The sequence below is a fragment of the Cibotium barometz genome, chromosome 11 (genome assembly GCF_041138505.1).
Source record: "Cibotium barometz isolate CiBa-2024 chromosome 11, ASM4113850v1, whole genome shotgun sequence".
Classification (NCBI taxonomy): Eukaryota; Viridiplantae; Streptophyta; class Polypodiopsida; order Cyatheales; family Cibotiaceae; genus Cibotium; species Cibotium barometz.
In genome coordinates, this window is record NC_141056.1 from 55,014,220 (window position 1) to 55,086,308 (window position 72,089).

The 72,089-nt window shown below is 41.0% G+C and overlaps 1 protein-coding gene across 2 annotated transcripts; it reads right to left on the bottom strand.

The window, feature by feature from the left end:
* Positions 1-18,664: 18,664 nt before the first annotated feature.
* Positions 18,665-51,490, bottom strand: LOC147634344 (nudix hydrolase 25-like). 2 transcript variants are annotated; one of them, XM_086805488.1, is made up of 6 exons: positions 51,131-51,490; positions 50,967-51,017; positions 20,635-20,789; positions 20,438-20,551; positions 19,036-19,150; positions 18,665-18,937 (listed from the first exon to the last, which is right to left on the bottom strand). In XM_086805488.1, the coding sequence occupies exons 1-6, from the start codon at positions 51,425-51,427 to the stop codon at positions 18,824-18,826; spliced, it is 846 nt and encodes a 281-aa protein (XP_086661614.1). In that variant the 5' UTR covers positions 51,428-51,490; the 3' UTR covers positions 18,665-18,823. The 2 variants fall into 2 exon arrangements, with proteins under 2 accessions (XP_086661614.1, XP_086661615.1); XM_086805489.1 differs by having other exon boundaries at positions 20,438-20,532; positions 20,697-20,789; positions 51,131-51,485.
* Between the last annotated feature and the right edge of the window lie 20,599 nt (positions 51,491-72,089).

Below are 72,089 nucleotides of genomic sequence, written 5' to 3' on the forward strand. Positions count from 1 at the left end.
TCCACAACTCACCTATCACCCATAACACCAATGTATCATTGCTAAATGTAGTGTGTCTCTCAGCACTCCCCCTCAGTGCAAAATTGGAGTGTTAGCCAACAAACGTGTGTGCACGTGTCTACCATCTTAGACACCAAGTCTATTTTGAGCCGACTCACTTCACAGTGGAACCACTGAGTCTGATTTGAACATAGAAGTTTCAGGTGGGAACCAACCCATGCACATGCACCTCACACTTGCATTGCTCATGCACACATCACTACAAAAACATTTTGAGCTTCTTGATAAGCTCGAGTAGGGCAACCCTCATACCAACCAATGGGTGAATACATATCTCATTTTGAGGACGCAAGCTCGAGCACGGTTGCCCTCATATACATGGGTGAAACAAATATAATGCCTTTTGGTCAAAGCCGGGCAATGTGTGAACATCTTCTTGTTTGGGGTAATCAACCCTTACAATTAATAAGGGTGAAGTTGACACTTTTGAGCTTTAAAATTTAAAGTTTTTTAAAAATTATTATTTTTTATCTGTGCAACGCATTGAACATCAACAAAGGTGGTTGTCCTCTTCAATGCAATGCTAAATGCACGTCCTTTCTTCACGATTCCCTGGAGCTGCAACTCCGACCCACTATTCTCCATAATAGGCATTGCCGACATGAACAGCATCGCCCACAGCTTCCATGGCAACCTCAAATTGCTTTTCATGGTTTCCTGCTGCGACTTCTTTTGCTACTACTGCAGCTTCTAAAACTACCCTATGCACACCATTTTAAGCTATTGCTACCCTCTTGCACTTCCACTTCACAAGACTCAAGCTTGCTATTTCTACGTGTTGATGCGGTTGTTACTGCATCTCTCCTCTTTTGTCTGATTGTAACGACTTTTGATCCAAATTCAACCATCTAAAATCTCCCGACTTTTATCTCATGTTTCGACAGCAACCTTAGTTTGCTGCTGCTACTTGTTTGCCTTAGCCAAAAATTCACAAAGTTTAATGGTTTCTTCTTACTGATACTCACCTTCTTGCTTTTGCGCTCTGCACCTTTGCTACTGCCCTGCTCATCTTCTCCATTAATCTTTGTAACTGCTCATCATCATGAGCTCTCCTGCACTGGCTTGCACCTAAGCTTTCTCAAAGCTTCTTGCAACGTTCACCTCGATCATGCTTCACGAGTGCATCTATCTTGATGCACATATCTTTACCTCTAAGTTGACCTCCATCATGAGGTTTTTCACACAGCCACCATTATGGCCTCCATGAGCTCTAAAATTGAGCTCCGCACAATGCATGCTACAAAATAGCATGCAATCTTCAAGAGTGCCTATCCAAATGGTTTCCCACAAGAAAACAAGGTGCATAAAGCCATTGATGATCCAGCATTATGCTCATCTTCTTTGAGAAACCAAAGATGAGCACATCTCTTCCCCATTTATGAGTTCCATCTCAGTCCATAACATGCTTATCCCTCACTTGGATATTATTGCACCTTCTTCAGACACCTTTGTCTCCTTGGCAGCTTCGTTGTTGACACCAAAGACTCCATAGCCTTCATACTTTGTTGAAATCTCTATTTTAGCTTCTTTGGTAGCTTCAAGACTCTCTCCAATCACCAACATAATCTCTTTCCAAATGCAATACTAATGACAATGAGTGTGCTAAATTTTTTCATAATAAAATGAAAATAATGCTTAATCAAATAACCTCATAAATAAGAAAATTATAAATAATCATGACCAAGAGCCCATCCTAGCTCTCATACCATGTTAAAATCCCTAATATGGGATTGATCATGGTGATAGACACAAGATTAAGCATAAGATTAAGGTGGGTTATACCACACTAAAAACTCCATGGCTAGAGAGAGAGAGAGAGAGAGAGAGAAAGCACACTCAACACAAGATCTCTATTGCATTCACAATGAACCATACAATGATATAAGTCTTCTAGCCTTATCCCACTTTACACATCATCATCCATGTGTGGCACTCCCTTTTCCACTCTTTTGGTGAACACTCACACACCATAAAATATCACATGTGGCATTCTTATCTTACCACAATATCTTGCACCTCTAGGGTGCTTTCCCACATACACAGAACACCGCGATTACATCTCTCAACACAAGTAAAGCTTGGCTACTAGTGGAAAAGTCCATGAGGTGGACGGGCTTGCATGGAATCTAATGATCTCAAGCATGTTATGAGGGAGTTGCACCTAACAATGGTCAATCAAGTTGTTGGATTAAATACACCAAAATATCCTATGACATTACAGAACAAGGGTCTAAGGTTCATAATCATGTTATCAATGTAAAAGCACCAGTAGATGAGTGAAAAGTTAGAGTCCATGAGTTATGGAGATGTGGAGAGATTATAGGCTTATGGAGAAGGTTTAGGAGAAGATGTAGGAGATGCTTCCTAGGATCATGCCCATGAGTTCCTCTAATGTGAATCAATGTATCCATGATGCCTATTTAAGAGTTAATACAATGTGTGCATGATTATACTAATCACTCTTATGTTTAAGTTAGTCCATGTCTTAATATCTCTAGTTTAAGCTCTTCATTATGCTTGATAATGATGCTTCTTGATCATTATGGACCTCCATGATTTCATCACATGTGAGCCACTGATGGTGAACCACACCTAAAAATGGGTTGTGCCCAAAGATAGGGTGACTAAATGCCTCCATAAAATTTTAGATACCCTTTCCATAATGATGCTTCTTGATCATTATGGACCTCCATGATTTCATCACATGTGAGCCACTGATGGTGAACCACACCTAAAAATGGGTTGTGCCCAAAGATAGGGTGACTAAATGCCTCCATAAAATTTTAGATACCCTTTACAAGCCAGTGGCAAATCCGGAGTTTAGAGGAGACTGTGGCGGCTCCTGCTTCCAAGCGTTCCACTATTCCTCCACGTATGTCTGTCTTTCATTGGCTCATTTCTTCCTAAAGATCCTGATTGGAGATGCATCTAAAGGAGTCTAGAATTCTTAACAAGGGAGCACTCTACCGAGTGTTGGTTGGCTTGGTGTTTTTGAGGACGTCTAGTTTGATATGCTATAATTGATTAAAGAACATGGCCTATGAGAGGATTGGTGAACACTTATTAGGTAATATGTGCACTTAATTTTCTAATAATAATTACAAAGGATAATTATTTTCCTTGAAAATTATAGCTAGTAGCGATTGTATGATAAGAAAATCTTTCAAGGACATGATAGATGTGTCTATGAGGTCCATATACAGTTCTTTATGATGGCTGTAATAATTGGTATGTACTATATTAGGTATACCTACCTCTTCGAGCTCACGTCTACAAGCTTATCGCACGAGTCCAAGCTCATAGCTCTCGTGTTCAAACTCCAAGCTCATAGCTCGTGTCCAAGCTCATAGCTCTCGTGTACTATATACCTACCTTCGAGCTCACGTCTACAAGCTTATCGCACGAGTCCAAGCTCATAGCTCTCGTGTTCAAACTCCAAGCTCATGTCTCCATACTCATGTCTTCAAGCTCACATCATGTCTAGGTTCACATCTTTTTGCATGGGAATATGGGCTCGTTTTCCCTACCTGAGAGTTGGTTTGGTCTATTTTTGGTGATTTTGTGATTTTTTGGACTTGATGGGGTGAGGTTAAGGGTCCTAATCTTAATTAAAAATTGTAATACAACTAATTGAGTATTTTTTATTGTTTTTAGATGATTTTGCATGCTTCTACTCTGTCAATTCAATAATGCATATGCATGAACAAAAATTGATAATTTCACTCTAATTCAACATAGTGGAGTTCAATGCTCATGTTTTTAAATTGGATTCCACTTCTAATCACAATTGCTAAGCTTATTCTTAGATCAAACCAATGAAATCTAAGCCTATTAGGCTCTAATTTCATGCAAATCACCAAAAAATCAAGGTTTTACCCTAATAATAGATGAAATAGAACGTCGTAATATAAAGTAGGCTTTAACTGGATATCAAAATCAACAAATAAACACATCCAAGGCTCCAAAACCATATCTTTTTGGAGTGTGACCTCCTAATCAACACAAAGAAATATTGAGCAATCCCAAAAGCTTAGAATGGATGAAAAAATGGAGCTAAGTCCTAGGCTACTCTCTGGCAATGACACTGCTACCACTGCTCTGCTCTCCACAACGCTAACACGTCTGTTACATTTTTCCACGTAGCACGGGTCTGTGTTCTTTGATTTGAGTTCATTATCTTCATCATCCAGGCATTAAACACCTTGCACTTCAGCACAACTCCCCTCTGTCTCTAGTCACACTATTGATGTTTCCATTTTTGGTAATGATGTTATCACTTTTGATGTTGTCATCGATGCCGATGCCATGTTGCCCACTTTTGAATGATTCTATCATTGCTAATGTCGTGTTATGCTGATGTCATCACCATCTTGCAATCTACAAATACACCTCCAGGTCATCATTTGCTGTTACGTAGCCTTGTGTTTTTTTTTTTTGTTAACCTCTGTTGTTACAACAACTCCTTTTACTATTGCACTTCTCCATAGTAGCTCCACCTTGGCTGTGTTTTGACACCATCGCATATGTTACCACCTTTTCATTAAAGTTGAAAGCTTTACAAATACATGGTAATAAATGCTCCCCTCAATATTAGTGTGATAATTGTTTCCTCTTTGTAAAAGTTTTGGTCCTTTCTGTAAAATGGAGAGCCCCAAAGGGAGCTTCAGCATAGAGAGGTTTAGTGGCAATAATTTCTCTATCTCACAAAAGAATATTTTTCTCTATCCAATGCGAGACTTGTGGTTCTTAGTTAATGACACCTACAAGAAACCTAGAAAAAGCAGCGAGAGGGGGCTGAGAAAATTTGAATTTGGCAAGAACGTATAACGATGCGGAGTGATTACATTCACGCTACTCTTACAAAAGGAGTCGTTGTTTGATACAAATGTTCATAATGGAGGTTAAATATCAATACTTGCAAAAAATGGCAAGAGACTTCAGTAACATGTCACACAAACCACCTCTTCACTATAAGGGTCCACACTTTGTTGCTGGTATCCTCACATTAACCTCGCATTGTCTGACCATCTTGTTCATCATGTGGACTTTAACGAGATTGTTTATGAGGTATGGGACAAGTTGGAAAGTTTATTCAAGATAAAGCTTAACAACTAAGGTTTTCTTAAAGTATAAATTATTTGGTTTAAAGATGAGTGAACAAGAGACCTTGGGGAGCAGTTGAGAAAACTTAGCTCAATATTACAGCAACTCTCTAGCCTAGGAGCAACTTGGCTCAATACTGTAGCAACTCTCTAACGTAGGAGTAAATGTTAAGGAAGATAATAAAAAGGTTATGCTTCTATCTATCATAGAGGGAATCTCCAAGGTTTTTAGAGATCTTGACATTTTCAAGAGTGGTGGGCTAGACAGACACCTTTTGATTATGACATGCTTTCAATGTTAATAAAAGAAGATTGTTGTCTTAAGGAGAAAGGTACAAAGATATTTAATTTAAACAATGTTATAGAAACAAATAGAAAAGCAAGAAAGGGGGGAAGCCAATCAGGTGCAGTTACTACAGCAGCAGGCTTGGTCACATAGAAGAAAAGTGCTTAAAGAAAATGGCAAAGGAGAAGAAAAAGGACCATGCAAACCTAGTGAGACTGAAGAAGAAGAAGATCATAAAACTAAAGAAAAGTCATTCACGGTAATGGATAAGATTATGATTGGGCCTTCTAGTTCCCACTATGTTTGAGTCAAGGGTTCTCTGCTTGAGGAGTCCCCCAAAATTTGAGTTATATATTTTGGATCCTTTTGGATTTTTTAATGCCTTATTTCTATAAAAGGCTCCTCTCTGACATTGAAAGATCCCTGCCCCCTCCGCGCAACAAATTCGGGGGTGCTAGTAACAGAAGTAGCACTTCTTGCGCAAGGCGGCAGAGCCTCTCACTCGGGGCCTCGCCCACCACCACAGATATCCGGACAAGAGACTAGTCCCTCGGTTCTTCCTAAACCGAACTCGGGAAAAACTTCTCTCGCCCAGAAAGCACAGACAATTCCTCCAAGATATTTTATTCTAATGTAGTCAAGGTCTTCTCACTAACCAAACTGATCCGACTGAACCCATAAGTCTCATGGTCAGATCAAGGAAGAGACTTGCACTTGGATCATAGAGACCAACGCTTTTTTTCTCATCAAGAGGCACAGCCATTGATTCTTTTCCATAGAACAAGGACTATCCGGGATTTACTTCATCTATCGTAACATAACAGAATTGAGTCTCAATTTAGGGATCCATCAGTCCAGCCTTAGTCCCATGGGTTATAACCAACCGCCCAACCACTGTAGTGATAGGATCCATTTAGGAATTTGGTTATGTTTTACCCCGGGTATTACCAGGGAAAAGAGTTCCTAGGCCCTTAGCCGGCGCTTCAAGCAAACTTCAAGATAGTCACACCACTTACACACCCAATATGGAATTGCCTGTTTCACAGATTCAGCTGTCTTTAAAACAATCTTTTAATGAAACCATAGTATCACTAATCATAATCCTCTAAAATATCTGATTGAATTCTAATTTCCAATCATTCCTTCATCGGTGTATCTATGGTATCTTTGGCAACCAGAACGCTCACCACCTGTCCACTCAGGGGCCTTTTCAATAGTTCCTAGCTCATAGACTCTTCGTTGAAGATCAGGAAGATCAACCAACAACAAATCCATATAAAAGAGTCATGGACTCATCCGTTTGAAGACCAGCAAGGACAATCAACTAGATCCATACCCGAGTTCAGAAAACAACTCTAACTCCTTGTTCCATTTTCTTCCTCGACGCATGCGTGGGTATCTTCGGCGACCCAGAGCCCGAGCACCGTATGGTCAGCACCCTCTAGGCTCCTTTGCAGGTCACCTAGCGCTTCGCTCATAGGCAGCTTCCTTGGTCCCTCATCCACCGTACCGAAAGCTCACCATTTAAATCGAACCGAGGGAGGCTGGTCAAGACCTCGGTCGACCTTGCTACTACGAAAGACGTCCATTGACTCTCCTTCAGTTGTTGCAACTTTATCAATTAGGTCTCCACGACCTCATTCACAAGATGGTCACAATGCTTTCCCAGCATTCTCGTTATTCCACATTCTTCTACATCAATTCACATTGCTTATTCCACATCCAATCATATGTATTCCCATCGTCCTTCATCCATTCTCATCCAATCACATCATATTACATCTCATCACATCTATCCTCATCCATTCACATCTACCCATATCCACATCACATCACATCATATCCATTTACATCACATCTTATCCATTCACATCTACCTAGATTCACATCTACCTAGATTCACATCACTTCACATTCATCCACCTTACATCTCATCCATCCATTCACATTACGTCACATTCATTTATATTCATTCAGATCCACATCTCATCACATCACATCCACCCACATCACATCTCATCCATTCACGTCACATCACATCATACTCACATCCATTTACATCTCATCATATCATATTCACATCGCATCACATCCATTTAGATATCATCACATCACATTCACATCCATTCACATCACATCTCATCCATTCACATCTCATCACATCCACTCACATCCATCACACCCATTCACATCCATCACATTCATTGCATCCACATCACATTACATCACATCCACTTCTCATTCTCATCCATTTACATCACATCACATCCTTTCACATATCATCACATCTCAATCTCATCTCATCACATCCACATCCACATCCATTTACATCACATGACATCCCATCCACATCTCTTCACATCCACATCCACATCCATTTACATCACATCACATCCTTTCACATATCATCACATCTCATCTCATCTCATCACATTCACATCCACATCCATTTACATCACATCACATCCCATCCACATCTCTTCACATCCACATCCACATCCATTTACATCACATCACATCCCACCCACATCTCATCACATCCACATCCACATCCATTTACATCACATCCCACCCACATCTCTTCACATCCACATCCACATCCATTTACATCACATCCCATCCACATCTCGTCACATCCACATCCACATCCACATCCATTTACATCACATCACATTCACATCTTATCACATCCACTCACATCTTATCACATCATATCACATCGCATTTACATCTTATCACATCCACTCACATCTTATCACATCGCATTCACATCTTATCACATCATATTCACATCTATTCATATTTAGTAACATTTTCTACTTTCGATACCGATGATGGGACTTTTCTAAATTTCTGCCAATTGCTTGGCCTAGTTAAAGGTACTTTTTCTCGATGGATATTTTCATCTTATCACATCGCATTCACATCGTATTCACATCTAGTCATATTTAGTAACATTTTCTACTTTCGATACCGATGTGATGGAACTTTTCTAAATTTCTGCCAATTGCTTGGCCTAGTTAAAGGTACTTTTTCTCGATGGATATTTTCATATTCTTTCTGAAATTTCTCAAGTGAAATATATTCGATATTCTTCTTTTGAGTAAAAGATTCATGGGATTTACAAAAATCAATTCTACCCATATTTTCCAATAAAATTAATAATGCTCAAAATTCCACTTTTGATAAATACTCATAATTTGAATTATACTAAAAATTTCTCTTTTACCATTTAATTTTTTGGATCTCAATTATCATGGGAATTCCTCTTTTTATATAAAATTAAATTTATCAAAATTTACTCTTTTCTCATAATCAATTAATTATGCATAATTACAAAATTATTTCTCATGAATATGATGAAAATCATTCTTTTTGCATAGGATGTCCAATCCTAGAATATGGTAGAAAGTCCTCTTTTAGCATTATGCATAAAAATAAGATATGCATTATTTTCCTTTAAAAAATTACCATAGCTTCGCTGCTATTACTGATAATTTTTACTTTTTTCTAAAAAGAATAAGACTGCAATATAATTATGATAGAAGATCTATTCTTAAACTTAAATCTAAATTATAAAATTAAATCATAAATTTATCCATAATCATAAACTTAATTATGATTATCTTTACTAGATTATGCTATTTCTATTATTCCTCTTTTTCCAAAATGATAGGATTATTTCTTTCACATTTAGAATCACTTAAAGTAGTTTTTTGACTACTTATAAATAATTTAAAAGAATTTATCATTATTTTACTATCATAAAAGCATAAAAATACCATTTTCTTATCCTCTAGCTTTACAAGCTTAGAGTTTAGTTTTGAATTAAGAATTTTTCAATGAGAAGCATTCTTTTTCTAAAGAATTAGCCATAGGAATGACTATTCTTTTGGGGGAGAGAGATATACATAAAAAGCATTCTAAAAAAGCATAAAGATTAACTTTTTGTGATTAATCATTAAAATTCTTAGAAAAATCTTGATTTGCATTACAAACAACTAATTAGAAACTTCTCAAACTTGAGAGGGGTTGACAAGTGAAATCATTTGAGAATATTCACAAAAACCATAAAATTTTCTTCTTACCTCAAGGTTTGGCTTGCTTCTTTATCTAGAAGTGAAGTCCCCAACCAATCAATTGGTTTAGTAAGTTGAGAAGAAAGGTCCAAGCGTTGTTGAAGAGAGAGAGAGAGAAGCTCCAAGCTCTCCAAAAGTAGAGGATTTTTAAGGGATAATAGAAAATATCATTACTTTAATGTAATACTTGCATGATACTTACATGGTACAGTTCACAAATTTTTTTACAAAAGACTAAGGGTCTATGTATAGGTGAGGGAGGCCACTAACCAAGTCCAACTGGGTTCTAAAATTTTCCAGGTTCAGTTTGACTCAATTTAGACAAGATTTGAACCATTTTGGTTCCCTTTTTGATTTGGTTTAATCCAGGAGAGAGGAGAGATAAAAATATCACAATGTTTTTGAATTAAAAACCCTTCCACGTGTAAAATAGGCGCCTACCTCAAGTCCCCCTCTCCTTACCAAGGTGTCAAAAATGTATCATTATTCTAAAATATCTCATTTTTTAGTAGTATCTCATAGTTTTTAACTAATAAACCTTGTACTTAGTCAACTCTTCATCTTATGTGAGCATTTACTCATTTTTGGATTTTTTTTATTCTTTTGGATTTATCTCATCCCAACACTTGGATTAATCCAATTGGCCCATTGGAACCTTAATTGGATCATAACCCAAAAATTTCTGAAAATGTAGACCCTTAGGCTAAGGTCCTTTATACACATTTTCAATTAATTCCAAATGCACCTTGGAAAGTTTATTTTGAATTTCTGTTTCAGGGGAATCCATTTTAGACACTAGGAGGATTTTTATATCCAAAGATATCTTAATTTTGGATTATCCCTCTCTAGACATTTTCTCTCTCTAGACCAAAACAGGGTAAAACAAGATCTTTCTTCTATTTTAGAGAGGGGAATAATTACAAGAACAGAAGGGGAGGTTCTTACACCTTTACACCTCAAAAGCTGGAGGGAGGAATCTTGCAATCATTCTCTTTTTTCCCTCGCTTTAGTTAATGGGGATTGTTTTGTATGCCAATGTAGGCTATCTTTGCCCCCTAGCCAAGACCTCACTTTTGAGTCTTTTGCAAAGACCGTGTTTATTAAGCCTCTGAGCCATGCTTTTTAAGCCTCTAAGCCTCTGAGCCATGCTTTTTAAGCCTCTAAGCCTTTTGAGCCATGCTCACTAACCTCTGAGCCATGTTTATTGGTCTATGAGTTTGAAGTGGACCATGTATTGTGCCTTTTCTTGTGTTGGTGTACAAGACTATTGAAGGTAATTCATGCAACTCCACAATCACTACAAAGGGGGGTTTGTTGGGTATTTCAAAGTTATTCTAGAGTCTAGTCAAGTTTCCTTTTAGTGGTGTGAATACCCTCTTATTTAGCATTAAAAGATATGGTCTTGGTGCCTATAAAAGCATTGTACATGGTGAAAGTATTATCATAATTCATTCATCATTGTGTTGTGCAATCTTGCTCTCTCATACTTGAGCTCTACTTCTTCTTTCTCTCTCTCTCTCACACTCTTCTCCATCTCTCTACTTGTCTGGAGTGCATGTAAATACAAATAATGCCTAGATGGAGGCAAGAAAAGATGATCCTTCACGATGGTTCTTTCTCACAAAAAATAGGGGAAGAAGAAGTTAATCGAAGAGGAAAGCCCAAAATCAAACCTACTCAAGCACGTACCCACCATCAAGCAAGCATGGATTTAATGTTGAGATATCGAGCTCGTCTAGTGAGGCGGTGGCCACTGATGACCCGCCTGGGGGATAGGCCCCACACTTACACCACTGGCATGGTTGGTGAGATCATGGGAGATATGCGGCCAGTGGGATGACAGGCTGTGTGACAGCCATTCTAGAGACTGGCATAGTTAGCCAGCTCATTTAGTCAGGTTCACACTATAGAGAGCCCATGTATGTATTTGGTTGAGTACCTTTCATATTGTGTGTACTCTTATTCTTGTATATGGTGTGTTGAGTGTTGAGTAGAGAAGAAGAAGATTTTCAGCCTCTCACCTTGTGTGTTCTCTATTAGGGTTTTGTGAGTGTGTGTGTGTGTGCTTGCAAGAGCTCAAGCTCTCTTCCCCCCTGCATCTTTTCATTTAAAAGCATGCAAGTAAGAAGAGGAAAGCTCATAAGTAAACTATTATAACAGATTGATTATATATTTCTTATTGTCCGAAATAACTTATATATAAGTGATTAGTTTTCACACTAGGTCAGCCAAACTTAAAAATGGCTTGACCTCTATTACTCGTCTTAAGAAACTATACACAGTAAGTCCATAGACTTTTCCTATTTTACATTAAGCACATGGTAAGGCCGCTTTATATATTACAACATTGTCTTATAAAATAGATTAGTTCCCGTTTGCATGCAAGTAAGATGCCAAAGCACCTTACAGTAAGTAGGGTGGACAAAACCATGTTAACCAAAACGGAGTGGTTACAACAAGTGAATTTTGTGGTACTACTAAAACCTTAAGAATATAGATATAAGTAGGGGTTTTTCCAAGAAAAGTTCCTTAGACAACTACCTATTGCAAAAGGCAAGTAAACCATAATCTATTTTGAGTTAATGATACTCTTGTGGGCAAACTGTACTAGGATTATTTGAGGTTTAGTGAAATATGCTTCTATGTTTCTAAAAATGTAGAATCTTAGGAAACAAATTCTTCCCCTCAAACGTAAGGGCTTCTTTTAGTTCTTTATATAGGTTTTGTACCTATGGAACATAAATCTAGTCAAAGTGTTATCATCATTTCACAAAATCCAATCATACTATTAACTTGTGAAAGGAGCATGTAGTATGCCTTTGAATGGTTGACTACTAGAGAGGAAGGCTTAACTTGAAACCCAACTTTGCTAGGTATGAATGGATTAATAGAATTAATGAAAACTATGAGAGTATATGTGAGCATATTATTGGACTACTAAACATGAATAATTTTAAGGAGGAACCAATGTTACATCCCTAGATTAACTAGAGTTAGTGTTAACTATAATTAGTGGAAATACATATTAATATGCAAGAGTTTCCTAAGTACTATGGTTTATTAAAAAAATTATGATTAAATGGTGTCCATTTTAACCTTGGTAGAAGTAAGAGGATGCAAGATTCCATGTTTTTAACATCCTCTTTGGCCCCCTAACATCTACGAGAGGTAGGTGTTATGTTAAGCAAGTTTAGTCCATTAAATGGTCGACCATATAGCCTTCAAAGAGCATCTAATAGTGTCAAGTTCCAAACCCATCCTTGGTTCATGCCATGTAAGAATATGGCACAGCAGAAACAGATTTAGCAAGAGAAAGTACACTAGATAATGCAATAGAAAGAATGGAGAGAATTTTAAAATTCTAATTATACCAAACAAGACATAGGTACAATATGATGGTGTTGTCCACCCGTGTGCTCTAGTGTAGGGATTAGATGGCAATCTAGATAGACTCTGGATGGAGGGCATACTGAGAGTATAGGGAATATATGCTTGCATGCCATGTCATGTTACATGCCATGTCATCACCAATTTGGGGACTTCTTGAATATTCAAATTGGTAACATGCCATGTCATCACCAATTTGGGAACTTCTTGAATATTCAAAATTACTTATCATGCTATATATCATTGGAAAGGTCTCGAAGAGTAGATTCCAAATGTCCAAACTCCGCTACTTTTGAGTTGATTTGCAAAAATTTCACCATGAGCCCATTTCTCTAGAGAGAGGAGGTGTGGAAATCCTTAAGGGGAAAAAATGAGAGTCCATATTTCACCACATGTAGGTACTATTGATATTTCTTCCAAATTAGCCCAAGGAGCCATAATTTGCTTTTTGTAGCTACTCTATAGGTTAACATGGTTTCAACTGCCCGACCTACTATAATGCATTTTTTGCCATCTTACCTGGTGCTCAACAAATAGGCATTTAACTTTTGTAAGAAGATGGCATTGGAACATATACATTGGCATTAACCTGTGCTTATGTCAAATAGGAAAAATCTATAGACTGTGTATATAACTTCTTTAAGACTGGTATTGTACCAAAAAACTTCTTCTTCTTGGGCTTCTTCTTCTTCTTGTCTTTCAGAAGTATCCCCACCTTTGCCTTTTGCATTGGCCATAAATGCGGTGTCACCCCCATCACGAGTCTTGAATCGCATCTCCTCCTCAAATAGCATAGCACTAAATTCTTCAAAAGAAAGAGGCAAAACTCTAACCTGCGTGTTTAGTCCCATAACCAAGCCATCATACTTCGACGGCAAAATTTGGATGCATCTCCAAGCCAACTCTTCAATTGTCTTTATGATTCTCACAGCAACCATCTGGTCTCGCAGATTTTTGATCCGAGAGAGAAACACTTCTGCAGCCTCTCCTTCAGCAAACTTTTCATTAGCAGCAAGATGATTCTCCAGGTTTTGAATCCTGGTCTAATTCCGAGTCTCATACTAGTTTCTCAGTATGGTCCAAGCCACGGATGCCTTGGTTGTGTGTTGAATCAAAGTAAGAACAGAATCACTTACATTGGTAACAACGGCGCAAAGTGCTTCTGCATTGCGCCGCTTCCATGCCCGAGAGGAAGAAGAGCAGCATCTGGTGGAATCATTCTTGTGTTTTTGCTGGTGTCAATGGTTTCCACCAGTTCTTGCTCTATTCCTAGAATGGTCTCCAATGGCTCATAGGAATCAAGGATGGTGTTGATTTTGAACTTCCAAAGAGTGTAATTTGTCCCATCTAGGCAGGTGGACAGATACGTAGCACTAGAATAGCAGCAAGCAAAACCAAATCCTGAAGTAGACATGACCGTTGATGGTTAGGAGATAATGAGAGGTATAAGAGTTAGCTGGGGACCCCTAGCTCGAAAAGGTATAGGGAATATTCCTTGGATACTAATTTCACCATTAGTGGCGGTGTGGTCTGTTGGGACACGTTATGAATACGCGGGCGATGAGCCACATCGATGCAATGTAGTCGACCATATCTTGGACGCGTCCACCATACTACCTGTAGCACTCTAAATGGACATAGTTGGCACAAGCAAAGGTATCCAATGCTTGTGAGTATATATTCCCTGTACTCTCAATATGTTCTCCATCAAAGTCTATCTAGATTGCCATCTAAGCTCTATACTAGAGCGCACAAGTGGACAACACCATCATATCGTATGTATCTCTTGTTTTGTATAATCAGAATTTTAAAATTTTCTCCATTCTCTCTATTGCATTGTCTAGTGTGCTTTCTCTTGCTGAATCTATTTTCGCTGTGCCATATTCTTTCATGGTATCACAGTTGTAGGTGCTCTTAGCAACAATAGTACACAAATTCTAGTCTTTCTTTGTATAGAAGTAGCTTGGAGTGACAACTATAACCCCTTCCAGCATCTAAGTTGGGGTTCCCACTAAAGATATGTGCACCAATGGCTTCTCCTCATAATGGGGTCTGTACAAATGTGCACCATACATCAATGTGAGACACATGTTGAGAGGGGGGCATTGAACATATACTAACATGCCATAGATTTAATCATTAAGAGCATTGAAGAAGATGGTCAAATCAACCTTGAAGCAACTCCAAATCAAGCAAGGGCAAACACATACCATCTACACATGGAGTTCTTTGTCAAGCTACACATGAAGAGTTGTGGTTTTGTAAATATTCAAGGTTAAATGAACCGACATTTTGGTGTTTTTGCATGGTTTCAAAGTTGTCGCTTATTATGAATATAGATAATGGGTTTCAAAGTAGCATGCTTGTTGATTATGAACATAGATAATGCTAGACAATGAATTATGAATGATGGTGGATGCTCAATGATGGTGGATAAGTAGGTTATGAATGAGTAAGCTTGAATTAAATTAACCAAATACATTGGGCACATCTTGACAAGCATACTAGTTCCTCGTGTAGGAAACACAAACAAGCATATTGGTTAACTATAACAGTTTGTTGTGTGTGAAACCAACCAAGCTTGCTTGCTTGATGGTAGTTTTATACCATCTAGTTGGTTGGATTGGTTATCTTGTTAGACCATCATAATGGTCATAACCAACATGTTGATTAGTAAAAAGTTTCCTTAGGCACTTCTTAATATGTGGGCAACATTCACATAAAGTTTAATGTATTAATTCTATGCAGACCTTTAAAATACCCAAACTTTCATGGAGCTATGAACTACATAAGTGACACTTAAAAATTAGCTGCTTGGTGTGGTTAATCAATGAGACATTTGAGAAAACTTTGTTCCACAAAGTTATAGTTCACTATATGGTGCTTCTGCTCACAAAATTACATTTTAAGATGTTACTTATTGGTGTGATATTATGTATGCAAGTTGCTTATGTTGTGCAATCCAATAAAGCAAAGGTTCACTACAAATATGTTGGCATCATGGTGGCTCATAGATGATGCGAAATCTCATGGTTTAGACAAAACAAACATGCTAAGCTAGATGGTTATTCTACTCATAATATGATTAAGATAATGATGAGCATAATGACACCAAGATAGGAGAATGAGTGCATTTCTTTTGCATTAATGTGCCTCTTAAATAGGCAAGTATAAATGTGATTACAATGAGCTAATCAAGATTAGTCGACTAATAAAGATCCACAAATCGCTCCTTGATTCTCTCCCTCAGATTCTTCCTTGAATCTCTCCTAAACGTTTAGCCTAATCATAATATGATTAAGATAATGATGAGCATAATGACACCAAGATGGAAGAATGAGTGTGCATTTCTCTTGCATTAGTGTGCCTCTTAAATAGGCAAGTATAAATGTGATTACAATGAGCTAATCAAGATAAGCTGACTAATACAATGACCATGTTGTCCATGTGAGTGGCTAGTTATGCTTACAATGCATACAATCGTGCTTAGAATATGTGAGGAGCCATCAAGTAGAGGCTGGTCTTTGTTGATCTATAAGGCCTAGTCTTCTTCACAACTACAAAGTTGGCCTCATGTGAGACCTCTTCTTGCTTGGCTTCTTCTTCACCTAAATCTCCTTCTACAAGATAGGCTTTTGGGCCTACTTGTGCCCCAAATAAGATATCCAGTGTTGCCTAAGCCTCATTTGAAGTGTCCTTCCCATCTATGTGATGTATAAAGTTATCACTTAAACCCAAAGCTATTATTTCAAAAGTCTTCTCATCGCTTAATACCCATATAGCCTCAACTTCCCTTGTAACAGGGCTATTTTCCTTCCCGTTAACAATGTTCCACAAACCCTTCTTCATTACTGTGAATTTTATCTTTGTTTTTCGGCCATATACCTTGATTAACATCAATTAATCAATACTTACTTAAAAGATTACCAAAAGTTGCTTTTGGAGGTGTCACAATCTAGATCTAGCCTATACAACCGATTTCAACTAGAATGGATATTACATGTTTGTAGCATCGAAAAACCTCCAAGGCGAGCTCCTTGACCTCCAATTGCACAGATCGAAGCCAATTTTGACTCACTTGTAAAAAAAAATAATGCCAACTACAATATTGACTTCGACGTGTATTGCATCAAATCTTACAAAGTGATGTTGTATGAGGCTTCGCCCTGAGGTATTAAGATCCTCCCAAGAGATCTTGAGCAATATTGGAGAGAGTAGCGTTTTCAACAAAGGACAGAGGAAGAGATAACCCAAACAAACTAAAAATGGATTTAATCACTAGTAATAGTAATTAGCACTAATGAAGAGTTAACCCAAACAAACTAAAAATGGATTTAATCACTAGTAATAGTAATTAGCACTAATGAAGAGTTAATGCAAGGTCCTGAGTTGTGGCTCTGATACCAATTGTTGGCATCATGGTTGCTCATAGATGATGAGAAATCTCATGGTTTAAACAAAATAAACATGCTAAGCTAGATGGTTAGCCTAATCACAGTCTTTGAAAGTGTAGAAGTGTGTAATCAAAGCCTAGCATAGAGTTATATAGGCTAAATCAATCCAATAATAATGGTCCCATTCTAGTCAAGGAATTCTATTTGTAGTCCAATCATATGCTCACATAGTTTTCATTGATTCTATCAATCCATGTACTCGAAATAAAATTTAGACATGCACATGTGCCCCAACTTGCTAGATTGCATCCCAAAACAATCGATCAAATATTAAGTAGAAGCCCATCACTATATTTTTGAAAGCTAAAGATAAAGTCAACTATTAGTAGCAAATTACCACCGAGCATGTGTGTTTGAGAGAGAAGGGCAAAAACCAAACAACTACAAAAACCAAGGAAAGAAAAGACATGACAAAAACCATGGCTAAAATTACTATGAAAGCAAAAAATTCCAAATCAAAAACCTCGAGAGGCATACATATTAAAATGTGTCAAAAAATGTGTGTGTGTGTGTGTGTGTGTGTGTGTGTGTGTGAGAGAGAGAGAGAGAGAGAGAGAGAGAGAGAGAGAGAGCTAAAATTTGTAAGAACCCTAAAGCCTTAAAGGTAGGAGAGGTGATAATGATATCAAAGGAGGAGGAGAGAGAGAGAGATGAAAGGCCAAAATGGCCTATGAGACCAAATACACAAAATGAAGACCATGAAGGTCTTAAGCCAAATCTAAGGGAAGCAAAATAAGAACCTCAAAAAATTTACAAGAAATGCCCTACTAATCATCTACTAAAGTTATGATGCCACACCTAAAACAAATTCACAACTCAATATCGGAGAGAGAGAGAGAGAGAGAGAGAGAGAGAGAGAGTCACCATTCTCACTTTGGTCAAGATTGTGTTATGCCTACGTTAGTAGGAAGTAAGCCACTGTGATCTTTTCTCTTGATTTCTAATGCCTTCACTACCATGAGAGTTCTTACAGCTACATGATCAAAAGAACCACATATTCAAAGTTCACCTCATAGATATATTTGCATAAAAGTAAAATAGAAACAATAAAAAAGTTTTGGAACTCAAAGACAAATATATATATATATATCAAATAGCCAAATTGGACTCCAAGCCAGTTGCCAACCATGCCAAAAACCAGCTTCTTGCATGGGAACTGGCCCACCGTAGAAAAAAACTCACTGTCTCTCTCATTTAGTAGAACCCTAAAAAATTAAAGCATCTCAAAGTCCCCCCCCCCCCCAAAAAAAAAAAAAAGCATCTCAAAGAAAAAAAAAGGGTGCAAAAATTTGAGAATTTACATGAAATTTTGGCTCTACCATTGTGAGGTTTGGAAATAAATCACAATCGCAAGTGAAGAATTGCTTCAATGCCAAGTTTTTTTTGGGGTTTTTTTTTTTAGGGGAGGGGGGAGGGGGGGGGGGGGGAAGAAATTTGGTTTTGGATTGATCAGTACTAAGAAGCAGCATCTACTTGAGTTGAAGAGCCCCTTGTATCGCTTTCCAATTCAAGTATCAAATTGAACGAGCTGAACACCTTTTCATAGACGGGTCTTTTGAATTCGACAGCCTGATTTCCAACCCAGCATTTTTGTTTTAGAGCACAAACATGGCCAGCACACTTCAATAATTATGTTTGGCCCATGCAAATGGTAAGAAGAGTGTTACCCTCTCAAGTACTTCATCTGTTGAAGCCCACTTCCACTCTGAGAACTCAGCTCTTTCGATCCCATCCGCATCCAGGTTTATCTCACTCTCATCACCGGCGAACTTGAACAAGAACCTGAGAAACTCCCAAAAGTACGTTAAGAGCGCCCATGACGTCCAATGTGTGGGTGTGGTGAGACCACCCTGCCAACCTTCATGGTACACATCAACATGTGAACCCCTTTTTACAAGAAGGTCCATGTCCTCCCGATTGGAAATCAGGGGCTTAATGGTCAGAGACAACTTTCTACTTTGTGTTACACGCAATACCGGCTAAAACTTTTTTAAACCCCCCTTTTTTTGGGGGGGCTAGGCTCACATCTCTGGGCTCACGTCTTTAGGCCTTTTGCCTCACCCCTATAGAGTCACGTCTCTAGGCCTTCTGTCTCAAACTCCCACGATTCACATCTTCAAATATTCTCCCATGTGTATGGAATTGGCACTAGGATCACACAAAAAACTTGACAACTTTTGTAAGAACAAACACTAAGCAAGCACCCTTGACGATGTGCTTAAAGCTCGTTTTTGTATGTGGCCTCCAGAGTCCAAGCTGAGCATTTAAAAAATTCTTCTAGACACAGATGTTAATGCTATAATGATATCCACCCAACCTTGGGATACCATTCACACCTTATGGATATTTCATCATCTGGCAGTTACACCTGCACTCCTTAACTTGCATGGCTCGGTTCTTCATCCTTCGCTCCTACAGAAAAAATAGGCCTTTTTTGCCTTTTGTTTGAGTGCCACCTGCTTTAATGTTTGCTTCTATTGCCAGTCTTGAAGCCATGAACTTGGGACTCAACGTCCAATTGGCTACATTTTTCAAAAAATTGCGAGATGGTACTGAATTTTAGATGCTCACTAGTATAGATTCAAACCCAATACCTCCTGTTAAAGAGACATGGGCGCTACTGCTGCGCTAAAGCCCAAGAGGCAATAGGCTACACTTTTGCATCCATCACAAACGTGTCTTCTCTCCTAATCTATCAGTGTAAGTATGGTTGCTCATGTTCACTTCTTGTGACAGCCCCTCTCAGAGCAGGGCATGAACACTAGAAAGGCCTAACAGAGGGATACTTTGACACATAACTTGTCATGGCTTACTGTATGAGCAATGATCAAGATGCAGCTGTAAGAGAGGACCTAACAGAAGGATTCTTTGAAGCTAACTTGACATGGCTTACCATGACTAGACACACCATTCACGAAGTCTTCATAAATATAGCTTTCAATTTTCTTGTGCAATACACCTGCTAATATCTCTCATGAGTCATGACCATGTTTCTTTGAATAATCAAAGCAAGGAGAGCTCTTGATTGATCAATGGAAGGCATAAAACTTTAAATGAAGTAAAACCCACCATTTCTGTGCTTGGCCAATCCATTCTTTGCCCCATAACTGTGTTATCTTTGCCTTCACATCTGGAGGAAAATCGTACGTCAACCACTCTTCCACCTGCATACGCAATTCAAAACTTTTGAAATACTTCAAAAATAAGGCGTCTTCAGCAATATAGCTATTAAAACAAGGGATCAAAAAATGGGAACAGAGTACAACCATATGCTATGAGGTAACATTATAATACTTCCAGCATCACCTCTCTGTATGGCTTTCCATACCTCTCCAACTATCTCTGCTGATGTGACACCGGTTTCTTCTCGGAGCTCTCTTAGAGCCGCTGCTCTAGGCTCTTCATTGTCATCAACTCCTCCCTACGCCAAATGGAATGCAGCACACAAAAAAAAGAAATTTAAACTCAGCATGACCTTCAAATTTTCCCTTTAACCTAATATACGTAGACCACTTGGCCCTTGGGCAGTGAAATTTTGCATTATGATCAACCAGAGTTTGAAACATCATTTGTTAGCATGTAATGCATCAGAGCATTAAATGCTCTCAAAGGCAGGCAAGTTTGTGCCAGCCCAAGTGGTAACATGCTGCCCTGCCAATGTGCAAGTACAGGGTTCTAACCTTAGCATTTAAATAAACTCCACTTGTCCGTCTGCGCATTGGCACAAGGATCAAGGTCTCTCTACTTCCTCCTGTTGTTCTTGGTTGAAACTTGTAGTTCTCTTGGTAGCATGCAGACTATTTGATGGCTCATCGCAACCAAGGCCTTGGAAAGAGTTCATTGAGTCCTAGATGATTAAGCGGTATTTGCAACACCATGATCTTCAAAGTTCCTAGGATGAGAGCGCTTGGATCCCAGCCATTTGGCAAGTGTTAGAATAGCACTGACAAAAGCATGATGCTTTGAACTACTCTAAAACACAAAACTGAATATACATAGAGGATAGGACGAGAGGAAAGCAAATGATTATGGATAACTTGATCCTCTCAACCTAACCTTCTCTCTCTCTCTCTCTCTCTCTCTCTCTCTCTCAGAAGTTGTGTAGACTGAATGGGAAGGGAGGGGTCTTGATTATGGATAAAGTAGCCCTAGTCAGCAAACTTTGCATTAATTTTTTTGCTTAGTCTTCTAGCTTTGTGTTAGTTGTGATGACTTGCACTAATTTGCATTTTGTGTTAACTGCATTCACACCTGACGTCTTTGGTCTCTTTCCAGATTAGGGCCGACAACATAGGCTCATTCTCTACAAAAACTGTTACGACCCTATGTTTTTCCCTCTAGACAACAAGCAGGTGGGCACGGGCACGGGATGGTCACTGTGAACAGGCAGCAGTTTGGATATGAAAAGGAAACCCATATGTGTGGCCAGCCCAAGTGTGAAAGGGGACAAAAGAGATTTTAAGTTTATAAGGTTTACTAACCTTTGAAGGCTTAAAAATATTATTATTATTGAGGCATGCGTTTTTGCTAAGTTGCTTTTGGCGTTTTTGAGAAAGCGGAATCACATCTTTATAAAGGGCCAAGGGTGGCGGATTCGAGAGCAGGTCGCCGGGTGGTCATTGACGAGTGCCGGGTGGTGGTATATGCGGGCGCATCACCTTTGAGCAGGTCGTCCTGTGAGTCATCGCATGGAGTGGCGTGTGGCGCTTCTCTCGGCTGGCTGTAGGAGTCGAATCCAGGTGCTACGTGCTGTGCATGGACTGGGCTGCAAGTCGAGGAGGCGCACATGCTTATGGACAAGCCGGCGGCTGCAGGTTCTCTCCCGGCACTGCCACATGGACTGGACAGCGCTCGCTCCTTTTCTCTCTCTCTCTCTCTCTCTTGCAATCAAGCAGGCAGGACTGTGTGGCTACACGGGACAGCAGGGGTAGGCTGGCGACTGCAGGATAGGAAGCGCTCATGTTGGCTACTGTTGTGCGCACCTCCGTGTTGCTCCCGGCTGCAAGTTCACTCTCTCTCATGTGGGTGCACGCTCGCATGTATGTATGTATATCAGTGGGCGCTCGTACGTGCGTATGGGTTATTGGAGGCGGCATTGTTGATCTCGGCTACTGTCGTGGTGGCTTCGTATGGGTTGTACGGGCGAGCAGGGCTACTGTTGATGCTCCTGCTGTTGTTGTACGACCATACTACTATTTTTAAACCATGGGGTGCACGCCCTATTGAAGAGATTGGGAAGAAACATAGGAACAAGTTAAGATGCATTGGATGATGTTCTTGGAAGAGATGTGTTGTTACTCTTCGTCTTGGACTTATGTGTATTCGGGGATGGCTTGACACGTCCTCTATCTTTCTCTCTCTAGGTTTTAGCAACCGTGTTTTGATGGTATATTTATCATGGAAACAGGACATTGGATTTTCAAGAGGAAACAGGACTTTGGTATCGAGGAAACAGGCCTATGGCTATGGGATACAGGTCTTTGGTTTATCGGATACAAGTCTTTGGTTTCATGTGGAAAGCATGTCGCTGGATTCATATGAACAGGTTCTAGTTTTCTCGAGGTTACATGCAAACTGTGACTATAGGGAAGGACATATGGTTTGGTATAGCCCTATTGCTGTCTAGGAAAGGGTTTGAGGGATCCATGGTAGCGATGGAGAAGCCCTTTTCAAGCATGGAGGTGTCGTACAGGTGTGCCTTCTTTATGGAATGCTTTGCTGTGATAACGAGAGTTCATTTTTGGAAGTCCTGGGTGAAAGCTTCGAGGGATCCTATTGGTAGAGGATTCTACAAGTTGTATACTTTGTACTCAAATTTTGTTCTCAAGTAAAGAAATACCGCAAGGGGTGCCATTGCGTGTCAAATCCCCATAGGATCTCCTCGTAGAATGCTCCTGGTACAAGACTCGAAACCTGCAAACAAACCAAACAAACATGACGGGGGTGCAGGCCTAACTCACCTCCCAACCTTGACAGCCGTGGGCAAGCCCACAAGTCTTGGCTGTCCCCACCGAGCCACGAGCTGAGCTAACTAGATGAACGTACCGACCAATCTCTACCTCGTGACGTCCCATACCGCCACGAAGCTACCCTCGCGGGCCTCGAGACTGCTGCCGGCCTCGGCTGCATAAAGCAGGTACACGTCTGCACTAGATCCAGGCTCCTGACCATAGAGCTCTCACAAAGACACGTGAGACTCTATATGACTAATGACTAACCTTGACCACCCTTTTATAGACTCTTGGCCGGTCATCGAGCGTCCACACTTGGACGCCCGCCCGTCCATATTTGGGTGCCCGCCCGTTAGTCTATCCTTAACTCAACTCGTCAATCAGCCTGCCTAGCTCCAAGCTTCCCCAATCTCGAAGCTAGTCTTGTGTGCGTGTAGCACACGGTAGATACACACTGTGAAGATGACATACTCGCCTTCCTCTAAGAGCTCACTCCTGAGCTCACTAAAAAGCTAGGATAATCTCTCTCAAGAGTAGTCAATGTCTCCCATGTAACGTCCTCCTCAACACGATCCTTCCACTTGATCTTGTATTCCGTGATAAGCGTATTACGCAATCTGCTTTCACGAAATCCAATAATCTTTTCAAGTTCGTGTGGAACAAATGTCATGTCCTCGATATCTATGATTTCTTGAGGAGTAACTAACTGGTCTGTTCCACCCAGTACTTCCTTAAGTCTACTGACATGAAATACAGGAAACTTTCACATGAGAAGGCAAATCCAATTCATATGCAACTGAACCAATCCGTCGTGTAATACGAAATGGTCCACAGTATCTAGGGGATATTTTCGGAGATCGACCTCTCCGTAAAGTCTTGGAATCTTTCGGAACTCGCAAATACACCATCGTGCCTTCAAAGAACTCTCTGGGTGAACGATGTCTACTAGAATAAAATCTATCTCGGTCTTGAGCACTTCTAATAGATTCCTTCCAACTTGTAACATTTCTTGCATATCTTGCAAAAAATTATGTGCTGCATCATGGTGAAGTCCTGAGAATCCCACTGTAACAGGTGATCTAGGTTGAAAACCATACATAAGCATGAAAGGACTAAAACCTGTACTCGTATGCTTAGTACTGTTATATGCAAATTCTAACATAGAAAGATAATCCTCCCGTGAACTCTGTCTTTTGGATACATATGCTCGACGCATATTCTCCAAAATCTGATTCACTCTTTTAGTCTGGCCATCAGATTGAGGATGATGTGAGGAACTCAAATTTAAAGTTGTTTCCAATCTCAAAAACAAGTCTCCAAAAATCACTCGTAAACTTAGAGTCCTTATCACAAACTATGTCCTGCATTAACCCATACAGTCTAAACAATTGCTCGATAAACTGCCTTGCTAATTGCGTAGCTGTAATGATCTTCCGGGTCGGTAAAAATCTAGCCATTTTTGTCAAGCGATCTACCACAACCCAAATAGAATCCGTAGCCTTGATGTGTTCTTGGCAATCCGGTAATAAAATCCATGGAAATACTTTCCCATTTATTACCTGGGATTTGCAAAGGATGCAATAACCCAGCCTGTCTAAAGCGTTCAGCTTTATTTGCTTGACAAACTAGACACTTGAGAACATAATCTTCTACATACCCTTTCATCTTTGGCCAGTAAAAAGTGTGTTTCACTAACGATAATGTCCTGTGTACCCCAAGGTGTCCAATAGAAGAGACGTCGTGACACTCCTTAAGAATCTTGGACCTAATGTCTGAGATCTATGGTACACAAATTTTGTCATTACGGAATAGTAAACCATTCCGAATCATCCACTGGCCTCCTGCAACCTAAATGGTAGGCTGCTCAATCATCGAGTCTTGGTCAATCAATGAGCTCCCGTCTTGGATCTTCTGCCAAAATGGACCAAAATAACTATTAGTCCTGCAAACCCCTCTCAATGATTGAAATAAGTCAGTAGAAATCTCAGTGAACGACAAAGTATTCACCTCTCTAATTCGACTAAGCGCATCTGCAACACTATTCATGGACCCTTTTCTATAACGAATCTCAAAATCAAATCTTGCATTAATTCAACCCATCGAGCTTTCCTTCCTCTCAAATCATCCGCATCACGCACATACTTGATTGACTGATGATCAGTCAATATGACAAACTTGGAGCCATATAAATAATGTCTCCAAACCTTGAGAGCGTGAATCACCGCATAAAGCTCCTTCTCAAGGGTTGGCCAACGAGATTGAGTGTCGTCTAGCTTTTTACTTTCAAAAGCAACAAATCTACCATCTTTAAATAAAGCAACCCCGATGGCATAGTCACTGGCATCAGTTTCAAGAACATAAGGCCGACTAGGATCGGGTAATGCTAAGATAGGTGCTTCCTTGACTTTATCTTTCAAAAATCTGAAGGCCATATCCAGATCATTATTCCAAGTGATAGGCTGATTTGACTTACGTCCACGACCTTTCTACAAGTCAGTTCATCGGTAGTGTGAGCTGAGAGCCCACGACCTTTCTACAAGTCAGTCATCGGTAGTGTGAGCTGAGAGTACTCCCGCACAGATTTCCGAAGAAAAACAACAAAACCAAGAAAAGAACGAAGTTGTTTCACTGTTCGCGGTATAGGCCAGGCCAGGCCAGAACCATCTGAACTCGGTCATAGTCAATGCTCAATCCATCTCTAGTGATCTTGTATCCTGTCATGTGCATCATAGATGCCATGGACATTTTCAGGGCTAAATCCAAAAGAGGTAGCCAGATAAAGAGTATGAACCAGTTAGAATTAGAAAATGGAGCACAGAGAGCTATTGGCAGTGTAGACTGGTGCAAGGCTTGGAGAGCAAGAGGAAAAGCCTGTCGGCTGTACCAAAAGGGAGTCGGCTGTACCAGAGGTGGAGGCGGCTGAACCAAGTTGGAGGGGCTGCAGGCGCATCATCAAAAAAAGCATTTATGACCAATCGGCCAGCACTCCTATGGTCCAAAGGACCTATAAATAGGCCCAAGTGCTCCTTGTTGTAATCATTCATTCCCTTATGGAGTGGATCAGTAGGATCCTAGTTTAGGGCAGGATTTTGGGTGTTCACCACCTTTTATGTAAGGCAGCCTATGGCTGTAGTAGGGGTACCTTTTTGTACCATATGAATATACTGAATTTTCCAGCACATCTCTCTCTCTCTACTCTCTCTCTATATCTGCGTTTTGCATCAGATAGTTTCCAAGAGTGTTTAGGGCTGAAAGAAGACTCCCAGAGCTTTCGCATGTTACATTGGTATCAGAGCATCAGGCTGAGCAAAGCTAAACACTGATTCAATCCCAGATGATGGTGTACAGGTCCAAGGTACAGGAAAGTACACGGATTCAAAGCCCAAGGCAAGGAACACAGATCGGGAAGAACTCCCAGGAGGTTTGTTGGTGGTGTTCCACAGTGCCAGAGGGGATGGCAGTTCCGTGAGCCAGATAGGTTCTCAGGCAACGGTCCCAAGGGAGGTTTATCCTCCAAGGGTGATGTGAGAGTGCCAGACTCAGTTCCAGGAATGAAGACCAAGACGGTGTTCAGAGTCAGGGCAGGAATGGATTGTGGACTCGAGAAAAACCGATGCATAGATCTTCGTCAGAGACAGAGTGGTTTGGAGAACAGGCCGGATGTTCAGAGAAAAAGGGGTGCCAGGGATGGATGATGACAGAGGGACTTCGGGACAGGATTGGGATGATGACAGTCATCCAAGAGCAGGTTGGAATCCCGTCTCATCAAGTGATAGGCTGATTTGACTTACGTCCACGACCTTTCAACAAGTCAGTCATCGGTAGTGTGAGCTGAGAGTACTCCCGCACAGATTTCCGAAGAAAAACAACAAAACCAAGAAAAGAACGAAGTTGTTTCACTGTTCGCGGTATAGGCTAGGCCAGAACCATTTGAACTCGGTCATAGTCAATGCTCAATCCATCTCTAGTGATCTTGTGTCCAAAGTAAATGATGTCTGTCATGAAAAACTCACATTTACTTAATTTAGCATATAGTCGATTCTGTCTTTAAATAGTTAAGACAATCGTGAGGTGTCTAACGTGATCCTCAAGAGTACGACTATATATCAAAATATCATCCAAGAACACAACCACAAAATTTCCCAAATGTTCACGAAATAGATCGTTCATCATCTGATGAAAAGTGACTGGAACATTGGTTAACCCAAAAGATAATACGAGAAACTCGTAATAACCATACCTAGTCCGAAAGACGGTTCTTTCGACATGCCTTTCATGAATATGTATCTGGTGATGGCCAGTACGTAAATCTATCTTCGTGAAATATTTCGCTCCTGCTAACCGATCAATCAGGTCATCTGACCTAGGGAGAGGATAACGGTTCTTAATTGTCAGCTTGTTCAATCTCTTGTAATCTATACACATTCTCCAGGTGTTGTCCTTCTTTCTCCTAAGCAACACAGGTGAACCCCAAGGTGATTTACTTAGACGGATCTGGCCCATCCTCAAATTATCTTCGAGTTGTTTGGCCAACTCATCTTCCTCAGCTTGGCTCATCCTGTAAAGTGGAATACTAACAGGGTGAGCACCAGGGATCAGGTCAATACGATGATCTACTGCCCTTTCAGGTGGTAAGTGAAGGCAATGAAGTGTTAGGGTTAGGGTTTACAGAAGCTTCAAGCAGGCGTGGAAACCAAGAGAGAGAGAGAACACGACTTCAGTATAATGCTTAATGCTAAAAGTGAAGTACAATAGCCACATAATAGTGACCCTAAAGATAAGTGTTCACATGTCCGGCCATAAAATGTGCCGGGTGGACCAAAACACTTATAAACTGCATATAAGTGAAACTGAGCTAAACTGGGGGAAAAAACCTCCACTAACTGAAGTAAAAAGTGCCCCAGTAATCTATTGATGATCACTAGCACTCCTAAAGGCAATGAAGTGTTAGGGTTAGGGTTTACTCTGGACAGTTCTCTTCTGAATCTAGGGATACCCAGAAACCTAGCTTTACCTAGCTTGCTTCTCCACAGAAGCTTCAAGCAGGCGTGGAAACCAAGAGAGAGAGAGAACACGACTTCAGTGTAATGCTTAATGCTAAAAGTGAAGTACAATAGCCACATAATAGTGACCCTAAAGATAAGTGTTCACATGTCCGGCCATAAAATGTGCCGGGTGGACCAAAACACTTATAAACTGCATATAAGTGAAACTGAGCTAAACTGGGGGAAAAAACCTCCACTAACTGAAGTAAAAAGTGCCCCAGTAATCTACTGATGATCACTAGCACTCCTCTGGGTGCATACACAGCATAAAACCCAACAAACCCCCCTGGAGTGATATGTGATCACTGTACATCATCCACCAAAAGGAAACAAATTCAAAGCACTGCGGAATGCTTCAAATTTCGGACGTGGTAATGCCTTGGTGAAGATGTCTGCCACATTCTGATCTGTAGGACAGTAGATCAGACTGATATCTCCTGCCTGGAGTCTCTCCCGAACAAAATGATAGTGAATCTCAATGTGTTTCGTGCGAGCATGAAACACAGGATTCCTGGCCACAGCAATGGCACTCTGACTATCAGTATAGATAGGTGTAGGCTCCTCCACTGAAATATCCATATCAGTCATGAGACGACGCAGCCAAACACACCCAACAGTAGTAGTGTAGGCTGCTCTGTACTCTGCCTCACAAGACGAAGTGGCCACTGTGGTCTGTTTCTTGCTTAGCCAAGAAATGCATGAAGAGCCAAGAAAGAAACAATTTCCACTAGTGGAATGTCTGGTATCAAAATCACCAGCCCAATCTGAATCACTGTAAGTGTATAACTGCATGTCACCCCCCTCAGGATAAAGCAATCCAAGAGACAAGGTACCCTGCAAATAACGGAATACACGCTTCACAGCTTGCCAATGTGACAACCGCGGGCTGTGCATAAATCTGCTCAACTGAGAGACTGCATACTGAATATCTGGCCTTGTATTACACAAGTAAATAAGGCACCCAACACCCTGAGCATATGTAGTGGCATCAAAGGAAATACTGTCATCTTGTAGTGACAGTTTCATCCCAGGCTCCATAGGAGTACTAATAGACTTGCAATCCTGAAATTTAAACTTCTCCAGAAGTTTAGCAACATAACGTGATTGCAACAACCCAATGCCTCTGTTATCCTGCACAAACTGTATGCCCAAATAGTAATGTACAAGCCCCAAGTCAGACATGTCAAATGTCTGTTGCAGTATCTCTTTAAAAGCTGCAATTTTGTCATCATTTGATCCCATGAGCAAGAGATCATCCACATAAAGACTGATGACCTGCAGATCTGTCTCTTCTTTCTTTACATACAGAGTGGCTTCTGATGGACTGTTCACAAATCCCTGAGTGAGTAGAAAAGCATCTATTTTTGCATACCAAGCTCGTGGAGCTTGTTTCAAACCATACAAGGCCTTTTTCAGCCTGCATCCCTTCCCCTCATGACCATGTTCTGCAAAACCCATGGAATGAAATACATAAACTTCCTCCTCGAGGTCCCCATGTAGGAATGCAGTCTTTATGTCCAACTGGTGAACAACCCAACCACGATGTGCAGCCAATGCAATGACACACCTAAGTGTCGACATACGGGATGTAGGAGCAAATGTCTCCTCATAATCAATGCCCTTCTTCTGTGCATAGCCCTTTGCAACTAGACGGGCTTTGTACCTGTCAATGGATCCATCTGCATGTCTTTTCAACTTATAGACCCATTTAGTACCAATTGCTTTCTTGCCTTTGGGCAGATCAACCAAATCCCATGTTTGATTCCTTTTAATAGAATCAAGCTCATCCTGCATGGCTTTGTTCCAATGCACATTATCTCGTGCATCCACAAATGAATCAGGCTCATCACCATCCTGTAAACTGGCTACCATAACCAGATTCAAATCCATGATGTGTGCATGCTCATTGGTCCTTGTCTCCCTACGAGTACGACCAGCAAGAGGACCCTCTAAATGGCTGTCCTGTAATGTCCTCAAATACCATCTAGGTATGTGTCTGACCTGTGGTGCCTGCTGCCCCATATTTGGTTCAGCTTCTGGCTCATTTTGCTGCTGAATTTCTGCACCACCTACATCATTTGCTGGCTGTCCTGTACCCTCATTAGTTGGATCACCAACTGTGGAATGAAATTCCATAGGTAGTCGACCTTCAAACACATCATTTTCAGCCTGATTTGCCTCATAACCAGCCATGGATATTTCTGATTTTTCATCAAAAATCACATCCCGACTAGTGAATATCTTCCTGGATAGTGGGTCATATAACCTGTAGCCCTTGCTCTCACGGCTATACCCAACAAAAATGCATTTTGTGGCTTTATCATCCAGCTTCCTCCTCAACTCTTTGGGTATGTGTGCATATGCAAGACACCCAAAGATACGAAAATGCGATACAGAAGGCTTGCGGCCATGCCAAGCCTCAAAAGGAGAAACCAATGCCTTTGTGGGACATCGATTCAAAATATGACAAGCACACATGACTGCTTCCACCCAAAAGATATGTGGTAGCCTTTTTGCCTTTAGCATACATCTGGCCATCTCCATGAGTGACCGATTCTTCCTTTCTGCAACCCCATTCTGCTGTGGAGTGTAAGGAGTAGTATACTGATGTTTTATACCTCTACTCCCAAGAAAGGAATTTAGCATATGTGACATATATTCCCCCCCTCGGTCAGAACGGAGAGTCTTGACCTTGCATCCTGACTCTGTCTCAGCAAGTGCTACAAAGGCCAAAAATGCATCATATACCTGTGATTTCTGTGTCAAAGGATAGACCCAGCATATACGAGAGAAGTCATCAATAAATGTTGCAAAATAGAAGCAACCACCTAATGACTTCGTCTGCATGGGACCACAAAGATCACTGTGTATAAGTTGCAACTTTGCAGTTGCTCTTAGAGCCTGATCACGTAGGAAGGAAAACCTATGCATTTTTCCCAAAATACATCCTTCACAAATGTGATCTGGAGGCTTCTCCATGAGAGGTAGATCTGTAAACATGTTATGTCGCTGCATAAGCATAAGACTACCAAAATTTACATGCCCCATGCGAGCATGCCATAACTCCTTATCAACCATCGCTGGAGTAAGAGTGAATGCATTATAAGCAGACTAATCCACTGGCTGAAATGCATCCAACTGATAAAGTCCATGACATAATGTACCAGTAAGCATCAAGGTCAAGGGATTAGCTTTGTCTCTGACCATGCATTTATCATCATCAAAGTGGACTTGCATACCACAATGTGCTAAAGAAGAAATGGACAACAAATTCTTCTTTATCCTTGGTACATATAAGGCATCTGTAAGGCGGAGAATGGAGCCATCAATGGCTGTGAGCTGAATCTCCCCAATGCCACGAACTGGATATGAAGCATTGTTGGCACACTGAACAGTTTTGCCAACAGGGACAGAGCCAACATGACTAAACAAATCCCTGCGAGATGTGATATGCTTTGAGGCACCACTATCAAAATACCAAGTACATGCATGCTCTGTCAAACTGAGTGCCTGTGAAGACCAAGAGGCATCATAGCTGCATGTATAAAAACAGTAATCCCTGTCCTCAACAAAAGAAGCAGTCTCTGGAGGAGCTTTAGAAGCATCATTAACAGACATCCCAGCTTCCTTTGCCTTCTCTTTGGCAATCCTCTTCCTACATTCCGTGATGTAGTGACCTGGCTTCTTACAGTAATGACATTTGCCCTTCTTCTTGGGCTGTCCATCACCTTTCTTGGTATCCTGAGAAGAACCACCATCACCTGAATTTTGATTTGAACTCTTTGGCTGAGTTTTTCCTTTCCCCTTTTAACCTGTAGTAAATGCTTGCTCAGCATTTGTGTTCATATTCATATTCTTCCTCATTTGCTCCTCTTGTAGTAAGAGAGCAACAAGTTCCTGATACTTGAGGGGTTCAACAGCATTCCTCATGCTGAGGTTCAAAGAGGTATGAAAAGCCAAGTAAGATCTTGGCAAAGAGTGCAAGATGGTGGACACAAGCTGTGTCTCAGGAATAATCTCATCCACATTGATGAGTTGCTCTCTCAAATCCTGCAGCTTGTTTAAGTGGCTAGACATATCATCTCCTTCATTCATTTTCTGATTTTCCAGCTCTCTTTTCAAAAATGAGATCCTAGCCTCATTACGAGCAGCATACATCTGCTCCAAAGTCACCCATGCATTCTGTGAAGAGCCAGCTGAACGAATATGAGGTATAATGGACCTCTGTACTGACAATGCAATGAGTGACAAAGCTTGTGCATCCCTGGCATCCCATGTCTTTTGAGCATTTGTTCTTTGAACAGGCAATGGCTGTCCTGGAGCCTGTACCTGTTGTCCTCGTCCACGAGCACCCCCTTGGGGAGGAGTCTCTGGAGCCAATGGACCTGGACGTGGTTCATCACCACTAACAAAATCCCAAAGACCTTTTGCCACAAGCACATTTTTCAGCATAAAACTCCACAAGGAGTAGTTCGTGCCATCCAATTTGTCTTCCTTAGACAAATACGTGAATACATCACTTTGCTGTTGATTTGCCATTATGCCTACGCACAATGTTGTACCTGTTTATCAAAAAAACCCAGTAGCAGAAACCCTGAAAATAACTGTACTCCACTGAATACAGTTCACCCAAATATGCCTGCACTCTCAATCCTCTGAATGTGCAGGTCAATGCACCAATGACTGAGTAGAGCAGCAAATGGCGTACACAATGCCAAAATGCCCCAAAAATGCCCAAATTTGCTGCACCCGCAAAAAACATGTATAGTTCTTTGCTAGAAAGTTTGCCTGTTGTGCCTGTATATTTTCACAGAGAAAATAATATTGCCCAAAAACAGAATTTTTAATGCTTACCACAGATTGACTGAGTAGCTTGTGGTACTTCTGCAGGTACAGTCCACCAAAGAGCAAGTACAGTTGACTGTACTGTGCAGGTACAGTCGACTTGTACTACACAAGACTGATGGAGGCTGCAGGCAGATTCTGTGGAGGTACTGAAGGTACTGTGCAGGTACTGTGGTCGACTCTGACAAGTACGAAAGCTGCACAGTGTCGAGCTGCACAGAGTTGAGCAAGGCGACCAGGTACTGTATACGGGCTGCAGCAGTCGACTGAGTACAGTCGACAGCAACCAGCGTTGACAAGAGCAAGACGTCCAGCGTTGAGGCGACCAAGTACAGATGCTGACAGCTGCGAACAGTTACGGCAAGCTGCAGGCGAACAAGTGCAGTCGGCAGCTGTACGATTTGCAGGCGGCGCACAGGTGTACGGGCAGCAACAAAAACGTATGGAGTTGTACGGGCAGTAGCAATAGTAACCTGGCAGTGTACGGGCAGGGCAAGGCAAGCCTTCAAGGCTCTGATACCAAATGAAGGCAATGAAGTGTTAGGGTTAGGGTTTACAAAAGCTTCAAGCAGGCGTGGAAACCAACAGAGAGAGAGAACACGACTTCAGTATAATGCTTAATGCTAAAAGTGAAGTACAATAGCCACATAATAGTGACCCTAAAGATAAGTGTTCACATGTCCGGCCATAAAATGTGCCGGGTGGACCAAAACACTTATAAACTGCATATAAGTGAAACTGAGCTAAACTGGGGAAAAAAACCTCCACTAACTGAAGTAAAAAGTGTCCCAGTAATCTACTGATGATCACTAGCACTCCTCTGGGTGCATACACAGCATAAAACCCAACAATAAGCCCGATGGCAGTTCCTTAGGAAATACATCTTGAAACGAATCAAGTATCTTCTGTAATTCTTTGCTTTCAAATACACTTAATTCATTGACATCCATAGAAGGTATGAGAAATGAAGAAAGTGGAATCAATACACAATGGAAAGCAATATACAAAGAAGAATCCATTATATTACCAAAATCAACTGTATTTACAAGAGATCCCTGAGAGGGATGTATACAATCACCTAAGATACTATACTAGGTGTTGCTATGTTCAAAAGAAAAAATATGACTAGACCAATCTATCTGGACTTGAAGAGTCTTAAACCACTCAATCCCTAATAACAAGTCTACATATTCTAGGTGCATAATATAGCATTCCAGAGTATCTTTGTAGTCCTGAATCCGGATCGCTAACGTCTCCACCTTTTGATCCCATACTTGCCGACCGCAGGTAGGCGTACCTCATAGGTATGATCGCTGGGCGTTGTATCAAGACCCAATTTCTGCACAAGTTTGTAATTAACAAAGTTGTGTGAGCTGCCAGAGTCTAGAAGAATGTGGATTCTATGGCCATTCACTTCTCCAAAGAATGTGGATTCTATAGCCATTCACTTCTCCATAAACTCAGAGAAGATCATGCAAGCCCATTGTATCATCATAGATACGAGCGGAATGAATGGCCTCGTCCAAAGTTTTGCATTTGTTGTTTTTAACCTGTAAACGATATGAGTCGGGTAAACCGGCTACGAAGAAACCCAAAAGAGTTGTGGAATCCATCTTCGTAGCTTTCATCTGTAAGTCCCTAAATTTCTGGAGATAGACCTCATAAGTGAGGTTCTGCGAGGTCATGGTCAAAGTAGTAAACCGAGCAACAACATCATAGTCATCCTCCTTCTTGAGGAATTCTTTCTTGAAGATGTCTTCGAAACCCCAAGTCGTTGGTTTAGGGTTGAGTTCCTTCCACCAAAGCAAAGCTTTGCCTAAGAGGAAACCTGCGACGGCTGATTGGATCTTTTTTTCATCGTCGTATGGATGAAACTCAAAATGGACTTGCCACTTATGTAACCAAGTGTCCACTATCTCCTTGGTACGTTGCTTTTGCTCGCCCCCAAACTGTTCCGGAGTAATATTGGGGCCTAAAGCAGATGCCAAGGTATCCATACCCGAAAGAGTAGATAGGGTAGTGGTCAACAAAGAGATGGAGTTCTATAAAGCCTGCATCTACACGGCGATTTATGCTAGACGTTCCGAGGAAGAAGCTTCGAGAGCAACTTTAAACTCTTGGAAATCTGATTTTGAAACATAATCGTCGAAAAGATCGGCATCGATGGCTTCCGTAGCCGACAGGTCTCCACGTTTGAGAAAGGGCTCCAACTCGGATTCTTGGGTCGACATCTTGAAGAGGGCAAGGTGAGAGAAAAAATTGATCTTGCACAAATAAGAGTGCTAGACAACTTGAGAGCTTGAGAGCTTGAGAGATGTGTGGCAAGAAGCCCGCTTAAGGGGAATATATAGGCTTTCCCAAAAGCTAGCTTTAGCTTTTGCTTTTGTGTTTTTTTTTGGCATATATATATATATATATATATATATATATATATATATATATATATATATATATATATATATATATTCTATTTTCTTTTAAAAAAAAGAAAAAAACACTTATAAAGCAATACTTGGGTTTTTAAAACCCTTTTACTAAGGTTTAGCGAAAAAACGAAAGCAAGGACAAACAAGGCGTCGGTTTTTTTTTTTTAACGAAAGCTAAAGCTAAAAAAAACCCCACACGTTTGCTTTTTGTTAAATCATGCAAGAACCTCAACGTTGCCTTCTGCCACCCGACGGCTGCGTGTCTGTCTGCGTGTACCCGCTTGCCTACATGCGAGGATTTGACGCCTACGCACAACCTGGTCGCCTGCGCTTATAGTCGGGGGTCTATGCGCCTGCCTGCGCATAGCAGCCCGACTGCCTGCATATGAGTCCGCCTGCTTATTGGCGCTTGTCGTCTCGATTGCCTGCAATACCACCTACATGTACCAGCACGCCTGCACACGACTGATGCAGATTTCATGCGGCTGGCATCTTCATTCAAGTGGGCTACGCAACCTTCAAGCGTCACATAGCCACGTAGTCTTAAACAGCCTTCGCTAGTTCTCTCTCTCTCTCTCTCTCTCTCTCTCTCTCTCTCTCTCTCTCTCTCTTGCATAAGCCGACAGGCTTCTACTTGTTCTCTCTCATAACTGTTCATACAATTGAAAGAACACATCTAGCCTTCTTCTTTGCAAAGCAAGCAACCCATACAAGACCACACCTTCATCACGGGTTCCCACAATGCAAAAGCAACATACTGAAATTGAAAAAACAACAGTATGCACAGAAAAACAGCAAGCTTCTCGAACTCATACCTTTTCTTCGACCTCTTTTTCTCTACCTACCGACTTGCTCGTTCACGAGGCTTGCTCTGATACCACTGTCAAATCCCCATAGGATCTCCTCATAGGACGCTCCTGGTACAAGACTCGAAACCTGCAAACAAACCAAACAAACATGACGGGGGTGCAGGCCTGACTCACCTCCCAGCCTTGACAACCGTGGGCAAGCCCACAAGTCTTGGCTGTCCCCACCGAGCCACGAGCTGAGCTAACTAGATGAACGTACCGACCAATCTCTACCTCGTGACGTCCCATACCGCCACGAAGCTACCCTCGCACGCCTCGAGACTGCTGCCGGTCTCGGCTGCATAAAGCAGGTGCACGTCTGCACTAGATCCAGGCTCCTGACCATAGAGCTCTCACAAATACACCTGAGACTCTATATGACTAATGTGTCACCAATTGGCCGACCATTTGGTCCATCTCCAGTTTTTGCGTTTCGTTCACTTGAGGCCAGGCCGGTGTCTCATGTGAAGAGGCCAGTATTTTTGCTGACATGGACGGGAGCCAGACTGGTGCCACCCGTGTGTTAGCAGGATGGTGTCGTATGGACGGGAGCCAGACCAGTGCCACCCGTGTATGACCTGGACTGTGTTTGATCCATGGGACTGTCACGCCATGGAAGAGCCAGTATTCGTGCCGTGTTTTGCCTATGGGACTGTCACACCATAGGGAAACTCGTGCCTGGAACTGTGTCTTACCTATGGGACTGTCACTCCATAGGAAGACCAGGTTTTTATGTTTTTATGTCGTGCCAGTTTTGTGCCGACAGATATTTTGTACTTGTTCCATGAACGGGAGATATGTCCATGTTACTATTTGCACATGCACACATATTTTGCATGTTTGAAACTGTTTTCGCATGACATGTATTTGTGTGTTTGCCTGCTTGACGTGTTACTTACTGAGCGGGGACGCCTGCCAGTGAGTCGTGAAGTCTGCTCTGTATTCTGACGAGTTTTAGTGCATGTGAACAGGTGGTAAGTATGTTGCACATGTAGCTTTTAATTTTTTATTCTAACCCTTTATTTTATAAGGTTAGGTGTTCACACTTATTTAAAAGTGGGCACCCCCTTTGGGCACCCACTTAGGGGCCAAGGTGGGGAGCCCCACTTTTAAGTGAGTGTGGGGGTGGGCATGGTCACCTACCCCCACTAGTTCACCCACATGCAAACGTGGGTATCACCTAGTTAACTTCACTTTTATTTTATTAAAAAAAAAGGCTCTCTCTTCAAACGTCACCACGAATCGCTTCATCCTACGTGAGAATCGGCTACCATCTCTACAAGCAGCGCATGTTTTCTTGAAGGCGGCTGTTTTCTGTACCCTCTGCTGCACCCACAGGCGGCCATCTCTTCCATCGTGGCTGGTGGCTGTACACGCCTCAAGTGACTGCACGTATCCTCCAGCCGGGTGCTCCTCCAATAGGCGGCTGCCTTCCCTGCACAACGACTGCTGCAGTGCCCTCTGCTGTTGGCTGCGCCTGCCTCTCTACAGGTGGCTGAGCATTGATACAGGCGGCTGTCACCTCCAGATTGCTGCGCCTAACCTTTCCAGGCAACACTAAAGTGCTGCAGCTGCTCCCACAGGCAACTGTATACTGCAGCCAGGCCATTACAACAGCACAGAGACCATCATGGGTCACCTCTCCTCTGCGTGAGCTCTCCTGCAGGCTGCACGTCTTCACCAACAAAAATATCCCTTTTTCATCTCCTTTACTATAGGCAGCTGTATCTCCAGCCAGCGCTGAGTGCAGGTGGCTGTTTCCATCTCCCATACAGGCGGCTGCTTCTACTTCATATAGGCGGCAGCAGAACCTGCAGAATCTCAGCGTGCTGCCTTTGGTGGCTACCAATCTACACGTATTGTGCCCGTCTTCCAGCAAGTATTGCCCATCTTCTACACGGGCGACTTCAAGAGGAAAACACCTCTCCTGGGAGGCTTCTTCATACTACGAGTATGGGTTTTCTATCAACCATCTACAAGTAAGTGAATTTCAGATTTCAATAAAGTATTTTATGTTTAAATCTGATAAGGGATTCATCCCGCTCGGTCAACACCCGTTCGGTGCCGGGTTGTCCAAGCTATATTGGCGAACCTCGGTCCAAAGGTGCTGAGATCGGGAGAGCCAGGCGTTAGTACGAGAGCGCCTGTTTGTGCGTGGTCTCGGAACACCAGTGAGGCGCTCTCCGCGGGGTCCAATGAAAGCACAGGACCGTAGCGATTGGACCACACTAGTGGTCGTTCTGCTTCGAGCTTCTACATCGAAATTCGAGCCTACTTGTTTGGTACTGTTTTCATATGTACATGGACATTATCTGGTTCTTGGAACCCATGGAGCATTGTATTCATTAAATACTCCCAATAAATATATCATATATTGAGGGGGGGGTCGGCCCGTTCCGGCCCCAGTGCTGGTGTCCATCTTTTCATTTCATTTCATTTAAATTTCAAGTTGTTTTAAGTTGTCCATTTCAAATTTGTGGTTTTAAAGTTGTGCTATTAAGCGTGTGGGTGTCCAACAGAGTCTTTCCCACTTGACGGGATCGGTTTCATTGGTATCAGAGCACGGTTGTTTCCCTCTTCCTAGTGGGGAAACGAACCTGTGTACTGGACATCCCGCTTTTAGCAAACGTAAAACACAATGGACAGCCAAGGCAACCCTTTGGAAGTGCCAAATTCGAGGGGTCCATCTAGTGCCTCTCGTGGGTCTGATGCCCTGCGTGGTAGGCACAAGCCCCTTGAAAGGGTTATGGATAGTGAATCCAAGGGTCAACTGTCTCCAGGAAAGACAGTTATGCTTGAACAAGAGCCTGAAGCTATGAGGGCTGAAATGGAACATATGAGAAAACTTTTGCAGGCTCAAGAGCAAGAGTTGAAGTTCTTGCATGAAGATCCACATCTGCAAAGTGCTATTGAAGCCAGGAAGGATGATGCTATGGTTGATGTAACCTTTGAATCAATGGCTCGTGAAGTGGGCAAGAAACCAAGGGAGTTGGCACTTGCCTATCTCCTTCGCAAAGGTGATATCAAAGAGGGGGATGACGGAGAGCTGAAATTCAGAAATCCACCTCGTTTGAAGCATGGAGATCCCGCATCCCAAAGGCTGAAATCTTTTATGCAAAAGGAAGAGGTGACTGTCACCTCTCGACATGCATCTTCTCCCCAAGGCACTAAGCCTGACAGATATATGTATGCCAGTGCTCATGGAGGGCATGAAAGTCAAATGCATGCCAGACATGTATCTCATGGTGACAGGTCTGCTTCCAGAAAAATTTTGCCTTCTGAGTTGTCTCATGGAGAGACACTGCCATATGCAGGTAAGTCACATGCATCTGAATTTCGAGTTCGTGGAGCACATGCCACCGTGCCCCATGAAGCTTCTATGACGGCCCATGGAGCCCATGCAGACAGGGCTGCCCCGTTGGATAAGGGGAAAAGAAAAAGAGAAGACCATGAGCCTCATGCCAGGAAGCTCAAGGAATTCAAAGCAGGTGATAAATCTGTCAAATTTGATGTCTTTCATGGTGAACATGATGCTTCTAAGGTGTTAGCGTTTGTGGCACAGTTCGACATTGCTTTTAGCGATGAGGACTTTACAGAAAAGTCGAAGGTGCGCCATGCTAGCATGTTTTTGAAAGGGATTGCTGCCCATTGGTGGATCACTGAAAAGATCACCAAGGATCCCATCTCCACTTGGAAGGAATTCAAAGATAGATTTTATGCTCAGTTCTTGCCACCCAATGCAGAGCAAACTCTCACTCAAAAGTGGGATAGGCTGGAACAAAAAGATAATGAGAGTGTGCAACAGTATGTTAACAAATTCTGGAAAGTGTTGCTGGAAGTGACTCCCTTCATGCTAATCACTGAGGATGAAAGAAAGAGGAAGTTTCGTTCTGGATTGCAACCAGCTTATAGATCGGGTATTGAATTGCACCCAAAACATACGTTGCAACAACTCTCAGCTTCTGCTCTTGCTACGGAGCAATTGGTGCTCAAGATCAAGCAGGATCAAGGAGGTTCCAAGGGGAAGGACAAGGCTGTCCCAAATCAGCAAAAGGGTGGACAGCCACCTAAAAAGAACTTCCGGGAGCCTTACAAGGGTGGTAAAGCTGAAAATAACACATCTAAAGAACAGGGCCCAAGGAAGAACAAATTTGGCTTAACCCCGGAGCAAAGAGAGCAATACGCTAAGGATGGAAAATGCTTTTCTTGTGGTAGCAAAGACCACATGTTTCGACAATGCCCAGATCGTAAACCAAAGCACGAGGACAAGCACACCAAAGCAAATGTTCATGCAGTTCCTGATGTGCAAGGTAATACAGGTCATGATGCAAAAGAGCGTATGGTTTGCAAGGCTTGGGGGCAAATCAAGGATCAGCCCGCACTCTTTATGTTTGATGACTGTGCAACTGACAATTTCATCTCTATGCAAATGGCAGCTGCATTGGGTATTGAGGTTGAAAACATAGGACCTCAGATTGAAGCCGAAGCTGCATTTATTGGTAAAGAGGTGCAGGTTACCCCTTTGATAGGGAAGTTGCGCATCCATATCCAGGGCTATCTTGATAATGAGCATTTCTTAGTTGCTCCACTGAATGGATGTGGTGTATTGTTGGGCAAGCCGTGGCATCATAGGCTTGAGCCCCGCAAAGACTACAAGTCCAAAATGATTTCTTTTGTGCATAAAGGCCGCATGCATTTTATTGATGCTGGCAAAGAAGGGGATTCTATCCCAGTTGTATCACACATCCAAATTAATAAAGCAATGAAAAAGAGTCTTTCAGCGTACTTGGTTTTTGTGCGTGATAGTCTTGTGCCAAATCATCAAAATGTGGATGCTATGTCTAATGATAGGCTGAATTTTCTTAATGCATTCAACGACTGTTTTGCTGACTGGTTGCCAGGTGAATTACCTCCCCAAAGGCCCGAAGATCACCGCATAGATCTTGTGCCAGGTAGTTCTCCACCTAACAAACCCGCATACCGAGTAAGTGCTGCACAACAAGAAGAAATTATGAAGCAGGTAAACGAGCTTTTAGAGAAAGGTTTGGTTCAGCCCAGTTCCTCACCTTACTGCTCTCCTGTGCTTCTTGTTCAAAAGAAGGACGGATCATTCCGTATGTGTGTAGACTATAGAGCTTTGAACAAGCTTACCATCAAGAACAGATTCCCAATTCCACGTATTGATGATATCTTGGATAAGCTTGATGGTTCGACTTGCTTTAGCAGACTTGATTTGAAGAGTGGTTATCACCAGATCCGAGTGGTGCCACAAGATGTCCATAAGACTGCATTCAGGACAGCCTTCGGATTATATGAATTCTTGGTAATGCCTTTTGGTCTCACCAATGCTCCTGCTACTTTTAATCGTATGATGGATAGGATATTCCGACCCCATCGCAAGTTTACAGGAGTCTTCTTTGATGATATCTTGGTTTTCTCCAAGAATGAGCAGGAACACAGAACTCATTTGGTCACAGTGTTCGAAGAGTTGCGGAAGCATAAACTTTTCGTCAATGCCAAGAAAAGTGAGTTTTTCCTTTCAGAGATTCATTATCTGGGACATATTGTATCCAAGGATGGAGTTACAATGGATCCTGCAAAGATAGAGACTATTCGGAATAGGCCCGAATTGCAAAACGTACATCAAGTACGTAGTTTTCTGGGATTATGTTCGTACTACAGGCGTTTCATAAGGCATTTTGCTATGATTGCCACTCCTCTACATGATCTCACGAAGAAGAAAATTGCTTTCAAATGGACTTCAAAGGAACAGGATGCTTTCTTGCAGCTCAAGCATGCGATCATATGCGGTCCAGTATTGATTGTTCCTGACTTGCACAAGTCATTCGTGGTTGAATGTGATGCTTGTGGTGATTGCATAGGAGCTGTCCTAAATCAAGAAGGGCATGCAGTTGCATACGAGAGCCGTCGTTTGCATGATGCTGAGCTTCATATGGATATCTATGAGAAAGAGCTCTTGGCTGTAATTCACGCCTTAAAGATTTGGAAACATTATCTTCTTGGGGCTGAATTTGTAGTCAAGACAGATCATCAAAGCTTGAGATACTTTCTATCTCAAACCAAGCTTTCAGAGAAGCAGATGAGAATGGCAAATTTTCTTTCCATGTTTCATTTTCAGATTGTGCATACTCCAGGAAAGAAAAATGTAGTGGCCGATGCACTATCTAGGAGGCCTTATGTTGCTGCAGTCTCAGTGGCCTCTCATGGAGATCTATCTGCTATGAGAGATCTGTATCATTTGGATGCTGATTTTTGCCATATATGGACTGATTTGATGGCTGGTCATTCACATGCCTCTTATGTTCTCAATGAGGGTTATCTCATGAAGGATAATTGCCTATGTGTGGTGAAGGATTTGCGTCCAAAGGTTATGGACGAATGTCACGCTCCACCTTATGCTGGTCATAGAGGTATTATGCCTACTACTCGCATGATTCAGAGGTATTTCTTTTGGCCAAGCATGCGTAAAGACATTGAGGCTTATGTGCGTGCATGTATTACTTGCCAAAAGGTGAAATTTGATAGGCAAAAGCCTCCAGGTTTGCTTCAGCCATTGCCTATTCCCTCGCAACCTTGGGAAAGTATCACGATGGATTTTATTATGGATTTGCCTAGATCCCAGCATGGGAATGATGCTATTTGGACTATTGTGGACAGGTTTAGCAAGCAAGCTCACTTCTTGCCCGTCAAGAAAACCATTAAAGCTGATCATATGGTAAAGCTTTTTCTTGCTAATATTTTCAAGCATCATGGTATGCCTAAATCCATTGTTGGGGATAGAGATCCCAAGACTACAAGCCTATTTTGGAGGGCTTTGTTTGATAATATGGGTACTAAGCTTGAGTTTTCATCAGCTTATCATCCCCAAACGGATGGCCAAAGTGAAGCTGCAAATTCAGCCGTGTTGGATTTGTTGAAATGTTATGTGGCAGATCAAAAGAGTGCATGGGAGAAGTATCTTCCACTTGTTGAGTTTGCCTACAACAATACGATCCATGCTTCCACAGGAAAGGCTCCGTTTGAGATTATTTATGGCAGAGTGGTCTTGCCACCCATCCTTCGTACAAAGGATGAGATTTTTGCAGCTGATGAATATGTTCGTGACTTGGATGTTGCCTTTGGTCAGGTGCGGACAGCCATTGCAAGATCTCAGGATAAGCATAAAATGGCTGCTGACAAGCATAGAAGGGACATGGAAGTCAAAGAAGGTGATTGGGTATTGCTGAAATTTGAGAAGGCTAGGCTTCGGAAGAGGCCAGGACGAGAAGGATCATATCCTAAGCTTTCTCCTCGCTATTATGGACCCTTCAAGGTGATTCAGAAGATCAATGAAGTGTCCTACAGGCTTGCTTTACCTAGTCATTGGAAGATTCACAATGCTTTTCATGTGAGTCTATTTCGGAAATATGTGGGGCCAGATCCTGAAGAGCCTGTCATCACAGAAGATCCGCCAGAGATTGAAGAGCTTGAGGAGATCCTCCAGCCAGAACAGATTGTTTTTCACAAGGAGAGAGAGCTACCTGCAGGAAAGCTTTCTGGGGATACCTTGTGAAGTTTAAGAATTATTTGCCTATTGATGCCAAATGGGTAAATGAGGATTATTTTGCAGATTATCCGCAATTGTTACAGGCATATCTTGAGGCTTTTCAGTTGAGGTCAACTCTTTAGAAGCCCGGGGAGATGTCACCAATTGGCCGACCATTTGGTCCATCTCCAGTTTTTGCGTCTCGTTCACTTGAGGCCAGGCCGGTGTCTCATGTGAAGAGGCCAGTATTTTTGCTGACATGGACGGGAGCCAGACTGGTGCCACCTGTGTGTTAGCAGGATGGTGTCGTATGGACGGGAGCCAGACCAGTGCCACCCGTGTATGACCTGGACTGTGTTCGATCCATGGGACTGTCACGCCATGGAAGAGCCAGTATTCGTGCCGTGTTTTGCCTATGGAACTGTCACACCATAGGGAAACTCGTGCCTGGAACTGTGTCTTACCTATGGGACTGTCACTCCATAGGAAGACCAGGTTTTTATGTTTTTATGTCGTGCCAGTTTTGTGCCGACAGATATTTTGTACTTGTTCCATGAACGGGAGATATGTCCATGTTACTATTTGCACATGCACACATATTTTGCATGTTTGAAACTGTTTTCGCATGACATGTATTTGTGTGTTTGCCTGCTTGACGTGTTACTTACTGAGCGGGGACGCCTGCCAGTGAGTCGTGAAGTCTGCTCTGTATTCTGACGAGTTTTAGTGCATGTGAACAGGTGGTAAGTATGTTGCACATGTAGCTTTTAATTTTTTATTCTAACCCTTTATTTTATAAGGTTAGGTGTTCACACTTATTTAAAAGTGGGCACCCCCTTTGGGCACCCACTTAGGGGCCAAGGTGGGGAGCCCCACTTTTAAGTGAGTGTGGGGGTGGGCATGGTCACCTACCCCCACTAGTTCACCCACATGCAAACGTGGGTATCACCTAGTTAACTTCACTTTTATTTTATTAAAAAAAAAGGCTCTCTCTTCAAACGTCACCATGAATCGCTTCATCCTACGTGAGAATCGGCTACCATCTCTACAAGCGGCGCATGTTTTCTTGAAGGCGGCTGTTTTCTGTACCCTCTGCTGCACCCACAGGCGGCCATCTCTTCCATCGTGGCTGGTGGCTGTACACGCCTCAAGTGACTGCACGTATCCTCCAGCCGGGTGCTCCTCCAATAGGCGGCTGCCTTCCCTGCACAACGACTGCTACAGTGCCCTCTGCTGTTGGCTGCGCCTGCCTCTCTACAGGTGGCTGAGCATTGATACAGGCGGCTGTCACCTCCAGATTGCTGCGCCTAACCTTTCCAGGCAACACTAAAGTGCTGCAGCTGCTCCCACAGGCGACTGTATACTGCAGCCAGGCCATTACAACAGCACAGAGACCATCGTGGGTCACCTCTCCTCTGCGTGAGCTCTCCTGCAGGCTGCACGTCTTCACCAACAAAAATATCCCTTTTTCATCTCCTTTACTATAGGCAGCTGTATCTCCAGCCAGCGCTGAGTGCAGGTGGCTGTTTCCATCTCCCATACAGGCGGCTGCTTCTACTTCATATAGGCGGCAGCAGAACCTGCAGAATCTCAGCGTGCTGCCTTTGGTGGCTACCAATCTACACGTATTGTGCCCGTCTTCCAGCAAGTATTGCCCATCTTCTACACGGGCGACTTCAAGAGGAAAACACCTCTCCTGGGAGGCTTCTTCATACTACGAGTATGGGTTTTCTATCAACCATCTACAAGTAAGTGAATTTCAGATTTCAATAAAGTATTTTATGTTTAAATCTGATAAGGGATTCATCCCGCTCGGTCAACACCCGTTCGGTGCCGGGTTGTCCAAGCTATATTGGCGAACCTCGGTCCAAAGGTGCTGAGATCGGGAGAGCCAGGCGTTAGTACGAGAGCGCCTGTTTGTGCGTGGTCTCGGAACACCAGTGAGGCGCTCTCCGCGGAGTCCAGTGAAAGCACAGGACCGTAGCGATTGGACCACACTAGTGGTCGTTCTGCTTCGAGCTTCTACATCGAAATTTGAGCCTACTTGTTTGGTACTGTTTTCATATGTACATGGACATTATCTGGTTCTTGGAACCCATGGAGCATTGTATTCATTAAATACTCCCAATAAATATATCATATATTGAGGGGGGCGGTCGGCCCATTCCGGCCCCAGTGCTGGTGTCCATCTTTCCATTTCATTTCATTTAAATTTCAAGTTGTTTTAAGTTGTCCATTTCAAATTTGTGGTTTTAAAGTTGTGCTATTAAGCGTGTGGGTGTCCAACAGAGTCTTTCCCACTTGACGGGATCGGTTTCAAATGACTAACCTTGGCCACCCTTTTATAGGCTCTTGGCCAGTCATCGGGCATCCACACTTGGACGCTTGCCCGTACATATTTGGGTGCCCGCCCGTTAGTCTATCCCTAACTCACCTCGTCGATCAGCCTGCCTAGCTCCAAGCTTCCCCAACCTCGAAGCTAGTCTTGTGTGCGTGTAGCACACGGTGCACATGACATACACAAAGACCAATGCAGGACCCAAGCCAAAGGTAGCTAACCAGTTGTCTTTGACAGGTACGTCAGGCGGGCAACTGCGCAGCCATGTGGTACACGGTAGATACACACTGTGCACATGACATGCCACGAGCTGAGCTAACTAGATGAACGTACCAACCAATCTCTACCTCGTGACAGGTTCCCATGGGTGATGAAGTGTTTTGTGTGCGAGTGTTTGTTTCACCGCCCATCGGATTTCTAAAGGCCGGTTTCATGGTTCCATCGCCGGGATATCGTCTACTTTCTCAAGGAGGCGAGCCCGTGGTGGTAGTCACATCAAAAGCTTCAACATGTGGAAAGTGGAAAGTAAGTGCAGGAGGCAGTGCAAGATTGTCTATCTTTGCCCATATGAGGTGAAGAGGAAAAGCTAAAGATGAGGCTCAGGAGAAAAGACACCAAGGACAGGAAGTAGTCAGCTAGGAACAAGAAGCAGTTGAAGTGTTATGGTGCAAGAGATGGGTTGAAGGTTATGGCTTTCGACACTTTGTCACCAGTGGTATCTTCACGGAGGCTTCATGGGGTTCGGAAGGCAGCTTCTTTCTATGTTTAGAAGTGGTGATCTACTATGCTTCATTGGAAACTTGTGCTTACCACTCGGGTGGAGTACAAGTAGGTTTTGGGTGCCTATTGATGTATCAGATGAGGCTCAGCTGGAATTGGAGGAACTTGATGAGGTTCTTATTCCCAAGCAAATACTGGCACATAAGAAAGGTACAAGGTAAAGTTTCCCGTCACTATCTTGTGAAGTTTAAAGAACTATTCACCGATGGATGCGAAGTGGATGGGGGAGGGTGACTTAGCAAATTCACCTCAGGTATTGCAGCTTTATCTTGATGCCTTTGAGTTGGGGCCAACTCTTGTTATGGCTCATTCAGGTTCAGCAGAGCTGGGGTCTAGAGCATTGCCTGATGCTCAAGAGGTAGCACCTCTGCTCCCTTGTTACACACACGCTCAGTTTTTCATCTAGGAGTCGCTTGGTGACATCTTTGTATTCACCCGAAGGTACTGAGACTGACACTACATCTGCTTATGGGACTTCTATGATTTTGTGTACTAGTCACATGAGATGGTAAAGTTGGATATGGTTCACAGTCGGCCGCACCATGAACTATAACTGCAACTATGGATAGATAACTCTGTCTACATCTATGGGTAACAGAGATGGTTTTTACCTTTGGAATGACATGGTTTGGTTGAGCTCAAAGTTTGCAGCAACTTGAGCTAACACTTCGAGACTCTATGGAGGGCATAAGTCTTGCGAGCAGTCCTAGAGTTGGTTTGGTTTGGTTTGGTTTGGTTCATATATGGACTGAACTCTATCTCTGCATGTGTTTATACACTTCTCTAGGTATTATGGTATTCTAGTGCCACTGGATCTTGGTACCCTTGGGAATACATTGGGTAATACTCTGGAGTGAGTGGTGTGATGCATGTATATTGATATGATACATCAAGTACTTTATTATGTTCATGGATGCATCACTGAGTGTGGCTCCTACGGGATGGCCATGTGCAAAGTGGGTAGAGCATCAGAAGGGACATATGTGGAAAGTACTTAGTGGATGTATAGTTTAGATGCATTGAGTGCTTTCATATGCTCATGTTGTACCATCAGTCGTGGGTCCTACGGGATATACACGGGTGTAAGGCTTGCGAGCAACCCTAAGACTGATATTTTGGAGTGGGTAGAGCATCTTCAGCAACATATTGTTTGCGAATGCATATATGTGTCATGCATATGTTGGTCATATGTTGAATGATGCATGGTTTTGTTTTTGGCTAACACAGGTTATGTGTTTCCACTTGCTTTTAGACTTTTGCTCTAGGTTCTGAAGGAACAAGCAAGAGTTGTTTGTCACTTTGATGTGATGGTATGGCCTTATTGTTCAAGATGATTGTTTCATCACCCAGATGCACTGGAGGGGCATTGCTTTGGTCATATGGGAACTCTTTCTTCATTGGATGCCTTACTGTGTTATTGAGTGCAATCAAGGACGCTTGCTATTTTTCAAGAGGGGTATGTTACAACCCTGTGTTTTTCCCTCTGGACAACAAGCAGGTGGGCACAGGCACGGACACGGGATGGTCAGTGTGAACAAGCAACAGTTTGGATATGAAAAGGAAACCCATATGTGTGGCGAAAGGGAACAAAAGAGATTTTAAGTTTATAAGGTTTAGTAACCTTTGAAGGCTTAAAAATATTATTATTTTTGAGGCATGCATTTTTGCTAAGTTGCTTTTGGCGTTTTTGAGAAAGCGGAATCGCATCTTTATAAAGGGCCAAGGGTGGCGGATTCGAGAGCAGGTCGCCGAGTGGTCATTGACAAGTGCCGGGTGGTGGTATATGCGGGCGCATCACCTTGGAGCACGTCGTCGTGTGAGTTATCGTATGGAGTGGCGTGTGGCGCTTCTCTCGGCTGGCTACAGGAGTCGAATCTAGGCGCTACGTGCTGTACATGGACTGGGCTGCAAGTCGAGGAGGCGCACATGCTTATGGACGAGCCGGAGGCTGCAGGTTCTCTCCCGGCACTGCCACATGGACTAGACAGCGCTCGCTCCTTTTCTCTCTCTCTTGCAATCAAGCAGGCACGACTGTGTGGCTACACGGGACAGCAAGGGTAGGTCGGCGACTGCAGGATAGGAAGCGCTCATGTTGGCTACTGTTGTGTGCACCTCCGTGTTGCTCCCGACTACAAGTTCACTCTCTCTCATGTGGGTGCACGCTCGCATGTATGTATGTATATCAGTGGGCGCTCGTACGTGCGTATAGGTTGTTGGAGGAGGCACTGTTGATCTCAGCTACTGTCGTGGTGGCTTTGTATGGGTTTTACGGGCGAGCAGGGCTAATGTTGATGCTCCTACTCTTGTTGTACGACCATACTGCTATTGTTAAACCATGGGGTGCACGCCCTATTGACGAGATTGGGAAACAAAGGAACAAGTTAAGATGCACAGGATGATGTTCTTGGAAGAGATGTGTTGTTACTCTTCATCTTGGACTTATGTGTATTCGGGGATGGCTTGACACGTCCTCTATCTTTCTCTCTCTAGGTTTTGGCAACCGTGTTTTGATGGTATATCTGTCATGGAAACACGACATTGGATTTTCAAAAGGAATCCGGACTTTGGTATCGAGGAAACAGGCCTATGGCTATGGGATACAGGTCTTTTATGGGTCTTTGGTTTCATGTGGGAAGCATGTCTCTGGATTCATATGAACAGGTTCTAGTTTTCTCGAGGTTACATACAAGCTGTGACTATAGGGAAGGACATATGGTTTGGTATAGCCCTACTACTGTCTGGGAAAGGGTTTGAGGGATCCATGGTAGCAATGGAGGAGCCCTTTCAAGCAGGGAGGTGTCGTACAAGTGTGCCTTCTTTATGGAATGCTTTGCTGTAATAACGAGAGTTCATTTTTGGAAGTCCTGGGTGAAAGCTTCGAGGGATCCTATTCGTAGAGGATTCTACAAGTTGTACTTTGTACTCAAATTTTGTTCAAGTAAAGAAATACCGCAAGGGACGCCACTGCGTTTTGGGGCCAATCGGTGTCCTTGTACTATTTGCAGGAGCACTCTAGCTCCCCCTGTTAGTTTCCCTTTTCCAAGTTCCCATGGGTGATGAAGTGTTTTGTGTGCGAGTGTTTCACCGCCCGTCAGATTTCTGAAGGCCGGTTTCAAAAACCTAACCCCAGTTAATAGCCTAGTAGGACACAAGCATGAGGATGATACATGCGAGAACCCTAATTAATAGCCTAGTAGGACACAAGAATCTTACAATCTTCCATCCGAATGAAAGTTTTTACCTCCATGATCAGAATGGCACCACACAGAAATTACTCTCCTTAATTAAGTAGTGGTTGGTACATTTAGCACACACACTGCCCCATAGCAAAAGACTACTTGATGCGTTTTCTAAAGAGCTTGGTCATATTTCCTGGAGTTTTGCAACCACATAAGAGCTCTCTCCCATCAACCAGCAAGGACAATTTCGTCCATAAAACTAAATTCATAAAAGGATCATGGCATCAAGTATTCGGATCTTTGAATCTGTAGAAAGGGCACTTCGCCCCTTCAAACAGCTGATATATTTGTTTGATTTAGGGTGGCCTCAGTCAAAAGGCCAACCACCGCCATTTTACATTGTGGGTAGCTACCCAGCTACCCAACTCAGCGTCGAGCCCAGAAAAATCTGCTCTTTGTGAAGCTACCATAAGTCTGCCTTTTGTAGGTACATTGTATTCTGTTTAAATTAAGCTACTATATGAACGGAAAAAGACCTCACAAGGGGTGGGGTGGGGTGGGGCGGGGCGGGGCGGGTGCGTTTGTAAAAGCACAGTAAGAGATTGATAGGAAACAAACACACAAAGATTAGGCTAGTTACCTGAGGCATCTGCCAGGAATCGGGCAAATCGACGCGCCGTGCTACAAACACCTGAAAAAACGCACAGAAAGACCAAAAAATAAGACAGGAAAATCCTAACCCTAAAGAAACGCCATAGCCCTCGAGATACGGTGCAGAGTTCGTAAATGGAGGCAAAACCCAACCTGGCCATTGGAGTTGCTGAGGCAGAGGCCGACATTAGGTCGGTAGCCAGGAGGGGGACCATCAGGAGCGATGGACATGAAGACAAGCGATGCAGAAGGCGGGACTAGGGTTTCTGCTGCAGGCTGTCTTAGGATTTGTAGGGGGTGAAGGGTTCTGGAAAGGCGAGGCACGAACTGCAGAGATAGCTGGGAGAGGAGAAGCTTGGAGGATGTGTGCACTACTGCATAGGAGCGTGCAGTTGAGAGGAGCGTGGTGCAGGAGCTCCTGGCTATGGCGACGATCATGGATGTGGGCATCCTATAGAGTCGTCGCGGTGGGGAAAAGCGAACGCACGTGCCTGTTAGTCGGAACGTGCGTTTGATTAAGGGTACACAGCTTAGTCTAGAATCACTTTTTAAGAAGGATTTATTGAAAAAGAGGGTTAAATCTGAGGGATGATCCTGGATATATAGAGATCCAAGATGTTCTAAAACCCCCTATTCGAATCACTTTAGAGGGGACGGATTGATCCTCATGGTGGATAGAACAGATGAGCTCCTTGAAATGGCCAAGAAAGTTGTGGAAGGACAATATAAACCGAGACCAAAGTATGAGGAACCCCTTCCCTACAAGAATACCATGTCTCGAGAGAGGAGATCTCGAGGTTAGTGAAGGACAAAACTCAGTACAGCGGGCCCAACTAGAAATAGAAGGACCAATAGGACCTATCATGATGTTTCCACCACAAAAGATTCCTACACCGAGACCCCTAGGGCCAATCCTAGAAGCATGAGAGTAGTGTCTCAAGCCAAGAATCACAAAAAGATTAACAACCACGAGACCACAAGACCACTCACAAAACGATAATGGGAAAACATAGAAGCGTAAAGAGAGCTTAAAATCAACAATGAAACCTATAATGAGCCTTTACAGCCCAAAGATGTAGGAAACCTAAGAATGCTATATGACCATGTCCTAAGGAAATGAGAGATTCACGAGAGGCACCTTACACTCTGAGAATCTATGATAGGAGAAGACATGAAGAAAATTGAGTCGAAGTGTGGGCATGGGTGTGCCATGGCAATCGAAAGTAAACTCATTAAGGAATCATGCCTTCATACATCGACTTATAAAATGAGTCAATGACCATAGCCAATGTGCCTTTAATAAAGCCAGAACTTAAAGAAGAAATGGGAGCCTTGAGAGAAATCCTCTATGCCTCTATATCTGAATATTTAAAAGGGAAACCAAAAGCTTGAAATGAGATCCACCAAATGGATGAAAAGTCGACCTAAGCCATTAGGAGACGCAAGTGAGATAGACCATCGAGGAAAATCCATTGAAGGTATACAAAGGCGTGCATGTCAATGCAGTAGGGATAAATACTTTGAAAGATGACGATATGAATGCCACCATTCCAATCAAAATGGAGGGCATGACGACGACTGTGATCCTAGATGGGGAAGCGGGAGTGATTATATACATGTAGCAAAGATGGGGAAGAAGGCTCTTAAAACCTTTGATGGCAATTTAGAAATGCCTATAGGAATCTTGAAAGGACTAGAAGTAATGTTGTGTGGCCTAGCCCATGAGCATACAGCTCTCTACATTTGCTATTGTCAACTTTAGAAGGCCCACTAATTATTACGACGTGGACACCCTTTTATGCATCAAATGATGTTAATCCACAACAACTGGGGAAAAGAAGACATCTACCTCCATCAAAAATAGTACCATCAAGGTAAACCTAAAGAACCATTCCTACAGGGATGCGACTAGGCTTCCATAAATGACTTAGGGTTTGATACGACAGCACACTCGGAGAGCTTAAACTTATGTTAGGTAAATGAGCATGGTTGTAAAAGATGTGAGCGAGACGAGGAAACTTCCATTGCTTCACTGTCTGTACCTTAGCCTTGCTAAAGCATATGTTGTTGGGTTTTACCTTCGAGCCACAAATGTAGTTTCCCATATGGGTACATTAGCTAGTCCATCGCATTCTCACTCCATTGTCACACTAGAATGCTCCTTACCAAAGCGGTGAAGGGAGTGCTCTTAATACCTAGATGGATTCAAGAAGATATAATCCTTCATAATAGTTCTCTCTCACAAAAAAGAAGAAGCTAATCGAAGAGGGAAGCCTGTAATCAAACCTATTTAAGCATGCATCCATCTAGGAAGCATGAGTTCAAAAGCGTACAAGCAGGAATAAGAAGAGGGAAGAGGGAGAGCTCACAAGTAAACTATTGCAAGGGAATGATAGTGTATTGCTTCTTGTCAAAAATGACTTGTGTTTCTTGATGAATACATCAACCAGGGCGAGGTTTTGTTGGTGTTAAATTAGAGTTAAAGCAGAGGAAATAGGCATGAAAGCTCGAGGAAAGTACCTGCAATTATTGGGTTTCTCGGTCGATGGGTCATATCATGGGCCATGTTTATGCCCACCACATCTAGAGATGTACCTAAAGGGTTGGCATTGATGAAGTTAGATGCAGGTGTAAGCGTATGTGCATGCCATGATATGTGAGCAGTGAAAAAAATTATGATGCTCATTGTGAAATATGCAAGTGATGCGCTGGGCAAAAGGTATGCCCATGTGAGTGCACTTCTCCAAACAAGGACTTCTCCAACCTCTTCAACTCTCTTTGTTGCTTTTTTGACAATCTTTTTCTTGGGGAGTCAAGATCATTAGAGTGTTTGAGGCATGGCAGCTGATTTATGCATGATTATGCCCATAACTACTGAAAAGATGCAGGGGAGGAGAGAGCTTGAGCTCTTGCAAGCACATACACACTCACACAAACCCTAGAGGAGAACACACAAGGTGAGAGGTTGAAAATTATTATTCTTTTCACACAACAAAAGAGGTCTACAAAGAAGATAAAGTAACTAACACACAACAAAAGAGGTCTACAAAGAAGATAAAGTGACTAACACACATAATAGAGTATATACAAGCGGTCCATAATGTGAACACGCTAAGAGGAGTGGGTAGATGTGGACTAGTCGGTGTAGTCCAATGGTAAAATCTCTGGTGAAGATATGTTGGTGCCAGCTACCAAACCCGCCAGTGATGTAAATGTCGAACGGTCATGCAGGTGCCTCGTGAGTGTCAGCTCACGTTAAGCTTCACATCTCAACACTCCCCCTCAAGCTCAACTCCGGCTCATGAACTCCAAGCATATCTCGAAATCTGCGAAGCTTCTCAGCTCCCAAGGCCTTCGTGAATATGTCATCGACACTTGATCCTGTGTGCTGATGTAGGCCAAGTCGATGTCGCCTACCAAGACTCTCTCCCTAATGAAGTGGTAATGTACCTCAATGTGTTTCGTCTACGCATGGAAAAGTGGGTTCCTGGCCAACTATATACTGCTAAGATTGTCACAATATATAACAACCTTTTTCTCCACATGCAACCCCAAATCAAGTAGCTTGCGTAACCAAGTTACCTCACACGCTGCCATTGCAGCTCCTCTGTACTTGACAAGGCAACTGTGGGCTGCTTCTTGTTGCTGCTCCATGTCATAGAGCAGCACTCCCCAATGAAAACATAAATCCACTAGTAGATCTCCTGTCTGAGATGCTACCTGCCCAATCTGCATCTGTGTACCCATATAGCTCCAACGGTACACCTAGTGCATAAAACAATGCATACTCAACAGTAGCCCTCAAATACCAAAGTGTGCGTCACACACTATCAAGATGTGGTTTGCACGGAACCTGCATAAACTTGCTCTCTAAGCCAACAATAGTGTAACTCAAATCTGGCCTACTGATTATGACATAGATTAAACTCCCCACAATCTTCCAGTACATAGTGGGATCCTCCAACACATAATCTGCATCCGCACTAAGCTTGCCATTTTGATCTAATGGCATCGAGATTGGCTTACAATCAACCATCCCATATTTGGATATATACTGTCTCTGTGACAACCAAATACCCTTAGGTGTGTGAATGACCTCAATCCCCAAAAAGTAGTGTAGATCTCCCAAATCCTTCATCTCAAACTTTCTTTTTTGAGAAGAATTTTCACATGCTCAATCTCATCCAAGTTGTCACCCCCAACAATAAGATCATCTACATATATGGTGATGATCACAATACCCTTATCACTCTTGTGCACATACAAAGAGTGATCTGCATCTGCCATATGAAAACCAATAGTGACAAGATACTCGGCAATCTTGTCATGCCATGCTCGTGGAGCTTGCTTCAGCCCATACAAGGCCTTACGAAGCTTACATACATACTACGGGTGACCTATATCCTCAAAACTAGGTGGCTGGTCCATATACACTTCTTCTTGCAAAGTAGCCATGCAAGAACACATTTTTTACATCCATCTGATGTAAAAACCAGCCGTTAGTAGCTGTCACCACCACAATCACAGCTCTCATAGTTGTCATCTTTGCAACTGGGAAAAATGTCTCCTCATAATCAATCCATGTGTGTGCGCATATCCTTTGGCTACCAATCTAGCCTTATACCTGCTTATGCTGCCACATCACTGTTATGTTTCACCTTATACACCCATGTACAGCTAATAGTTTTCTTGCCTTCATGTAATGGCACCAAATCCCAAGTCTCATTTCCATACAATGTATCCATCTCCTCATCCATAGCTTTCTCCCAACACACATTTCCAATAGCCTCATGGGTTCTACAACCTACACAAATTTTGCCATATAAGCATAGTGATGTGCCACATAACCATCATAAGTCAACCTCTGCACATAGGGTTTTTGACTCTTCCAGATCTTCGTAGCTTTGCATTCATGGCTTCCATAGCCTTCTTCACACCAGGTGTCCTCATTGCTAGAATACCAAGCTCCTCATCAAGGTTCATCTCCGAGCCACTAGAATCTCCATCAACAAGAGAATGCCTTGTAGAAATATCAGGCATACCAAAGGGCTCAAGCACTTTCTCTTTGCCTTTAAGTGATGTACCAAGTACATTTTCAGGATTGGTGTTATGACATAGCCTGCCACTCCATGGTCTGTCAACAAAACCGCTGGATGAGGACTCTCCTGGTCCACTCAATGACTGTGATTGCTGACTTGCATTCTGTGCAACCACATTTCCACTTACATCAGCCCCAAACAACATCTTTTTCAACAGCGTACCAGCTACTCATCTCATTAAATACAACATCCTTGCTTACCCTCAATTCACGTGTAGCAGGATTATAACATCTATATCCCATTTGCTCAAGGGAATACCCAATAAACACATAATTTTTTTTGTAAGATTCCTCCACAGCCTCTCAGGATGTCCAGTATCTTCCCCTGTAGTCAAATCCCTCTTCAGAAATATAAAAGATCTTGTTTCTACCAGTTTTGGCCTAGAGAGAGAAAATCTTCTAGAGAGTGGTAATTTAATTTTTAAATATTTTTGGATGAAAAAATATCTCTTCTTATTAAAATAAGTTTCCCTGAAACAGAAGTTCAAAAAGATTTTCAGAAGGTGTATTAGAAATCAAGTATAATCTGTTCAAGAGGCCTTATCCTAAGGGTCAAGATTTTTTTTGAAATTTTAAATTAAGGTTCCTATGGACCAATAAGATCAATCCATGTGTGGGGAGAGGAGATAAATCCAATTTGTGAAAGAAAATACCCAAAAATGAGTAAATGCTCACATAAGATGAAGAGTTGACTATGTACAAGGGTTATTAGTAAAAAACTATGAGTATTACTAAAAAAATGAGATATTTTGGGTATAATGATTCCATTTTGACACATGTGTAAGGAAGGGGACTCTCTTCAAGGAGGCGCCTACTTCACATGCTTGAATGAGTTTTAAACTCAAAAATAATGTGATATTTTTATCTCTCCTCTCTCTTGGATCAAACCGAATAAAAAAGGAACCAAACTAGGTCCAAATCTAGTCCAAATTCAACCAAACTGAATCTGAAAAGTTCTAGAAATCAGTTGGTCTTGGTTAGAGCCTCCCTCTCCTATAAATAGAACCTGAGCCCTTTGTAAAAAAAATAGGAGAATTATACTATGCCAGAATTATGCTGAAATAATGATAATTTTTACTATTCTCTAAATTCTCTCCAAATTGAAGAAATTGGAGCTTCCCTCCTTCTTCAATCTCCATTGGTGGCTCCATCAACACACCAAACCAATTGATTGGTTGGGGGCCTCTACCGTGATCAAAGAATCAAGCAATTTGTAAGGGTAAGAGTGAATTTTAATATTTTCTATAATTTCTCAATGTTTATCTCTTCTCAACCCCTCTCAAGCTTGAGAAGCTTAATTGGAATGGCTTTTTAATGCTATTGAAGTTAATTGATGAATGGAAGTAAGGAAATACATAAATTCCTATTTATGCTTAATTTTAATGGTTTTTATGATTTTTGTCTTCTCTAAAATGATTATGATGTCATGCCTCATTGAAAAAAGGCATTCCCCTCTCTTCTTTAGTAAAGCCAACCATTCTTTATCCTAGATGAATAATTAATGGATAAAATCAAGTTTTTCATAATGCTTCTCTTTGATAAGTAGAAAATGTTTACATTAGAATGATTTAAATACTCTTTGATAAGTAGAAAATGTTTACATTAGAATGATTTAAATACTCTTGGTGAACTTCTAATTAATTTTAGAGAGTAAAAATTGAAAAATGGTCAGCCATACAAAGGAGGTTAGCGAAATTTTTCAAAAATTTGGAAATAAGTATTATCTTTTATTATTCTAAAAGTATTATCCTTATGGTTTCTATATTCTAAAGTGTCATTTTTATGCATAGAAGATGCATTTTGATTATTTGTATAAAAGAAATTTATTTTTATTATAAAAGTGTTACTTTTATCATTATTATTTTTCAAGCATAATAGATTATCATTTTTATTCTAAAAGTGTTACTTTTATCATTATTGATTTTTATGCATAAGAGGATGCATAAAAGAAATTTATTTTTATTATAAAAGTGTTACTTTTATCATTATTGATTTTCAAGCATAAAAGTATGCATAAAAGAATATTTTTTTAATTATAAAAGTGTTACTTTTATCATTATTGATTTTTATGCATAAGAGGATACATAAAAGAAATTTATTTTTATTATAAAAGTGTTACTTTTATCATTATTGATTTTTAAGCATAAGAGTATGCATAAAAGATTATTTTTGCATAAGAGGATGCATAAAAGAAATTTATTTTTATTATAAAAGTGTTACTTTTATCATTATTGATTTGTATGCATAAAAGATATTTTTTTATATTAAAAGTGTGATTTTCATCATAAATGATTTTTATGCATAAATAGATACATAAAAGAAATTCTTTTATATTAAAAGAGTGATTTTCATCATAAATGCTTTATATGCGTAAACATATGCATAGAAGATATTTTTTTATATTAAAAGTGTGATTTTCATCATAAATGGATTTTATGCATAAATTAGATGCATAAGAGAAATTCTTTTATTCTAAAAGTGTAACTTCTACTAAATTGGATTTATGCATGGAAAGATGCATAAAGAATTTATTTTAATCCAAAAGTGTTATTCTCATCAATTTTGATTTAATGCATAAATAGATGTATAAAGAATTTTTAATTCAAAAGAGTTATTCTTATCAATATTGATTTTATGCTTAGAAAGATGCATAAAAGATTTATTTTTATTTCGAAAGTATTATTTCCATTAAAATTTAATTTATGCATAGTTAGATGCATAAAAGATTTATTTTTATTTTGAAAGTGTTATTCTCATAAAAATGAAATTTATGCATAATAAAATGGATAAATGATTTATTTTTATTTTGGAAGTGTTATTCTTATTAAAATGGAATTTATGCATAGTAAAATGTATAAAAGGTTTATTTTTAATTCGAAAGTGTTATTTTCCTTAAAATTGAACTTATGCCTAAATAGATGCATAAAAGGATTTTTATAAAAGTGTTATTCCTACTAAAGTTGTCTTTATGCCTAATTAGATGCGTAAAGAATCTTTATATCAAAAAATTAGAATGCCCCTGCATTCTATAAATAGATGTGATAAGATGTGATAGGAATCAGATAGATGCAAATGGATATATGGATGTGAATGTGAATGTGGATGAATGGATGTGGGTATGGATGTAGATGTATGGATGTATGAATGTGGAATGTGGATGGATGTATGAATGTAGATGCGGATGTGGAATGTGGATTTGGATGTATGAATGTGGAATGTGGATATGGATGTATGAATGTGGAATGTGGAATGTGGATGTATGGATGTATGGATGTAGATGCGGATGTGGATGTATGTATGTGGATGTGGATGTATGAATGTGAATGTGGATATGGATGTACGAATGTGGAATGTGGATATGGATGTATGAATTGGGAATGTGGATATAGATGTATGGATGTAGATGTGGATGTGGATGTGGATGTGGATGTATGAATGTGGAAGTGAAAATGGATTTATGGACGTAGATGTGGATGTATGGATGTATGTATGTGGATGTGGATGTATGAATGTAGATGTGGATGTGGATGTATGAATGTGAATGTGGATATGGATGTGTGAATGTGGAATGTGGATATGGATGTATGGATGTAGATGCGGATGTGGATGTATGTATGTGGATGTGGATGTATGAATGTGAATGTGGATATGGATGTACAAATGTGGAATGTGGATATGGATGTATGAATGTGAATGTGGATATGGATGTATGAATGTGGAATGTGGATATGGATGTATGGATTTTGATGCGGATGTAGATGTATGTATGTGGATGTGGATGTATGAATGTGAATGTGGATATGGATGTACGAATGTGGATATGGACGTATGAATGTGGAATGTGGATATGGATGTATGGATGTAGATGCGGATGTGGATGTATGTATGTGGATGTGGATGTATGAATGTGGAAGTGAAAATGGATGTATGGATGTAGATATGGATGTATGGATGTATGTATGTGGATGTATGAATGTGGATGTGAAAGTGCATGTATGAATATAGATGTGAAAATGGATGTATGGATGTATGGATGTGGATGCGGATGTGGATGTATGGATGTATACATGTGGATGTGGATGTGGAAATAGATATATGGATGTGGATGTGGATATGGATGTATGAATGTGGATGTGGATATGGATGTGTATGTATGAATGCGAATGTGAAATTGGATGTATGATGTGGATGTACGAATGTGGATGTGTATGTAGAATAATGAATGCGAATGTGTATGTGAAATGATGTGTCGTCGATATGAGTGAATGGATGAGATGTGATGACATGTGAATTGGAATGTGAATATATGATATGTGATGTGAATGAATCTGAGGTGATGAGATGGAAAATGATGTGATTAGATGAGAATGAGTACACATATGAATGGAATGTGGACTGATGAGGGATAATGTGGAAAGACGAGAGTTCAATATAGAAACTGTATTTGTGACCTGTTTGTAAATGACTGTTTTATGTCAAGAATGTTAGGGAAGCATTTTGACCGTCTTGTGAGATTAAGGTCGTGGAGACCTAACTGATAAGTTGCAACTGCTGAGACGAAGAGTCAATGGAGGACGTCTCGCGTAGCAAGGTCGGCCGAGGTCTTGACTAGCCTCAGTTCGATTTAAATGGTGAGCTTCCCGTACGGTGGATGAGGGACCAAGGAAGCGGCCTATGAGTGAAGCGCTAGGTGACCTGCATGAAGGATCCTAAAGGGTGCTGACCATACGGTGCTCGGGCTCTGGGTCACCGAAGATACCCACACGTGCGTCGTGGAAGATATTGGAACAAGGAGTAAGAGTTGTTTTCTGAAACCGGGCATGGATTTGGTTGATTGATCTTGCTGGTCCTCAACAACGGATGAGTCCATGGCTCTTTTATATGGATCTGTTGGTTGATCTTGCTGATCTTCAATGGAGATTCCATCTTGATTTTTATAAGTGATTATATTGCTGGGTACTATGAGCTAGGAACTATTGAAAAGGCCCCTGAGTGGACAGGTGGTGAGCGTTCTGGTTACCAATGATGCCATAGATACTCCAATGAAGGGATGATTGGAAATAAGGATGGAAATAAGGATTCAATCAGAGATTTTGAGGATTGTGATGATCAGTAACACAATGGTTTCATTAACAGATTGATTTAAAGATAGTTGATGCTGGGAAAAAGGCAATTTCATATTGGGTGTGTAAGTGGTGTGACTAGTTTTATGTTTGCATGAACATCTGGCTAGGGGGCCTGGGAACTCTTTTCCTTGGTACCCGGGACAAAATCTAACCAAATTCCTAATTGGATCCCATCACTACAGTGGTTGGGTGGACTGATGGATCCGTAAAATGAGACTCAATTTCTATTGTAATACGGTAGATGAAGTAAATCCCGGATAGTAATTGTTCTATGGAAAAAGGAATCAACGGCTGTGCCTCTCGATGGGGAAAAAAGCGTTGATCTCTATGATCCAAGTGCAAGTTTCTTCCTTGATCTGACCAAGTGACTTTAGGTTCGGTTGGATCAGTTTGGTCAGTAATGACCCTGACTACGTTAGAGTAAAATTTTATCCTGGAGGAATCGCCTGTGCTTTCCGGGCAAGGGAAGTTTTTCTAAGTTCGGTTTTGGAAGAACTGAGGAGTTAGTCACCTGTCCGGATATCCGTGGACGAGGCCCCGAGTGTAGGACCCTGCCCCGCGCAAGATGTGCTAATTCCGTTGCTAGCACCCAGAATCTGTTGCGTGGTGGGGACGGGGATCTTACAGTTGGTATCAGAGCTAATTGGTTAATGAGGATCAACCGAGAAGCCAAATATGTCAAAAATTTATCAAGAAGCACAAAAAGGTTGTAATTGTGTGATAAAATTCATACAATTTGATATTCAAACTGAAATTCGTAAATTAGTAATTGGGTCTTCAAATGGAAGTACTGCAATTGTATGGAATCCCTGACTTGCTTGAGGCCTAGACATGATGGTATTTACGTTATAGTTCCAAGAACCATGACTACCCGTATATACCGAGGGTATAACTGCAGCTCTTTACTGGCAGTATATACGAGTAAATCTAAGACTTGGAATTATAAGCATTAATGCTATCCAGATGATGAATTCGAATGTGGTTGATATGATTTTTAAATTCTAGTTGAGAACTGATGAGTTGATTTGGATTCTGATTGAAAAATGATGATTCCTGAAATTTGGTTGAAATGTAATAAGTTGAGCGAAACCACAATGAGGATGAATGGGATGAGTCCTTATGATGATGTTCATAAGACTAGAATGACGTTAATAACTTCAACAAATCACTATGAGATTAGTGGATTGTGCTGGCAGATTACTACTGTTAACTTTGTGATCAGTGGATCAAGTTAAGGGTTGATAAATTAAAAATCTGAAAAAATTGAAATCCCCATGTGGAGGATTTTTTAGATAGAAAAATTCAGTCTAATGGACCATTATTGTGTTAAAGATATGAATGAGATATTTTGAATGAATTGTCAACTGATAATGCGTTCTATATGAGTATCTTTATCCCTTGATTCTGTGGGGAACCGACCTATTTAAAGAACCCCGGAATCAGTTGAATCAAAATTCGAATTGAATCATAAATAAAGAGACTTAACAAGAATTTTCGTATTGATAGGAACATGGACTGAGGTCATCGTGGTAGAAATGTTAACCCCCAACTCGATGAAGAAGAGCTCGACCTGGATGTTCGTAAAACTCTTTATAGTTCGTAGCCTGGACCTTTCAAGGGTGAAGGGGAAAGCTTGGGCGAGGCTGTGGAGAAGTGGATCGAATCAATGGAAGAATACTTCGATGTCACCGGGTACAATGAGAAGAGCAAAATGGCTCTTGCAAGGCTGAAGATAGTGGAGACAGCTAGAGTGGCATGGAGAAACCACTGTAAGACAAACCGTCTCGATCGAAATACCCAAACCTGGACTGATCTCAAGGCTTACCTCACAAAGAGGTTTTGTCCCCCAGGCTTTCTTGAAACTAAGATGAATGAGTTCTTGGAACTAAAGCAGGAAAGCCGGACAATTGAAGAGTACCATCAGGCTTTTGCCCTTCTCCTTAAATAATCCCCTCAATTGGATGAAGAGCAGCTAATGGCCAGGTTCATTTGGGGAATGAACGAGCCATTGGATACTTTAGTCAAGAATGCCAAACCTATTTCCATGGCCGAAGCAGTTCATTCCCCAAAGCCTTTGAAGGATTTCCCCAAAGCCTTTGAAGGATTTCGCCAAAGCCTTTGATGTCAAAGTCCCGTCAAAGCCAGCACCATCACCTTTCAAAAAGGTTTTTATTCCCAGATGATGATTCCAACCTTCCTCCGCCTAAGAGATATCAGGGTCAAACCCAGGATATGGAAAGTTCCAGAATGGAAGAAATGTCCTTTTCCCGAAACTCAATCCCCTGGATTTCAACAAGGATTTGGACATCGCAGTATGGATTGCCCAACTCCTTTTGGATCGAGGTTTTCAGGGCAGGAAAATCAGGGATCAAGATTCCAGACTCCTACCCCTTCCATCCAGAGTAATCAGGGTTCTATCTGCCAAAATCGGGGAAATCCCAGAGGTAGACCCTCTATGCATTCTGCAGTTTCAATCCAAAGTAATGCAAGACCTCCACCTCAGAATAGGGGAAGTCAAAGAGAGTTGTTCCCAAATCGGCCGTCCACTTCCAAGGCAGTAATGTTGGAAGTGATTGAAGAAGAGAAGATGATGAAAGAGATCATACTCCACCTGCGAGATGAGGACATCTCGCGTTTTTTAAGTGGGGTAGAATGTAAGATTCCTCCCGAGCCTCTCAAGATGTCTAGTATCTTTCCCTGTAGTCACAAATCCCTCTTCAGAAATATAAAAGATCTTGTTTCTACCAGTTTTGGCCTAGAGAGAGAAAATCTTTTAGAGAGTAGTAATTCAATTTTTAAATATTTTTGGATGGAAAAATCTCTTCTTATTAAAATAAGTTCCCCCGAAACAGAAGTTCAAAAAGATTTTCAGAAGGTGCATTAGAAATCAAGTATAATCTGTTCAGGAGGCCTTATCCTGAGGGTCAAGATTTTTTTGAAATTTTAAATTAAGGTTCCTATGGGCCAATAAGATCAATCCATATGTGGGGAGGAGATAAATCCAATTTGTAAAAGAAAATACCCAAAAATGAGTAAATGCTCACATAAGATGAAGAGTTGACTATGTACAAGGGTTATTAGTAAAAAACTATGAGTATTACTAAAAAAATGAGATATTTTGGGTATTAATGATTCCATTTTGACACATGTGTAAGGAAGGGGAGTCTCTTCAAGGAGGCGCCTACTTCACATGCTTGAATGAGTTTTAAACTAAAAAATAATGTGATATTTTTATCTCTCCTCTCTCTTGGATCAAACCGAATAAAAAAGGAACCAAACTAGGTCCAAATCTAGTCCAAATTCAACCAAACTGAATCTGGAAAATTCTAGAAATCAGTTGGTCTTGGTTAGAGCCTCCCTCTCCTATAAATAGAACCTGAGCCCTTTGTTAAAAAAAATAGAAGAATTATACTATGCCAGAATTATGCTGAAATAATGATAATCTTTACTATTCTATAAAATTCTCTCCAAATTGAAGAAATTGGAGCTTCCCTCCTTCTTCAATCTCCATTGGTGGCTCCATCAACACACCAAACCAATTGATTGGTTGGGGGCCTCTACCGTGATCAAAGAATCAAGCAATTTGTAAGGGTAAGAGTGAATTTTAATCTTTTCTATAATTTCTCAATGTTTATCTCTTCTCAACCCCTCTCAAACTTGAAAAGCTTAATTGGAATGGCTTTTTAATGCTATTAAAGTTAATTGATGAATGGAAGTAAGGAAATACATAAATTCCTATTTAATTGATGAATGGAAGTAAGGAAATACATAAATTCCTATTTATGCTTAATTTTAACGGTTTTTATGATTTTTGTCTTCTCTAAAATGATTATGATGTTATGCCTCATTGAAGAAAGGCATTCCCCTCTCTTCTTTAGTAAAGCCAACCATTCTTTATCCTAGATGAATGATTAATGGATAAAATCAAGTTTTTCATAATGCTTCTCTTTGATAAGTAGAAAATGTTTACATTAGAATGATTTAAATACTATTTGATAAGTAGAAAATGTTTACATTAGAATGATTTAAATACTCTTGGTGAACTTCTAATTAATTTTAGAGAGTAAAAATTGAAAAATGGTCAGCCATACAAAGGAGGTTATGGCAAAATTTTTCAAAAATTTGGAAATAAGTATTATCTTTTATTATTCTAAAAGAGTAATCCTTATGGTTTCTATATTCTAAAGTGTCATTTTCATGCATAGAAGATGCATTTTGATTATTTGTAAAAAAGAAATTTATTTTTATTATAAAAGTGTTACTTTTATCATTATTGATTTTCAAGCATAAAAGTATGCATAAAAGATTATTATTTTTATCATAAAAGTGTTACTTTTATCATTATTGATTTTTATGCATAAGAGGATGCATAAAAGAAATTTATTTTTATGATAAAAGTGTTACTTTTATCATTATTGATTTTCAAGCATAAAAGTATGCATAAAAGATTATTTTTTTATATATAAAAGTGTTACTTTTATCATTATTGATTTTTATGCATAAGAGGATGCATAAAAGAAATTTATTTTTATTATAAAAGTGTTACTTTTATCATTATTGATTTTCAAGTATAAAAGTATGCATAAAAGATTATTTTTATTATTATAAAAGTGTTTCTTTTATCATTATTGATTTTTGTGCATAAGAGGATGCATAAAAGAAATTTATTTTTATTATAAAAGTGTTACTTTTATCATTATTGATTTGTATGCATAAAAGATAATTTTTTATATTAAAAGTGTGATTTTCATCATAATTGATTTTTATGCATAAATAGATGCATAAAAGAAATTCTTTTATATTAAAAGAGTGATTTTCATCATAAATGATTTGTATGCGTAAACATATGCATAAAAGGTATTTTTTATATTAAAAGTGTGATTTTCATCATAACTCGATTTTATGCATAAATTAGATGCATAAGAGAAATTCTTTTATTCTAAAAGTGTAATTCCTACTAAATTGGATTTATGCATGGAAAGATGCATAAAGAATTTATTTTAATCCAAAAGTGTTATTCTCATCAATTTTGATTTAATGCATAAATAGATGTATAAAGAATTTTTAATTCAAAAGAGTTATTCTTATCAATATTGATTTTATGCATAGACAGATGCATAAAAGATTTATTTTTATTTCAAAAGTATTATTTCCATTGAAATTTAATTTATGCATAGTTTGATGCATAAAAGATTTATTTTTATTTTGAAAGTGTTATTCTCATAAAAATGAAATTTATGCATAGTAAAATGCATAAAAGATTTATTTTTATTTTGAAAGTGTTATTCTCATTAAAATGGAGTTTATGCATAATAAAATAAATAAAAGGTTTATTTTTAATTCGAAAGTGTTATTTTCCTTAAAATTGAACTTATGCCTAAATAGATGAATAAAAGGATTTTTATAAAAGTGTTATTCCTACTAAAGTTGTCTTTATGCCTAATTAGATGCGTAAAGAATCTTTATATCAAAAAATTAGAATTCCCCTACATTCTATAAATAGATGTGATAAGATGTGATAGGAATCAGATAGATGTAAATGGATATATGGATGTGAATGTGAATGTGGATGAATGGATGTGGGTGTGGATGTATGATGTGGAATATGGATATGGATGTATGGATGTAGATGCGGATGTGGATGTATATATGTGGATATGGATGTATGAATGTGAATGGATATGGATGTACGAATGTGGAATGTGGATATGGATGTATGAATGGGGAATGTGGATAAGGATGTATGGATGTAGATGCGGATATGGATGTATGTATGTGGATGTGGATGTATGTATGTGGATGTGGATGTATAAATGTGGAAGTGAAAATGGATGTATGGACGTAGATGTGGATGTATGGATGTATATATGTGGATGCGGTGTATGAATGTAGATGTGGATGTGGATGTATGAATGTGAATGTGGATATGGATGTATGAATGTGGAATGTGGATATGGATGTATGGATGTAGATGCGGATGTGGATGTATGTATGTGGATGTGGATGTATGAATGTGAATGTGGATATGGATGTACGAATGTGGAATGTGGATATGGATGTATGGATGTAGATGCGGATGTGGATGTGGATGTATGTATGTGGATGTGGATGTATGAATGTGAATGTAGATATGGATGTATGAATGTGGAATGTGGATATGGATGTATGAATGTGAAATGTGGATATGGATGTATGGATGTAGATGCAGATGTGGATGTATGTATGTGGATGTATGAATGTGAAAGTGAAAATGGATGTAGATGCAAATGTGGATGTATGTATGTGGATGTGGATGTATGAATGTGAAAGTGAAAATGGATGTATGGATGTAGATGTGGATGTATGGATGTATGTATGTGGATGTATGAATGTGGATGTGAAAGTGGATGTATGAATGTAGATGTGAAAATGGATGTATGGATGTAAATGTGGATGTATGGATGTGGATGCGGATGCGGATGTGGATGTATGGATGTATGGATGTGGATGCGGATGTGGATGTATGGATGTAGATGTGGATGTATGGATGTATGCATGTGGATGTTGATGTGAAAATGGATGCATGAATGTGGATGTGGATATGAATGTGTATGTATGAATGCGGATGTGGAATTGGATGTATGATGTGGATGTACGAATGTGGATGTGTATGTAGAATAATGAATGCGAATGTGTATGTGAAATGATGTGTCGTCGATATGAGTGAATGGATGAGATGTGATGACATGTGAATTGGAATGTGAATATATGATATGTGATGTGAATGAATCTGAGGTGATGAGATGGAAAATGATGTGATTGGATGAGAATGAGTACACATATGAATGGAATGTGGACTGATGAGGGATAATGTGGAAAGACGAGAGTTCAATATAGAAACTGTATTTGTGACCTGTTTGTAAATGACTGTTTTATGTCAAGAATGCTGGGGAAGCATTTTGACCGTCTTATGATTAAGGTCGTGGAGACCTAACTGATAAGTTGCAACTGCTGAGACGAAGAGTCAATGGAGGACGTCTCGCGTAGCAAGGTCGGCCGAGGTCTTGACCAGCCTCGGTTCAATTTAAATGGTGAGCTTCCCGTACGGTGGATGAGGGACCAAGGAAGCGGCCTATGAGTGAAGCGCTAGGTGACCTGCATGAAGGATCCTAGAGGGTGCTGACCATACGGTGCTCGGGCTCTGGGTCACCGAAGATACCCACACGTGCGTCGTGGAAGATATTGGAACAAGGAGTAAGAGTTGTTTTCTGAAATCGGGCATGGATTTGGTTGATTGACCTTGCTGGTCCTCAAGATGAGTCCATGGCTCTTTTATATGGATCTGTTGGTTGATCTTGCTGATCTTCAATGGAGATTCCATCTTGATTTTTATAAGTGATTATATTGCCGGGTACTATGAGCTAGGAACTATTGAAAAGGCCCCTGAGTGGACAGGTGGTGAGCGTTCTGGTTACCAATGATGCCATAGATACTCCAATGAAGGGATGATTGGAAATAAGGATTCAATCAGAGATTTTGAGGATTGTGATAATCAGTACCACAATGGTTTCATTAACGGATTGTTTTAAAGATAGTTGATGCTAAGAAAAAGGCAATTTCATATTGGGTGTGTAAGTGGTGTGACTAGTTTTATGTTTGCATGAACATCCGGCTAGGGGGCCTGGGAACTCTTTTCCCTGGTACCCGGGACAAAACCTAACCAAATTCCTAATTGGATCCCATCACTACAGTGGTTGGGCAGTTGGCTAACCCATGGGATTGGATGGGGTTAGGCTGGACTAATGGATCCGTAAAATGAGACTCAATTTCTATTGTAATACGCTAGATGAAGTAAATCCCGGGTAGTAATTGTTTTATGGAAAAAGGAATCAACGGCTGTGCCTCTCGATGGGAAAAAAAGCGTTGATCTCTATGATCCAAGTGCAAGTTTCTTCCTTGATCTAACCAAGTGACTTTAGGTTCGGTTGGATCAGTTTGGTCAGTAAAATGACCCTGACTATGTTAGAGTAAAATTTTATCCTGGAGGAATCGCCTGTGCTTTCCGGGCAAGGGAAGTTTTTCTAAGTTCGGTTTTGGAAGAACTGAGGAGTTAGTCACCTGTCCGGATATCCGTGGACGAGGCCCCGAGTGTAGGACCCTGCCCCGCGCAAGATGTGCTAATTCCGTTGCTAGCACCCAGAATCTGTTGCGTGGTGGGGACGGGGATCTTACAGTTGGTATCAGAGCTAATTGGTTAATGAGGATCAACCGAGAAGCCAAATATGTCAAAAATTTATCAAGAAGCACAAAAAGGTTGTAATTGTGTGATAAAATTCATACAATTTGATATTCAAACTGAAATTCGTAAATTAGTAATTGGGTCTTCAAATGGAAGTACTGCAATTGTATGGAATCCCTGACTTGCTTGAGGCCTAGACATGATGGTATTTACGTTATAGTTCCAAGAACCATGACTACCCGTATATACCGAGGGTATAACTGCAGCTCTTTACTGGCAGTATATACGAGTAAATCTAAGACTTGGAATTATAAGCATTAATGCTATCCAGATGATGAATTCGAATGTGGTTGATATGATTTTTAAATTCTAGTTGAGAACTGATGAGTTGATTTGGATTCTGATTGAAAAATGATGATTCCTGAAATTTGGTTGAAATGTAATAAGTTGAGCGAAACCACAATGAGGATGAATGGGATGAGTCCTTATGATGATGTTCATAAGACTAGAATGACGTTAATAACTTCAGCAAATCACTATGAGATTAGTGGATTGTGCTAATTCCGCTGCTAGCACCTAGAATCCGTTGCGTGGTGGAAACGGGGATCTTACAGTTGGTATCAGAGCTAATTGGCTAATGAGGATCAACCGAGAAGCCAAATATGTCAAAAATTTATCAAGAAGCACAAAAAGGTTGTAATTGTGTGATAAAATTCGTACAATTTGATATTCAAACTAAAATTCGTAAATTAGTAATTGGGTCTTCAAATGGAAGTACCACAATTGTATGGAATCCCTGACTTGCTTGAGGCCTAGACATGACGGTATTTACCTTATAGTTCCAAGAACCATGACTACCCGTATATACCGAGGGTATAACTGCAGCTCTTTACTCGCAGTATATACGAGTAAATCTAAGACTTGGAATTATAAGCATTAATGCTATCCAGATGATGAATTCGAATGTGGTTGATATGTTTTTTAAATTCTAGTTGAGAACTGATGAGTTGATTTGGATTCTGATTGAAAAATGATGATTCTTGAAATTTGGTTGAAATGTAATAAGTTGAGTGAAACCGCAATGAGGATGAATGCGACGAGTCCCTGTGATGATGTTCATAACTGGAATGACATTAATAACTTCAGCAAATCACTATGAGATTAGTGGATTGTGCTGGCAGATTACTACTATTAACTTTTGATCAATGGATCAAGTTAAGGGTTGATAAATTAAAAAACTGAAAAAATTGAAATCCCCATGGAGGATTGTTTAGATAGAAAAATTCAGTCTGATGGACCATTATTGTGTTAAAGATATGAATGAGATATTCTGAATGAATTGTCAACTGATATTGTGTTCTATATGAGTATCTTTATCCCTTGATTCTGTGGGGAACGGACCTATTTAGAGAACCCCCGAATCAGTTGAATCAAAACTCGGATTGAATCATAAATAAAGAGACTTAACAAGAATTTTCGTATTGATAGGAACATGGACCGAGGTCGTTGTGGTAGAAATGTTAACCCCCAACTCGATGAAGAAGAGCTCGACCTAGATGTTCGTAAAACTCTTCATAGTTGGTAGCCTGTACCTTTCAAGGGTGAAGGGGAAAGCTTGGGCGAGGCTGTGGAGAAGTGGATCGAATCAATGGAAGAATACTTCGATGTCATCGGGTACAATGAGAAGAGCAAAATGGCTCTTGCAAGGCTGAAGATAGTGGAGACAGCTAGAGTGGCATGGAGAAACCACTGCGAGACAAACCGTCTCGACCGAAATATCCAAACCTGGACCGATCTCAAGGCTTACCTCACAAAGAGGTTTTGTCCCCCAGGCTTTCTTGAAACTAAGATGAATGAGTTCTTGGAACTAAAGCAGGAAAGCCGGCGGACAATTGAAGAGTACCATCAGGCTTTTGCCCTTCTCCTTAAATAATCCCCTCAATTGGATGAAGATCGGCTGATGGCCAAGTTCATTCGGGGAATGAATGAGCCATTCGATACTTTAGTCAAGAATGCCAAACCTATTTCCATGGCCGAAGCAGTTCGGATGGCGAAGGATTTAGCCAAAGCCTTTGATGTCAAAGTCCCGCCACAGCCAGCACCATCACCTTTCAAAAGTTTTTATTCCCAGAAGATGATTCCAAACTTCCTCCGCCTAAGAGAAATCAGGATCAAACCCAGGATATGGAAAGTTCCAGAATGGAGGAAATGTCCTTTTCACGAAACTCAATCCCCTGGATTTCAACTTAAGAAGTTCCACCCTTGAATAAGAGAGTGAAATGCTATAACTGTCAAGGATTTGGACATCGCAGTATGGATTGCCCAACTCCTTTTGGATCGAGGTTTTCAGGGCAGGAAAATCAGGGATCAAGATTAAAGACTCCCGCCCCTTCCGTCCAGAGTAATCATCAGGGTTCTATCTGCCAAAATCGAAGAAATCCCAGAGGTAGACCCTCTATGCATTCTGCAGTTTCAATCCAAAGTAATGCAAGACCTCCACCTCAGAATAGGGGAAGTCAGAATTGTTCCCAAATCGGCCGTCCACTTCCAAGGCAGTAACGCTGGAAGTGATTGAAGAAGAAGAAGAAGATGAAAGAGATCATACTCCATCTGCAAGGAGATGAGGACATCTCGCGTTTTTTAAGTGGGGTAGAATGTAAGATTCCTCCC

Coding starts and splice junctions, on each gene's coding strand:
- LOC147634344 (XM_086805488.1), bottom strand. CDS start 51,427: ATGCCCACATCCATGATCGTCGCCATAGCCAGGAGCTCCTGCACCACG. Junction 19,151..20,437: donor ATTGGCCAAGCACAGAAATG/GTGGGTTTTACT, acceptor GGAGTTTCTCAG/GTTCTTGTTCAAGTTCGCCG. Junction 18,938..19,035: donor CAGATGAAGTACTTGAGAGG/GTAACACTCTTC, acceptor GTTGGAAATCAG/GCTGTCGAATTCAAAAGACC.